General features: G+C 49.7%; 4 protein-coding genes across 5 annotated transcripts in view; 2 read left to right on the top strand and 2 right to left on the bottom strand.

Annotated features, from left to right (window-relative positions):
* UBAP1L (ubiquitin associated protein 1 like) overlaps positions 1–13,235 on the top strand; it is a 19,419-nt gene extending 6,184 nt beyond the window's left edge. Inside the window, exons 2-5 of the mRNA XM_029239718.1 lie at positions 5,067–5,681; positions 7,867–8,073; positions 11,780–11,881; positions 12,962–13,235. Of these exons, the coding sequence (XP_029095551.1) occupies positions 5,067–5,681; positions 7,867–8,073; positions 11,780–11,881; positions 12,962–13,096 (1,059 nt within the window). The 3' untranslated portion in view covers positions 13,097–13,235. The remainder of the gene's footprint in view (positions 1–5,066; positions 5,682–7,866; positions 8,074–11,779; positions 11,882–12,961) is intronic.
* A 16,943-nt stretch (positions 13,236–30,178) lies between these two features.
* KBTBD13 (kelch repeat and BTB domain containing 13) lies at positions 30,179–31,555 on the bottom strand. The gene has a single exon (XM_029236544.1). The coding sequence runs from the start codon at positions 31,553–31,555 to the stop codon at positions 30,179–30,181; it is 1,377 nt and encodes a 458-aa protein (XP_029092377.1).
* A 7,441-nt stretch (positions 31,556–38,996) lies between these two features.
* RASL12 (RAS like family 12) lies at positions 38,997–51,260 on the top strand. 2 transcript variants are annotated; one of them, XM_029237860.1, is made up of 5 exons: positions 38,997–39,200; positions 41,140–41,196; positions 47,175–47,248; positions 47,973–48,163; positions 50,834–51,260. In XM_029237860.1, the coding sequence occupies exons 1-5, from the start codon at positions 39,098–39,100 to the stop codon at positions 51,207–51,209; spliced, it is 801 nt and encodes a 266-aa protein (XP_029093693.1). In that variant the 5' UTR covers positions 38,997–39,097; the 3' UTR covers positions 51,210–51,260. The 2 variants fall into 2 exon arrangements, with proteins under 2 accessions (XP_029093693.1, XP_029093692.1); XM_029237859.1 differs by lacking the exons at positions 38,997–39,200; positions 41,140–41,196 and having other exon boundaries at positions 46,856–47,248.
* Positions 51,261–52,836: 1,576 nt separating this feature from the next.
* Positions 52,837–58,618, bottom strand: SLC51B (solute carrier family 51 beta subunit). Its single transcript, XM_029237861.1, has 3 exons — positions 56,811–58,618; positions 55,657–55,747; positions 52,837–53,106 (listed from the first exon to the last, which is right to left on the bottom strand). The coding sequence occupies exons 1-3, from the start codon at positions 56,905–56,907 to the stop codon at positions 52,917–52,919; spliced, it is 378 nt and encodes a 125-aa protein (XP_029093694.1). The 5' UTR covers positions 56,908–58,618; the 3' UTR covers positions 52,837–52,916.
* Positions 58,619–69,621: the final 11,003 nt, after the last annotated feature.

Genomic DNA, 69,621 nt, shown 5'->3' with positions numbered 1-69,621 from the left:
GTATGATCCTTTTAATGTGTTGTTGGATTCTGTTTGCTAGTATTTTGTTGAGGATTTTTGCATCTATTATGTTCATCAGTGATATTGGTCTATAATTTTCTTCTTTTGTGATATCTTTGTCTGGTTTTGGTATCAGGGTGATGGTGGCCTCGTAGAATGAGTTTGGGAGTGTTCCTCCCTCCACAATTTTTTGGAAGAGTTTGAGGATAGGTGTTAACTTTTCTCTAAATGTTTGATAGAATTCGCCTGTGGAGCCATCTGGTCCTGGACTTTTGTTTGTTGGAAGATTTTTAATTATAGTTTCAATTTGATTACCTGTGATGGGTCTGTTTATATTTTCTAATTCTTCCTGGTTCAATCTTGGAAGGTTGTACTTTTCCAAGGGTTTGTCCATTTCTTCCAGGTTGTCCATTTTATTGGCATAGAGTTGCTTGTAGTAGTCTCTTAGGATCTTTTGTATTTCTGTGGTATCAGTTGTAATCTCTCCTTTTTCATTTCTAATTTTATTGATTTGAGTCCTCTCCCTCTTCTTCTTGATGAGTCTGGCTAAAGGTTTATCAATTTTATCTTCTCAAAGAACCAACTTTTAGTTTTATTGATCTTAGCTATTGTTTTCTTCATTTCTATTTCATTTATCTCTGCTCTTATCTTTATGATTTCTTTCCTTCTACTAACTTTGGGTTTTCTTTGTTCTTCTTTTTCTAGTTGCTTTAGGTGTAAGGTTAGAATATTTATTTGAGATTTTTCTTGTTTCTTGAGGTGAGCTTGAATTGCTGGGAGCTTCCCTCTTAGAACTGCGTTTGCTGCATCCCATAGGTTTTGGATCATCACGTTTTCATTGTCGTTTGTTTCTAGGTATATTTTTATTCCTTCTTTGATTTCTTTAGTGATCTCTTGGTTATTTAGCAGCACACTGTTTAGCCTGCATGTATTTGTGTTTTTTACTGTTTTTTTTCCTGTAATTGATTTCTAATCTCATAGTGTTGTTGTCAGAAAAGATGCTTGATACAATTTCAATTTTCTTAAATTTTCCAAGGCTTGATTTGTGACCCAAGATGTCATCTATTCTGGAGAACGTTCCGTGTGCACTTGAGAAGAAAGTGTATTCTTCCACTTTTGGGTGGAATGTCCTCAAAATATCAATTAAGTCTATCTGATCTACTGTATCATTTAAAGCTTGTGTTTCCTTATTTATTTTCTGTCTGGATGATCTGTCTATTGTAAATGAGGTGTTAAAAGTCCCCCACTATTATTGTGTTACTGTCAATTTCTCCTTTTATGGCTGTTAGCATTTGCCTTATGTATTGAGGTGCTCCTATGTTGGATGCATAAATATTTATAATTGTTATGTTTTCTTCTTGAATTGGTTCCTTGATCATTATGTAGTGTCTTCCTTATCTCTTGTAACAGTCTTTATATTTTTTAAAAACTTTTATTTATTTTTATAAATTTTTAAAATTTATTTATTTGTTTTTGGCTACATTGGGTCTTCGTTGGTGCGCATGGGCTTTCTCTAACTACAGTGAGTGGGAGCTACTCTTCATTATGGTGGCTTCTCTTGTTGTGGAGCACGGTCTCTAGGTGCGCAGGCTTCAGTAGTTGTGGCATGAGGGCTCAGTAGTTGTGGCTCACAGGCTCTAAAGTGCAGGCTCAATCGTTGTGGTACACAGGCTTAGTTGCTCCACAGCATGTGGGATCTTCCCGGACCAGGGTTCAACCCCGTGTCCCCTGCCTTGGCAGGTGGATTCTTAACCACTGCGCCACCAGGGAAGCCCCCAACAGTCTTTATTTTAAAGTCTATTTTATCTGATATGAGTATTGCTATTCCAGCTTTCTTGTGATTTCTATTTGCATGGAATATTTTTTTTCTTTTTTAAAAATAAATGTATTTATTTATTTATTTTTGGCTGCGTTGGGTCTTCATTGCTGTGCATGTTCTTTCTCTAGTTGCGGCGAGCAGGGGCTACTGTTCATTGTGGTGCGCAGGCTTCTCATTGCGGTGGCTTCTCTTGTTGTGGAGCATGGGCTCTAGGCGTTCAGGCTTCAGTAGTTGTGGCACGCAGGCTCAGTAGTTGTGGCTCACGGGCTCTAGAGCGCAGGCTCTATAGCTGTGATGCACAGGCTTAGTTGCTCCGCAGCATGTGGGATCTTCCCGGAGCAGGGCTTGAACCCATGTCTCCGGCATTGGCAGGCGGAACCTTAACCAGTGTGCCACCAGGGAAGTCCCCAACAGTCTTTATTTTAAAGTCTATTTTATCTGATATGATAATTGGTATTCCAGCTTTCTTTTGATTTCCATTTGCATGGAATATCTTTTTCCATCCCCTCACTTTCAGTCTGTATGTGTCCCTAGGTCTGAAGTGGGCTTCTTATAGACAGCATATGTAAGGGTCTTGTTTTTGTATCCATTCAACCAGTCTGTGTCTTTTGGTTGGAGCATTTAATCCATTTACATTCAATGTGATTATTGATATATATGTTTCTATTACCATTTTCTTAATTGATTTGGGTTTGTTTTTGTGGGTCTTTTTCTTCTCTTGTGTTTCCCACTTAGAGAAGTTCCTTTAGCATTTGTTGTAAAGCTGGTTTGGTGGTGCTGAATTCTCATAGCTTTTGCTCGTGATTTCTCTGTCAAATCTGAATGAGAGGGCTTCCCTGGTGGTGCAGTGCATAAGAACCTGCCTGCCAATGCAGGGGACAGGTCCTGGTCCAGGAAGATCCCACATGCTGCGGAGCAACTAAGCCCATGCGCCACAACTATTGAGCCTGTGCTCTAAAGCCCGCGAGCCACAACTACTGAAGCCCACATGCCTAGAGCCCATGCTCCGCAACAAGAGAAGCCACTGCAATGAGAAGCCTGTGCATCACAACGAAGAGTAGCCCCTGCTCGCTGCAACTAGAGAAAGCCTGTGTGCAGCAATGAGGACACAACACAGCCAAAAATAAAAAAATAAAATAATTTTTAAAAAAAAGACTCATTAGCCACCTTTCTTTAAAAAAAAAAAAATCTGAATGAGATCCTTGCTGGGTAGAGTAATCTTGGTTGTAGGTTTTCCCCTTTCATCACTTTAAATATGTCCTGCCTCTCCCTTCTGGCTTGCAGAGTTTCTGCTGAAAGATCAGCTGTTAACCTTATGGAGATTCCCTTGTATGTTATTTGTTGCTTTTAATATGTTTTCTTTGTACTTAATTTTTGATAGTTTTATTAATATGTGTCTCCGAGTGTTTCTCCTGGATTTATCCTGTATGGGGCTCTCTGTACTTCCTGGACTTGACTATTTCCTTTCCCATGTTAGGGAAGTTTTCAACTATAATCTCCTCAAATATTTTCTCAGACCCTTTCTTTTTCTCTTCTTCTGAGACCCCTATAATTTGAAGGTTGGTGCATTTAATGTTGCCCCAGAGGTCTCTGAGACTGTCCTCAATTCTTTTCATTCTTTTTTCTTTATTCTGCTCCCCTGGCAGTTATTTCCACCATTTTATCTTCCAGCTCACTAATCCATTCTTCTGCCTCAGTTATTCTGCTATTGATTCCTTCTAGAGTATTTTTAATTTCAGTTATTGTGTTGTTCATCACTGTTTGTTTGCTCTTTAGTTCTTCTAGATCCTTGTTAAACATTCCTTGTATTTTCTCCATTCTGTTTCCGAGATTTTGGATCATCTTTACTATCATTACTCTGAATTATATTTCAGGTAGGTTGTGAACTTCATCTTCATTTATTTGGTCTTGTATGTTTTTACCTTGCTCCTTTGTCGTAACATATTTTTTTGTCGTTACTTTCTTTTTTTTTTTTTGGTGGATGGGGCTGTATTCCTGTCTTACTGGTTGTTCAGCCTGGGTCTTTGTATCCTTTTATTCCTTAAGTCCTGTTGACTGTCTCATTATCTCTCAGTCTCTTTCTCTCCATGACTGCCTCATCAGTTCTGAAGTTGTCTTTTTCACTCCTCTGTCCTTCACAACCCACTTATTTTGCTCCAATCTCTTTCTCTGTCCATTTATTCTGCACACAATTACAAATATCCCCCTGGGGCCAGAACTGCCCTGGGCCCTGAGAATACAGAGAGAAATAAGATACACTCAGGGAGCCACGCTTAGAACAGCTAAGTTATGTTCCTTTCTCCAACATAGGGTCATTCAGGGGTGGGAGGGGGCAGTGCCTGTCTGCCTTTCTGCCTCCCATTTTCCCCCCACACACCACTTCCCCCAGCCTTAACTGGCCATCATTGAGCACTGAAATTGCCTTTTGAGAATACTTATATTTTTTAATGGAGTTTTATATTTCCAGTTCTAAATTTTAATGGTAGGTACCGGGAATATTTTATTTTTGCCTCATTTACAAACTCTCAATTTAGGTTATTTATGTGGGCTCCAGATTTATTTTTTAGTTGGCTTGATCTGTAGTGGAGAAAGCACTACAGTCAGATGGACAGAGGAATCCCAGCTCAACCACTCACCACTAATCTGACCACCAGCAAATCAAATTTTCTGAGCCTCATTTTGGTAATCTGGAAATAGGAATAACATTAGGACCTAGTAAGTAGAGTTCAACAAAAATTAGCAATTTTTACATTTCCTGGGCCCCAAAGTAACCTTGGATGGCAGCGAATGGGATGGGGGCAAGTATCACTCCACAGAGAGGTTGGCAGGCCTGGGCCGGCCTCCAAGGCCAACTGCTCAGTGACAAATGATTCTGGGCTCAAGTGAAAGCTTCTTTGCTAAGAACAAGTTTTGTTGGAGAATTTTTTTAAGCCCCTGTTGTTCAATTATATACTGAATGGCAAAGGGACTTAGATATTTGTTTTCACTGTTTCAGTCTATTAACCTATTCCTCACTTTGTCCTTCCTGCACAGTTTGCCGTTAAATTGTTATTGATATCCATCCACCCCAGTGCTAGCTAAAACTAAGGGTGAGGGTGGGCTGCGGTGAATGCCTGGGGCTTAGAATCAGAAACTGTCCAGGCCTGGTGAGTCTATGCCTGAATAGGTTCCCCAGAGGCCAGAAGGTAGGGGTGCGCCCCCGGCCCTGGTTTGCCTGGCGGAGCCTCATTCGGCCTTCTTTCCGCAGCATGACTTCAGCCTGGAGAGGAGGGCACTCTTCTGGGTGGAGGCTGTAGTCCGGGGACCCTGCCAGGTCCAGTGCGACGCCCCGGGGGCAGCTTCAGCCCCTCCCGCCTGGCTCTTGCTGGTCAGCCCTGAGCAAGGGCTGGAGCCCATGCCTGCCGCAGCGGAAGGTCCTGAGGCTAGACCGCAGGAGCATCCTGAGGAGGAAGAGGTGGAGGAGAAGGACCAGGATGAGGAAGAAGCCTTCTCTGCCATGGAGGAAGAGCCGGATCCCTGCAGCCCCCAGCCCAGCTCCTCGGCGAGCCCCAGCCTGAGCCAACACCGGTGCTCGCTGGACGTGCTGCGCGGCGTGAGGTCGGAGCTGGCCGGGGCGCGGCGGCGGCTCTCTGAGTGCAGGCTGGCCGCCCGCCCCCGCAGTCTCCTGCACCGCATCCGCCACCGAGCTCTGAGCCTCTGCCCTGGCCCCACGTCACCCCTGGGCCCGGCACTCCCGCTCCCCAGCGCCCCAGTGCCACCCCCGGGCCCCGAGCCATCGCTCCCCAGCACCCCTGCGCTGCCCCCGCGGCCCTCCACGGCTGGCGCCGTGCCCCCGCTGCGGAGCCGCAGGCCCGTGGTTGCGGTAAGGAAACTGCCCCCTTGGCCGAGGCCACATCTCAGCAGTGAGGCCCCCGCAGTCTGGGTCTCCGGCCTGGTTCGAAGCCTCGGTCCCCTCCTCTTCGTGCGCCTCCTCCCTACCTGCTCTCACCTGACCCTGTACCATGCAGTCCTTCCTGTGGCCCTTTGCCTAGAATATTCCCTGCTCATAGGTCCCTAATCCCTGTTTCTCACTGTGCCTTCTTTGCTTCTATTAGGGTGCATGTCACAATAATTGTAATTACCCAACATCTGTTTGTCTCTTCCAATGGAATATGATTCTTCTAGGGCAGCGATCGCATTTATGTTTGTTTCCACAGCACCCAGCAGCACACTTGGCCCATAGGGGGTGCTCAGTGAATGTCTGTTGAATCAGTGAATGTGACTCAGATCTAGGGCTTCCCACCCAGCAAGGCTTGCTGTAGGATGAGTGAGGGGAAGGCTCAATCAAGGAATATTCACTGTACAGTTACTTCCTTCAAGAGACTGGGTTGGAAGAGACCACGTCAAACGCACAGGACAAGGAGAGTTGGGCAAGGAAGTGTGAGACAAGGCAGCACTGTACAGTGGGAGGAATCAGGTATTGAGAGAGAGGTGAGGGTTGCTGCAGGATGGGAAGGCTTCAGGACAGAGGATGTGTACCAAGAAGAACTGGGAGCAGATATGAACATATGGTGAAGCCAATGAAGCTTAAGCCTCAGGCCCCTCACTAGCTCCTTCCAAGGCCTTGTACATAGTTTTATATCCGTAACTGTGTCTTTTTTCTTTAAGTGGTCCAGATTGTGTAAGTATCAAACTCCACAAAACGTGGATCTGGAACAGATGGGTTAGGTCAGGATTAGTAGCAGGAGGTGGCAGTTAGGCACAGCTTTCTTCCCCCCAGCAGTTCCACAGTCAGGCGAGGAGATGCAACAGAATAAGGCCAAGGTGAGATTAAATCCAAAAGACAGATTCAAGGTCTGGCATTTCCCACTCACTGCTGTGTGAGCTTAGGCAAGTCACTGAACTGCTCTGAGCCATCTCTTCTCTACCTGTAAAGTGGGCAGCAACCCCTCACACAGTTATTTAGAGCGAACAGAGCAGAGACTGTGTAAACTGCACAGGCCGCGCCCACATCACGGACTAGCTGCCGATGCCAGGATGGCTCTTCCCTGGTCCCAATTAAATTTAACTCTAGCAACAATCCTACAGCGGGGTTGGGGGGAGGATGGGGCAGATGTTCTGAAGGGGAGGAAACTGAGGCAGAGAGCAGGTAAGAATCTTTTTCAAGGTCACAAGAGTAGACTCACATCCTAAGATTTGCATGTTTTTCACCTGGGGTAAAGAGCAGATCCTAGGATGAGGTCATGGCAGGGAAACCCCTGAGAAGATGAGGATGGGTGGGGAATTCACATGTCACATGCACTGTGCTCCTGAAGTCAGGGCAGCAGCTAGGCTTTTCTTGGGGAGGAGGGGACAGGGAGGTATGTTCGGGGTTAGCAGATGGGTGCTTCTTCATGGGGGACGGGTTAGGGGTGATGCCAGCCAAACCAATTGAAATGCCTTCAAGCCACCCTCCTTAGTCCAGGGTCTGTGTGGGTTTCCCCAACACCACAGCTGTACCCAGTTCCTACCCTACTCCATGCCCAGCCAAGCCCCAGCCAGCCAAACTCAAGAAGGAAGATCTGGCTGGGAAGATCACCCCTGCTTCCCCCTTACTAAGGTTTGGGGTAAAGAACCCTGGATTTGATTCTGAGTAGGGTTCAGGTCCCAAAAGTGTGTTGCTTACCAGGTCATTAAGTTGTCTGAACCTTGACTTCAATATCTGTAAAATAGAATGAGCCTATCATATTTCTCTTTCAGGGTTGTTTTACGCAGTAAGTATTATCATCTACTGGCAGTTTCTGTATGCCAGGCCCTTTGCTAATCAGTTTTCTCACCTTGTCTTATTTAAGCCTTGTAATAACCCTGTGAGGTATCTGGTATACTTGCATCCACTTTACACATGAGTAAACTGAGTAAACAGTGGAGAGCTGGGATTTGAATCCAGGTCTGCAGGACTCCAAGCCCCTCACAATATTAGCCCCTACACTCTGTAGAGAGGGTGGTACATAAAGGCATCTTTAAAAATGTCCTGCCTAGCCAGGTGTCACCTCCATGGTAACTGACACATCCACTTGTCTGTGTTTCAGTCCCTCAGCCCGCATACCTGCCTGCCACCTCCTGGGCAGGTGCCCCAGCCTCTCGCCACCCACAGATTGCACCCTGATTCTGCTGACTTGCTGTCCGCCCTGAGCCAGGAGGAGCAAGACCTCATCGGGCCAGTGGTCGCCCTGGGGTATCCCTTGCACAGGGCTATCATGGCTCTACAGAAGACTGGGCGGCAGAGCCTGAGCCAGGTGAGTGGAGGGCCCAGAACTGGGGGGCTGTGGAGCTGGAGCCCGGTGAGTGGCCACGCTCTTTTTATCTTCAACTTGAAGATATTTTATGTTTTTCTCTAGAGGCAGAATTTCAGCTTGGAATCAATTATTGGGGGTTGTGAGCAAGTTTCTAGACCCTAATGCTACCACCTCCATAGGAGTTTATCAGGAATCCCCATACCTACTTGGGGAGTCTCAATATTCTACTCCTGTCCCAGTCTCTGCCCCAGATACAGAAGACTGGAGCTTTGGGCAGCCACGAATCTCTCCAGAGCTGCCCGATAACACTTTCTGCAGCAGGAGAGATGTTTTATTCCTGTGTTGTCCAATACAGTAGCCACTAGTTATGTGTGGTTACTTGAAATGTGGCTAGTGTGACTGAGAATTTTAATTAATTGTAATTAATTAAAATTTAAAGGTAAATAGCCACATGTGGCTACTGGCTACCATATTGGATAGCACAGCTCTAACCACTTCCCTCAACAGTTTTTCCGTACCCATACCCATCTCTCTCTCTTTCTATCTACCCATCCATCAATCTAGTCATCAGTATTTGCTGGGCACTTCTTGGGTGTTCAGATGCAGCTAGGAGCTATGGGGAAAACCAGTATTGTAGGTTAGGTTCCCCAGGAAGCAGACTCCAATGGAGTTTGGCATACAGGATATTTATTAAGGAGACCCTTGGGAACAACTTCTGGGTAAGGGAAATGACAGACGCAAGGATGGGTAGAGGGAGAGGTTGAGCTTTGTAGACCCAGTGAAAGCCAACTCCACAGCTTGGAAGCATATATGGCCCTTCAGAGTTGTCCTAATTGGGGATGAGATGGTCAGGCCTTCATACTTCTGCTTCAGTCAGTCACCGTTGTGGGAAGAGGATGACTTGAGAGAAGTGATTCTCTGTAGCTAAGGCAGCTCCTGAAGGGACAGATAGTTTCTGTGTGAGAACCTTCCAGGGCAGCACCTTAGGCTGATCTGAGATTTAAGAAGTTGCCTCCACCTTCAGCTGCCGCTGAAAAGCCAGGACCTTGGCCAAGAAGCTGTCCAGGAGGGCTGTGAGGGGCCAAGTCCATGGTAGGGACTCTGACATGCCTCTTCAGTCCCTCCAGACCCTGTGACAAGGCTGGGGTCTCGGGCCATCACTGTGGGGGTCTGAAGATTAGCTGGAGGCAGCACAGGGCACTGGCCTCCCTGTGGGTGGGCTGGGAGAATCTCACTCCATCAGGAACGTTGTGTTTCCAGACATAGACTGACCACCTGCCTGGTGAGTCTTCTCCCAGTGAGCAGTCAGGGGCCAGGCACTAAGGGGTGGGCCTGAAGGGCCATTGGATGACTTCATCTATCCTCCCCCACCAAGTTAGTATTCCTCTCTGTTCTGTGAAGCTCCACCATTAACTGAGCATCTCCTTTAGGTTCACAGCCCTTCTCCCTTTGAAAGACAAACACTACAGTAAATCCTTTTGAAAAGAGATGAACGACGGATGGTCCAGGAGGGGGGGCATCAGGTGATAGAGACAGGGCACTTGGAAGAAAGAAGGAGAGAGGAAAAGATACAAAAGATAAGCTTTGTCCATCACTCCTTCCCTCCTTCCACAAGGATCGATGTGTCTACTGACTGCCTGCAGGACAGGTGTGGGTGGCATGTGTGAGGGTCCATAGGCCGGGCCCAGACTTGCCATGGGACTCTAGGCACATCAGGTCCCCTCTTTGAGCCTCACTTTCCCCATTCACAGAATGGAGGGGAATATGTGTTTATAATCAATAACTGCTGGAGGTCCCATCCTGGAGTCTGATGGTGACATCCTCACCTACTGTGGGGCCTGAGATAGGCCTGGTAACTGACCAAGCAGAAGAATCCTTACAAATGCAGATTCTCAGGACCTACTCTGCAGAGTCCCAATCAGTGGATCTGGAGTGGGCCCAGGGCCCTATCATTTTAAAAGATCTGCAGATGGTTCTGATATGCATGGTTCTGATATGCAGCCTGGCTTGGGTCTACTAGTGTGGACTGAGTCAGAGATTCTCAACCTTGGCTGCACACAGGAATCACCTGGAGAGCTGTAAAAGTCCCAGTGCCCAGGCTGCCCCCCGACCAGTCATATCAGGGCCTCTGGAGGTGAGCATCAGCAGTTTACGGGTAGTGATACTGAGGCACCAGTAGTTTTAAGGCTCCCAGGTAGCTACAGTCAGCACCAAGGCTGAGAACCTTTGCTGTCGATGAACCAAGAGGTGAAGGGAGCATCCCCCATCTGTCCTGCCCCTGTTTTCACCTTCGGAAACCCTGTCTACTTTCAAGCCAGCTCAAGGCCCCTCCTCTAGCAGCTAGCCCCCCGATGGACAAGGCACTGGCCAAGAGGTCAGGTGATCTGAGCCGTAGTCCTGGGACCTGGGGCAAGCTGCCCACCCTGCCTAGACTTCAGTTTCCTCAACTGTGCAAGGAGAGTTTGGTTGGGTGGTTTTCAAAATGTGCCCAGAGCAGGGTCCCTGAGGTGGGGGCACTGGACTCTGGGCTCCCTCCACCTCCTGCCCACAGCTCTCCCAGAGCAGCTTCAACCTTACCCTGTTACTGTTGAAGCCCCCTGGTGCTTGGACAGTTCAGAAGCTAAAACAATTTGAAAACCATTAGTCTATTATGATCTGTGTTTTCTGCCCAGTTCTGAAGGTCTGCAGAAACAGGCACTCATGTTTTCCTGTATCTGGTTTATCGCCCCCACTGAGCTGTAAGCTCCCGGAAGGTAGTTCTTAATTCATTTTATAAACACAGCATACATTTGTTGAGCTCCTTCTGCCTGCCTGCCATGCTGGGTTCTAGGAACACAGTGGTGAACAAAACTGACAGAAGTCTTCCCTCGTGGAACAAAAAGTTAGTGGATGAGAAAGACAGTAGAGCGATTACAAAGCTGTATGTGAGGGGAAGCATGGGGTGCTGTGGGAGCACCTGGTGGAGATGGGGGGTGGGGAGAGGCTCCCCAGGGAAGAGGAGTGAGGCTGGCCTTGGCCTTGGAACCGGCTATGCAGAAGTCTGGGGGTGCTGAGGGAGCGGCTGGGCTGCTGACAGAGGTAAGCTGGCCACTGAAACTGGGTTGGGAGGTAGCACTTTATGCTGAGGGCAAAAGTAGCCCCTGATGACTAAGCAGGGAGTGGCTGGAAGAGGTGTTCCTCCCTGTGGGTCCTCCACTGTCCCCTCCCCTTTCCAGCGCTGGTACAGGACTGTTGCAGAGAGTGGGGCCCACGGGGTCCTGGATGGCAAAGATGTTATGTGTCTGGCGATGGGTGGGGTGCACAGCTGTGTGTGGGAGAGGAGGTTATCTTCTCATAGGTGGGTGCTCACCAGGGAGGGTAAGCATCCTGGGTGGGTGGTGGGTAGATACCCATGTTTGAGCCCTGGCCCATTCCCCACTTAGGTTCTGGGAACACCTTAGCCCACCCTGACAGCCCTCTTCCTGGATTCCAGCCCCCAGCTTGGGACAGTTGGTGAGGCTTTGCTATCCACCTGTCCCCAGGGGAGGCCTCTGACCCTCTTCTGTTGGCTCGTGGGTCTCTGGGGCCACGTTGTGTGTGGCAGGTTGCCCAGTCAGCCTGGCCCTGAGCTCAGGCTTAACGAGGCCCTTGGGTGCCTCCTGCACCCCATCTGCTGCCCCTGCCACCCCTCTTAACCTCCTTCCCTCTGTGCACCTTTCCTGCCCAGTTTCTCAGCTACCTTAGCGCCTGTGACCGGCTATTGCGACAGGGCTACGAGGAAGGCCTGGTGGATGAGGCCATGGAGATGTTCCAGTTCTCCGAGAGCCAGGTCAGCAGGGCCTCCAGCCTGGGCCCCCGGGGAGGGGAGGTGTGGGGTGCACACACGAGGCTGGTGTGCTGGGGAGGACCAGTGCCAGAGCCGGCCTCGGGACCACAGGAGACAGCCTGCTTGCTCAGCCCTGGGGAGAAGGAGACAGCCCAGGGAGATGGGACACAGGGAAGGCAAGAGGACCCAAGGGGAAGGGGAAGGGGAGAGGACCCAAGGGGAAGGGAAAGGGGTAAGGGAAGGGGAAGGGGTAATGGAAGGGGACGAGTAGGGGAAGGGGAAGGGATAGGGTAGGGGAGGGGGAAGGGGAAGGGGAAGGGGTGGGGAGGATGCAGGAGGGAGGGCTTTTAGTGTTATTTAACTGAATCAACACAACAAACATTGACTTTCACTCCTTGTCAGACACCCAGACAGGAGCTAGATAGGTAGCAGAAAGGTGCTTGAACTCTGTGCTCGGGGAGTGTGCCACCTACCTGGAAACCCAGAATGCATGCGGCTGTGGTCCCAGTAGGAGGACATTCTAAGTGCCTGTTGAATGTGACCTGTCCACAACTGGCAGTTGGCTCAGGCCAGCAGTCTTCACAGAGGCTGAGGGAGGGATGCAGGGGTGGGAGAGATGCCGAGGAGAGGAGCGGGGAGGGGCAGGGAAGTTTCAAGCACTGGGGCCGGAGGAGGAAGGCAGGCAGAGGCTGTGCTATGTGAGACCTTGGCAGGGTTTGGGGCCTGGACAGAGACCCTGCGCTGTGCATCCTCTGGGCACCAGTATGCAGCCTTCCTCTTCCTGCCCCAGCGCAGCACCCGAGCACAGGGAGTCAGGAGTGAGCCAGAGTGGGGAAGGAAAGCCGCACAGAGAGAGCTGGCAGCCTGGCTGGGCTCCCCTTCCTTGGCACAGGAAGGGAGGTTTGAGCCCATGTCACTGAGGTACAGGAAAACCACAGGTGCTGCCCAGGATCAGGCTCACCTGGCCTGTGGGGGTCACAGCTTTCTGGGGGTATGTACGGTGGCCACCTGGGAGGGGGCTCCCCAGAGCAGAGGCCCAGCCTCACAGAGTTCCCCACGCCCTCTCTGCCTCCTGTTCCTCAGGCAGGGGAGTTCCTGCGCCTCTCGGAGCAGTTCAGCGACATGGGCTTCCAGCAGGACCGGATCAAGGAGGTGCTGCTGGTCCACGGCAACCGCCGTGAGCAAGCCCTGGAGGAGCTGGTAGCCTGCGCCCAGTGACCCTGGATGCATCTCGCGGTGCCCACGCATCCCTGGCAGTCCATCCTGACTGTATTATGAAGACCACATAAGAATAACAAATTGATGCATACTCATTGTAAAAATGCAAATGATGCCAAGAGTGGGAATAAATACTGTAAAGGAGGCAAAACTTTAGCCATCTTAGGATTTCAACTGGGGCTCTTTAACAAAAAGATAGATTAACAAGAGAAAAATAAAAGTTTATTAATGCATGCGGCACACATCATGCCTGAGAAACTTCAATGAAAAGTAACTCAAAGTAGCAGTTTAGAACTCTGGCTTATATAGCATCTTCAACAAAGAACTATAAATTTGTAGAGAAATGACAGGACAAAGGAAAACAGTTTTAGGCTTCCAAGGATGGCAAACTGTGGGAAGGTAAATATATGGGAGGGAGCTAATGGAGTAAGGTTTGTTTGTAGGCTCCCCTGGTACATTTCTGGGCTGACAAGAATCTGTCTCCAGAAAAGGAGAATTTATATCCTGCCTTTAAGCAGAAAAGAGGGGAAGGGTAGAGAGAGCTTTTCCTGCATTTGCTGCTTCTTAATTGCCTTCAGCTCAAAATAATTATGTCAAAGAGGCATATTTTGGGGTGACAGTCTGGTTTCCTTCAATACCAAAAGAATCAGCTAAAAGAGTTGAAAGTGGTTCCTTGCGGGGAGGGGCAGATGGAGTTGCGTAGGCGAGGAACTGTCTTCATATAAGCTGTGTAAAATGACCTATATTTGATTCTTTAAACTAAGGGCATTAGTAACTTTGAGTTTAAGAAAATTAAAACAAATAAATGATGTGCAGTTCTTTGGGTCCTGTAGGTTTCTGGTCTTGGGGTGCAAAGAATATCTAACTGTGGGTCAGAAGACCTAATTCTGATTTTGGTTCTGCTGATGAATGGCTCAAGGCCTCTTTGGGCCTAAGTTTCCTTAGGATAAGTGGAGTGATTAGCCCTGACTGCTATCCATAAGAATGCCCTGGGGGGTTTGTTAAAATGTCCAAGGCCCCACTCCTGGATAATCTGATTCAGAAAGTCCAGCTTGGCAGCCCTTGGGAATCTGTTTCGTTATTATAACAAGCTCTCTGGAGATTCTTTTTCTTTTTTTAATTGATTTTTTGGTTGTTATTGTTGACCCCCTTCACCCATTTCCCCCCCTTCCATCCCCCACCTCTGGCAACCATTAATCAGTTCTTTGTATCTATGAGCTTGTTTTTATTTGTTTCTTTGTTTTTTAATATCCCACATATGAGAGATCATACAGTATTTGTCTTACTCTGTCTTACTTATTTCACTTAGCATAATACCCTCAAGGCCCATCCATGTTGTCATAAATGGCAAGATCTCATTCTTTTTTTACAATGAATAATATTCCATTGTATATTTACACCACAGTTTCTTTATCCATGCATTCATCAATGGACACTTAGGTTGTTTCCATATCTTGGCTCTTGTAGATAGTAGAGCAATGAACATGGGGATGCAGATACCTTTGCAAGTTAGTGTTTTTGTTTTCTTTAGATAATATCCAGAAGTGGAATTGCCAGATCATATGGTAGTTCTATTTTTAATTTTTTCAGGAACCGCCACACTGTTTTCCATAGTGACTGCACCAATATACATTCCCACTAACAGTTCTCAAGGGTTCCCTTTTCTCCACATCCTCACCAGCACTTGCTATTTCTTGTCATTTTGATCATAGTCATTCTGACAGGTGTGAGATGGTATCTCATTGTGGTTTTGATTTGCATTTCCCTGATGATTAGTGATACTGAGCATCTTTTCATGTACATGTTGGCCACCTGTATGTCTTATTTGGGAAAAATGTCCTTTCAGATCTGCCCATTTTTTAATCATATTGTGTGTTTTTTTGCTGTTGAGTTGTATGAGTTCTTTATATATTTTGGATATTAGCCCCTTATCAGATATATGATTTGCAAATATTTTCTCTCATTATGTAGGTTGCCTTTTCACTTTGTTGATAGTTTCCTTTACTGTGCAGAAGCTTTTTAGTTTGATGTAGTCCCACTTGTTTACTTTTGCTTTTGTTGCATTTGCTTTGGGTGTCAGAGTCAAAAAATCATCACCAGAACCGATGTCAAGGAGCTTACTGCCTATTTTCTCTTCTAGGAGTTTCATGGTTTCATGTCTAACATTCAAGTCTTTAATTCCCTTGAGTTAATTTTTGTGTGTGGTGTGAGATCGTGGTTGAGTTTTATTCTTTTGCATGTGACTGTCCAGTTTTCCCAACACCATTTATTGAAGAGACTGGCTGTCTTTTCCCCATTGTATATTCTTGGCTCCTTGGTTGTAAATTAATTGACCACACATATGTGTGGGTTTATTTCTGGTTTCTCTATTCTGTTCCATTCATCTATGTGTCTGTTTTTAGGCCAGTATCTCTGGGGATTTTTATTCAATTTAATGGGCCCATGGCCAGTGTGTCTGATATCAGAGCCAGAGATCTGGCTTCTGCTCTCACAATCTGTGGTCCTATGTCAGTCTTTCCTCATTTGGGGATTGGGCAGGTTGGGACCAAAGCTGTCTCCAGTCACCCCAGGCCTAGCTTCTGGAGGTCCCCAGGGATTGAGGGGACAAATTGCTGGAGCTGCCCATGACTCAGGCAAGCAGAGGTCAGAAGACAAGATGCTGATGCCTCTGCCCTTCTCAGCTGCCCTGAGCAATGACCTGCAGCAATTAGCACAGAACCAAAACCTCTCAGCCCCCTCCACCCAACAAACAGGGCTGGACCTGGAGTTGAGGCCTGTAAAAAACGCAAATATAATCTTGTTTGAACATGCAGTGAGGACTTCTGGAGGCCTACACAGGCCTAAACAACAAGTTTGGGACTACAACCCAGGTTTCCTGAGGCCCATCCAGCCCCTGGGTGCTTTCCATTAAGCCTCAATGCCTGCCAACTTGAAATTACATTAAAAATATTCTTTGGCCTTGAAACTTGCTTTAAATAACTTGCAGGCAACATAAAACTATTTTAGAAATCGGCGAGATGGCATTGTTAGTCAAAAATAAAACTGCTCTTGGAAAAGACAGTAAAATTCAAATTCAATTTCTAAGATGTAATGTTAAATCTAAAGCTATTTACGTTTTGATTAAGGTGATCTGGCCTCAGTCTGCCACCTTATTAGGTCCCCTTGTTTAGAGGCGACCAGTTGGCTGGCCTCTCCCCCACGTCACAGGGCCTTCCTCCATGTCACTCCCCCATCCTTCTCCCACCTGCCCCAAACTTTCCCATCCCTAGAAAACTATTGCTTGATTAAAAATGAGACATCAATGGGCCCAGTTAGTTTAAATTATTTTTTAGGAGGTAGAATAGTGTGGTAGTTAAAGGCATGGACTCTGAAGTCAGATTTGAGCTGAAACTACAGCCCTATTACAAACTATGTGACCTTTTGCAAGTCACATAACCTCTCTGTGCCTCAGTTTCTTATTCATAAAATATGGACACTAAAATTTCCCAGTTAGGATGATTGAACAGGAGAGTGTACAGGAAGCTTGTGACATGGCATCTAGTAGCTATTATTTATACATATTTATACCCTGCTTTGTTCTATAATCACTACTACCTTTACTCTGTCATCCTTCTCATTATCATTATGGTTAACAAATCTCCAGCATTTATAATCAAACTCAGAAAACCTGGGAGAACCTCTCCCCCAGTGACTCGGCCTCTTTGGTCAGCAGGGTTTAAGAAGGTGTTTTGAGCAGAGGATTCTGGGAGAAAGATAATCTCTACAGCTAACAGTAAGGGTCATTGGTGTCCCCTTGAAACAGCAGCAGATGACACACTCAGCTACCAGAAGCCAGAGTCTAAACAATGTGACCCTTGGAGAGGAAGCCAGGCGGATGGTGGAGTCAGGGGACCAGGTGGTGACCAAGGCCTGGCCCAAGGATGCAGAATGAAGCAAGTGCTCCCTGAGGCTTTGCTTTCACTTCTGTCCCCATATACTCTGTCTGCCCTTCTGTGTCCCAACCATGTTGCCTCATGGGGAGGGTGTGGTGTGTGTGTGGGAGGCCCTCAGAAACTATTTCAGGCTGAAACCTCAAGTTCTTTGTGTGTTCCCTTCCCAGGGAAATGTGTGCCCTCTAACTAGCTGACCCTTCTGCCTCCTTCTTATAAGGATCTTTATGATTATTTTGGGCCCATCTGGATAATCGCCCATCTCAAAATCCTTAATCTCATCTGCAAAGTCCCTTTTACCATGTAAGGTAGATAATAACTCCAAGGATTAGGACATGGATGTCTTTGGGGGACCATTATTCCGTCCAGCACAGGGGGCAATGCTTAACCCAAAATAATACGTGACTAATGGTGGAATTTCAGGCAGTCACATAAGGGAGTTTTGTTGTGTTTTGCATTACTCGTTATACAAAGGACATTTCTATTTTGGAACAGAATGACAGTGGAGCAGGCCTTACCCAGGGGTCAGGGTCTGAGCCTGGGCCCTCACCAGGCTCAAGCTAACACAGCTGGCTCTTCTCCTCTCTCACCTCTAACAGGAGCCTCTGGGGCTCTTGCTTCAACTTGAGTCAACCTTCTGCAGCTGACAACATTCTCCTGGCACCGGGAGCAGTGCCAGCTGAGGGGCTGCCAGAGCCTCCTCTTGGCCCTGACCCTTCCATTCTGGAGATAGTGGAGGAGGATGCACCCTCAGGTAGCAGCTGGCCTCCAAGGATCACGTGGAGGTGTCAGGAGCTTCCTCTTCCCGGACCCTCCTCCCCTCTCAGCCCCCTTCCTTCCACACTCCCTCCCTTCCCCCTCCCCATCCTGCCCTGTCCTCCTACCTCATCTGGTGATTAGAGAGGTGATTGTCGGCCCCTGCAGAGAAACACGCTTTGCTTTTTAAAAGAGGATTCAGGGAGACAGCAGTGCTTACCTCATGAACAGTAGCTCATAAATGATAAGGTTTGGGTGAGTAAAAAGCCTGCCAAGGGATGGGGTGGCACTCCCAGTTTTCACCTTATTTCACCATCCATTCTGTCTCTTTTTAGACTCACTTCAAGGAGGATTTGGGGCTTTTGGGAGCTCTGGAAAGAGTCTTTCCTAAAAAGATTGGGGAAGGCTTCCAGAGCCCCTCCCTCAGGACAGGGCCTCCTGGTGCACACCTCCCCTCACCCTCTGACCCCAAGGGTGAGGGCTTTGTTCCCAGACATGCTGGGCTCAGAGGAACCCTTAAACAACCAAGAATCTCCTAGAAACTCCCTCTCTCTCTTATACCCACACACACACTGTCCTCAGGAGGAGTGAAGCCCCTGTCACAGGCATTCTCTGGAGCAGTTGTGGAGGTGTGTGCCTTCGTGCCGGGGACAAAGTGATCCTGAGTGAGGTAAGAACTGATTGCTCAGCTCTACTCAAAGGCAAGCCCCACTCAAGCACCAAATCCTTTGTTAAGCACCTGCTCAGCTGTGCACTGGACTCCCTGAGAAGGCACTGCCCCTGTATTCCAGGCGTTACAGCCCAGCTGATGAGCTAAAACTACCACCAAACAACCACTCACTTACTAATCTTCCAGCCAATACAGCTTTACTGGGTGCCAGCTGGGTGCCAAGCCCTGCTGGACCACGAGTGCAGGGAAGTAGGAAGAAGAATGAGAAATGGCCTGTCCTAGGGTGGGCGGCTTCCTGGTGCTCGGCTGGGCGGTGTAGGGCAGCGTGGCAGCTGGCTGGCAGCAGGTCAGAGCCTGTGCTGCTGAAGCCGGGAAGGCAGAAGGACAGGCGGGCTTTGGCGAGGACCTCTGGAGGTGGTACTTTTCCCCCTCCTCTGGTGGATCTGGGTCCTAGCCTGCTGGCTCCACTCCCGGCCCAACGGTGGGGCACCCACCCCCATGCCAACCTCCCCCTCTGCTGGTGGGTGGCTCTGCCTCCTGCCCATTCTCCTCCTGAACCTGTCCTTATAAGGCCACCCACTCAGGAGACGTGTGTTCTGTGTCCTCTGGGAAGTTGCCCATTCAACGTCATCTGCTGTTTTATTGCTCGAGATTTTTAACCTATGATTTTATTTATTTATTTTTTTTTTGTCGTTAAGAAAATGTTTCCAGGCTGAACAGAGACATTCACTGGGTGCCGGGTGAGAGTGGAAGGATGGAAGCCAGGGTGCTGGGGACCCAGGGACCCAGGACAGACCAGCCCAGGGCATGGCTTAATCACAGACTCTGAAACCCTCAGCAGCCAAGCAATGTCATGAACCTCCGCCGACCCTGTGCTCGGCACAAGGAGGAGATGGGGGGTGGCGGGGAGAGCATCAGAAGCTCTGCCATGGGGACAGACACAGCTCCTAAGCCACCAATGCTGGTGCAGGGAGGGCAGCCTCCAGGCAGAGGTGAGCCCCCACCCGCAGGAGCTTGAGCCGGGCTGAGAGATGAACCTCAGGCTGGCACGAGGTGTCGTCCAGGAGGGGGCACAACTGAGCTGGGTCTTGCAGGATGGGCAGGAGTTCTTCGCATGGAGAAGGAGAGGAAGGGCATTCCAGGCCGCTGTCACCCAGGCATGAGACCACCTGGGGTGGGAGGGAACTGGTGAGCTCCTCAGTGTGCCTGGAGGGCTGTGGCTGGGCCTTGAGGAGTTTGGATTTGATGCTGCAGCCAGCGAGCTACAGAGTTGACACAGTGGTGCCAACATGGGGGATGGAAGGGAGACCATAGTGAGCACTGCTGTTTTCTGGCCACCCAGCTAGGGGCCATTCTCCCTTTTTTTTGTTGAGTATTTGGCAGAGTTTATTGATGTAGAAAGCAAACTTGGATAAACTTTTGGTTAGCCCCTCCCTTACTTTTAAATGATACCCAGTGAACCTGGAGGAATTACCTCCCCCAGCTGTGGGTCATCTTGTTGTCAAAGTGCCCTGTCCTCTCCTGACCAGGGGGTGGGCACATGTCACCTGCACAGGGCCAGGCCAACTCTGGCATGTCACCTTGGAACCTTGAGCACACTCATTCTGTCCTTTCTCAGCCAGTGCTCTGACCATCCCTGGGAGCCTAGAGCTACCCAACGTCCTTCCACTAGAATTCTGCTCTCCTTAACTTAGCCAAAGTTGTTTTCTCTTGCTGACAACCAAAGCACCCTGCTGGATGCAATGAGAGAATATGAGTAAAGGCAGCGCCAAATGGGGCAGAGGGTGTCCTGTCACCCCTCGAATCTAGAGAAAAGTCTAAGGCTGTAAAGCAGGATGAGGGAAATATGGGCCGAGGCATGGGCAGCCAGGAGGCTTGGAGGTCCTGGGTCTCACCAAGGGGCTTGTATCCATCAGAGACACCTTGTGGTCCTGTAACTGCTGACGGGGCACCTCCGTCATTCCATGTGAAGCCCTGGGGGTGGGGACCAAACTCGCTTTGTCTCTCTGCCCCCATGCCTGGCGCAGCTTGTGGTAGAGGAGGTGCTCTGAGTGTTTGCAGAAGGAAGAGGGAGGAAGGTAGGGGAGGAGGGAAACCATGAAAGTTAGCCCTCTGGGGAGTGGCCATGCCGAAGGTAACTGGCTTCCGTAGACGTTTCACTGAATTGCCAGGTGAAAGACTCGCCAGAAAGTATTAAGGGAAGCTCTGGGTACTTGGGATGACACTATCAGCACAGTGGTTTCAGGGCACAAAGGCAGCCGGTCCCCATTCCTTAGTGCGCAGCCCCTCAGAGCCTGGAGGGACCACGTGTCTGGGACCAGAGTAAGGCATCCTTGTGGCTGCTGGGAGGGTGGCGGTGCTAATCTGCACGAGGCCCCTAGTGCTCCGTGGAAGGGACAGAGGTCCAAGTTGGCTCATGAGCCCTGTGATGTGCTCCTTTGGGGAGCACATGGCCCCTTTTTGATGGCAGCAGGGCTGGACAGAAACAAGCATGGGTCACTGTCCCTGAGCAGGCTGGAAGCAGTGACCATGCTCTCGGTGGTGGACCAGGCTGAGCTCTGAGGAGAGGGGTGGGCACTGCTGGTCAAGAAGGTGACCAGCCCTGTCTCTGTGATGAGCAGCTTTGCTCTGCCCACCCCGATGCCAGGCTACGTGGGGGCAGGTGGCCAAGGAAATGGCTGAGTGATAGTTGTTCTCGGGTTTCAAGGTAGGTCACTGCTGCTGAAGCTAAGAGAAGTATTTTGAGCTCCCCAAGCGTTCAGTGCCTTCGGGTACAGGGGCTGGGGCCCAAGGATCACAGGGATGACACCGTCTCAGTGTCTGGCGAGAGGACTCACATGCCTGCCCTTCCACCCCACCAGGCCTATGACCCTAAGACAGTGCAGGGTCCCGGGGTTACACTCTGGAGATAATGGCCAACCGGGAAGAATGGTGAAAGATGCTTTCAAGGCCAAAGGCCCTCTTTGAGGTTCCCAACCACACCATGTAGACATTATTTGCCTTCTCCATCTGAAGCCAGAACGACTGCTACTGGCAAGATAACCCACTGACCTTGCCTGAGGGTGGAAAGTTTTCTGGGGTTTACTGACACTTGCTGTGGGCCCGGTACTATCCTAAGCTCCTTCTGTGTACTAGCTCGCTCACCTCCCAACAGTCTTCATTGACAGATGCCACCTGAGGCTCAGAGAGGTTAAGAACTGCCCAAGGTCACCTGGTCAGAAAGTGCTAGAACTGAGTTAGAATCCAGAAAGTCTGAGCTAGAAGCTGGAGCACTGAGTTCCCCTCAACACGGGCCTGCAGACACGTCCCCTCACTTGACCACCAGTGAACATGTGCACACATCCCCTCACTTGACCACACAGCAAATGTGTGCACCAAAGGCTGTCATCTTCAGTGACAGATGCTAAGTGGGGCTCAGAGAGGTAGAGCATCGGGTGCGACATCACCCAGCAAATGGGTGGCAGGGCTGGGCCTGGAATAAATGTCTCTAGGGCTCCCTGCTGTCCCCCTCAGGACCCCTTGGTTAAACCTAGTAAAGGTCAGGTCTGACCAAGGCAGTGGAGAACCAGGCCCTGCCTAGTGGCCAGGGCTGCAGACCTGCCTGGTCCCTCACTTGGGAGGGGGCAGCAGAAGCTGTGCTCCCTGGAGCTCATGCATTTGGTGGTTTCATTCCCAGCCACTCCTCCAAGAGCTTCTAAAGGTCACTTTTTTCCCCTCAAATTCAAGTGGCTTGGGAGGCAAGGCCCTAGCTTCCGGTCACTGAGGCACCACCCCTTCTGGTAAGACGTTTCTCTGATTCCCATCACTGTGTAATCAGGCCAAGATACTGAGATGGACATTTTCCAGAACAGGCATATCTCAGAGATATTGCGGGTTCGGTTCCAGACCACTTCAATAAAGCAAATATCACAATAAAGTGAGTCACACAAATTTTTTGGTTTCCCAGTGCGTGTAAAAGTTATGTTTACACTATATTGTATTCTACTGGGTTGGCCAAAAAGTCCATGTGGGTTTTTCCACAAAATGTTATGTTATGGAAAATAACATAAAAACTAATGTTATCCATTGAGTTCACAGTCTTATATGAGCACAGTTCATGGCACCCCCAAACAATTATAACAGTAACATCTGATCACTGATCACCATAATAAATATAATAATAATGAAAACGTTTGAAATACTGTGAGAATTACCAAAATGGGACACAGAGACACAAAGTAAGCAAGTACTGTTGGAAAAATGGCGTGATACTTGCTCAACGCAGGGTTGCCACTAACTTTCAATTTGTAAAAAAAAATCAACATCTGCGAAGCACGATAAAGCGAAGCGCAGTAACGCGAGGTAAGCCTGTATCCTTTGCTGTAGCAAACCAAGCCACTCGGTGACAGATGCCCAGAGAGACGAGAGCCAGAGCGAACAGGGCACGGATCATGGCAGGAAAGAGATGGCAAGTCAGATCACGTCCTTAGAGGAGACTTGAGGAAAGAGACGGAGGCTACTACTATAGGGATAGTGCCGGGCTGGCAACAGTGGGGCTCTCACCACCCCCAGGCCTGCAGGGGGAGGGGAGAGGTGGCCACCACAACCTGGAGACTGAGAGGGCTGCACGGGAAGGGCGACCTGACAGGAGCTGTGACTCTGGTCACTGGAGGAAAAAAAGTCAGTGTGAGGCAGCCCGGCAAAGGAGGGAGCCACCAACGAAGTCCCTGGACCTCCCACTCCTCCCTACCCCTTGTCTTCTTCAGGTGCCCCCATGGGGAGCCAAAATCAAGAGAGCAGGGCAGCCTCCTGGGGCGGGAGGCAGGGGGAGGGGAGAGTGGCTCTAGAGGGGCAGGCAGGGCGGGCGAGGGGCCTGGTATTGGAATTCGAGAAGCACGATATCCGTCTTCCATAGTCTCCACCTCAGACCTTTGCTATGGCTCCCTTTTCCTACAGAGCAGGCCCACGTTCTCAGCCTGGCGTTCAAGGCTCTTCACACTCAGGCTCCAACCTCCCTCCCTCCTGGGAGAGCTACAGGGGCTTCCCGTGATCTACCTGCACAACAGCTCTGTACGGTAAGCCTTATCATCCTCAACGTTTTATAAAGAAACCGAGTTTGCCCAAGATGACACAGCTGGCAAGTGACGGAGCCGGAATATGAACCCAGATCTCCTGATGCCAAAGCCGACGCTTACCTGTTCCGCCGTCCTGCTTCCTCACTGAGTGATAAATGCGTGGATTGCAGGGCCATGCTTGGCTCATCCCACCCGTGCCTGTCTCACAGAAAGGGTCTCAATAAGAGGTGAGGAGGGGGAGGGAGGAGAGAGGAATATGGATGGTGAGCATAACCTGTGCTAGCCTCTAGGTCATATTTGACTCTCATAACCATCCTCTGGGACAGGAATTACCCTCCCTGTCTAGAGTCGAGACACCTTAATATCAGAAAGGTGAAGAGGCTTTCCCGTGGTCAGAAGGCAGAGCCTCAGCACCTTGTTTCCACCCCAAACCAACGCTCGCCCCCTCTCTGAGTCCCTGAAATTCCCTCTGCTAATAAGGACTGTGGGGCTAGGCCCATCCGTGAAGGCTCCAGTGAGAATGAAAATATGTTCCTGGAAAGAAAAGCACAGCAGGCCAAAGTCATAAGGCCACCCTTAGAGTTGTCAAAATTGTGAGTGAGTGTGTGTGTGTGTGTGTGTGTGTGTGTGTGTGTGTGTGTGTGATGTGAAGGGCCCAGGTGCCCAAATACCACCATTAGAGACCAAGTCCTTTGTCTCTATCTGCTGAATGAAAGCAGAGTGCTGAATTAATGTGACGCAAGAGGGGTGATATTTACTGGAAAAAGTAAGGATGGAGGTCTGGAATCGGGGAGGGAAGGCCTGATGGGTCATTTTGGGTAATCTTACTCATGGGTGTCCTGGAAGGCAACACAAGAGATGCAGCATGGTGTGACGGGAAGAGGATTCTACAGATGTGGGTCTTAGCTCAGAGTGGTCCACTGCATTGCTGTGTGTCTCCAGGCAAGTTATTTGCCCCGCCCCCTGCCAACTTACCTTTCCTCCCTGTAAAAAGAGGGGTTAGATGAGATGTTTATATCCTGCTCCAAGACCCTGCAGCCCTACAAAAGGACCCCTTTACCTTTTGTTAGTTGCTGAGGTGCCAGAGAGAGAGGCGCCCCACTTCAGCTGGGGCAGAATCATGAGGGTTTCAGAGGACACTGCTGGGATGAGTCCCGGGAGACCCCCCTCCATGGGCGTCCCGTATTCCACGGCCACAATGGGCCTGCTCAGAGGTGGCCTGTCTGCCGACAGCTGTGTCTCCCACCAGCAGTTAAACTTGCCACTGTTCCTGGGAAGTGACAGCAACTTGAAGCAAAGCAATTAGGATGAAAAAGAGGCCCAGCTGTTTGGGGCCAAAGGAAAATAAACAGACCAGCCCTGTGTGTATTCCACCGCCAAGAGGAACAATTCTTCATGGGATGATTAGCACTTCCAATTCCTCCCCTCCACTGGAGCCGGAGAAGCGGCCTCTGAGCTGATGCTGTGCTGAGATCCCACTCTTCCCACGGTGTGCTGTGCACCCCACAGCTCATCACCCTCTCATGAAGGTCTCCCCTAGTCACCCGCCCACCCCAACCCCTGCCAGAAATGATACCCCTCTCCTCTGAAATCCGACAGCCTCTCTCTATGGGTTTTTCCTTTGATTGGTTGACCATGTGATTAATTCATTTATTCTTTTGACATCCATTGAGCACCATTCATTCATTCAAAATTTATTAAGCCCCTACTGTGTTCTGTTCACTGTCCTGGTGATACAGCAGTGAACAAACAGACACAAATCTCCGCCCTCATGGAGCTCAACTTTAGTAGAAGGAAACACACACTAAACAAGTAAAAATAGAGCATAGGAGATGATGCTAGATGGTATGGAGAGAAAGGAAACAGGAAAAGGAGTAGGGAACGCAGAGAAGGGGGAGGTAGATTTTACGTAGGGTGGTCAGGAAAGGCCTCAGAATGAAAGTGACATTTGGGCAAAGGCCCATAGGAGGTGGGGAGTGAGCCAGGCAGCTAAGGGAGGGAGGTGTGCCCGGCAGAGGGTCATGGTGCAAAGGGAGGGAGGTGTGCCCAGCAGAGGGACACGGTGCAAAGACCCTGAGGTGGGAGCGTGCTTGGGGTACCTGAAGAAGAGCAATGAAGCCAGGGGGAGAGCGGTGATAGATAAAGTCAGGGAGGAAATGGGCAGGGGATCTTGAAAGGACTTGGGCTTTCACTCAAGGGAGATGAGGAGCACCCAGGGGTCTGAGCAGGAAAGCAACAGGGTCTGGCTGGCGTATCATCAGGTTGACTCTGCCCATATGAGCAGGCCGAAGAGAGGCCAGCAGGGAAGCAGGCCCTGGGTAGAGTGTGGGAAGGGCTGGTGTCTCCTTCTGCCTCTGTCAGGCAGGCTATGTAAGCAAACCAGGATGATTCCCAGGGAGAGGAAAGCTTGGGGTGCAGGGCATCCAGAGTCAGGGTGAAGGAGAAAGTTTGTAGAAGACTGGAGAGAGCTCCAGAGAGTGGGGCTGCAGGGCTGTCATGGAGGTTCAGGAAGATGCTCCTTGCTGCATTAAGCCCTGTGTGTGTGTGTGTGTTTGTGTGTGTGTAGATCTCTCTGGAAGGACAAACTCCTTAGAGTGTCCCTCTGGGCAGGCACAGAGAGATTTCAAACCCAGCCTTCTGGGCTTAGTAACCTCTAAGTATCTCTGTAATTTGCCCTCCTGCAGCTGCCTCGCATCCCCAAACACCTTCATGCAGTGGTCAAGTCTGGATGCCAGGGTATGAGAGGCTGAGAATCCCAAGTCCTGGTCCCAGGTCCTTGCTCTTCCACTTGACTGGCTGTGTGACTTTGGGTGACCCATTTCAGCTTTCTGCTGATTTCCTCACCTGCAAACCAGACATGGTAACCATCCTTGCTGAGGGTGGCAGGCTACAGGAAGAAACAATGCAGCCTGACCTGTGAGGCCAGAGGGTAAGGTGGGCTGGATTGTGAAAACCTCCCCACACTGTGAGAGGGAGGGAGTATCTGTCAAAGTGCAGATACCTGCCAGGGCCTTCAGTCATTAACACCCTCGTGAAGGGGGCCATTCCTCTACCAGCTAGATCCTAAGGCAAGAGAACCCAGGACAGTTAATTTTCCTATCTCAGGAGGAGGAGGGAAAGGGGCTGAATCCAGGGGGGCAGATGAACCCCAAGGAGAAGAGGCACAGAGAGAAGGGTAACAGGGAGGGGAGTGTAAAGGAGACTGGCAGAACTACCCCGTCCGTCCCAGGATGTCAGTCAAGCAGAGAGGCAGTGACACAAAACAGCACATGGCTCTGGGTTCAAAGCCAGGCTCTGCCACTTCCTACCTGTGCCTCTTCTAGTCACCCACGACCTTTGGGTGTTTGGGTTTTTTTTTTTCCTTTATCTTTAAGAAGGGAGTGGGGATGTTGCCAAGCTGCCTACCACTTAAAATTCTTACAAAGCTTAAATAAGTCCACTGTGGGAATGCTCTCTGTGAACACTGTGTGCTTATTACACATAAAAGGCGTCTCAGGAAGGGTTGGTCTAGACCTAAGGACGACCGAACGCTGGAGCCAGCAGGCCTGTCTGGGCTGGTCCACGCAGCCAGCTCTAAAAGCCGACAAACAAAGCTCTGTGGGTTGAGAGAGCCGATGAGCTAATGGATCTCAAGACTGCAAGTGCGCTTAGCACTGATCAGGAGTGAGCAAGGAGGAGAGCGGTCTGTGCTGTTGAGAAAAATTATCCGTAACTTGAAAATAGGCAAAAGGAGGACTGCATGTCCTTTCAGTGTCATTCTGGGGCAGAGTTGAAGCACTAAGAGTTACTTAATTCTCTAGGAGACTGTGCCTTTGTTCTACTATTTACTCTTGATTAGAGTCCTGACTTTGTAAAGTTACATGCTAACGTAGCTGCATGTACAAGTATGTATGTGCATGTATGAGAAGATGAAAAGGAATTTAGTCCAGTAGAGAACCACAAAAGTTATGTTTTTATTCCCTGTAAGACACCAACCAGCTTTACCTGTACTTGGCAAACTTATTTCAGTATATGTTTTCTAACAACATATACAGATCTCTTGTCTCTCAAATGTGCCTTTGAACCAGCCCTACCATTCTTTTGGTTCCCTTATTAATGAGTTAGATAAATCTTTGACATGTGAATAAAATTACATATTGATAGAACAAAAAAGTGAGGGGCTCTGTGGCATGGGCCAGTCACTTGACCTCTGAACCTCACACATCTTATCAGTTGGGAGAAGGTACCCAACTCCCATGACTGAGGTAGGGCTGGAGTGGGGAGATGGATGTGAAAGTACTTTGCACATCATTCACAGGATGCCCAAGTCAGGATTTATTATTGTGACTCATCAGATTAAATTAATCCAGGCCTAAAAGGTCCCAGGCTTCTGAGGGCAGCATTCTCCAGGGCTTGGCACAGGAACATAGGTCAGGGGAGGAGGCAATGAGGGGCAGCCCAGACACTAGGCTCCATGCCCAGGAGGTGCCAGGCTGATGCTGCATTCTCCATTTGTGATGAGGCCAGGATTTCCCACGGCCCTTGGGTCTTGGAGGATGGAGACCACTTAGGCCCACTCGAAGTCTGCCCAGAGGCTTGGAGAGGCTGGAGGACTGAGCTGGGCATCTGACCAGAAACCAGGGTCAGGGTACTCTAGAGGCGAGATAAGAGTCCTCATCTAACACCAGAGGTCAGCACCAGAGGTCAGCAGCAGGTCCCTAACTAGTGATCTCTACAGCCTGATGTCTTCCAGGAACTCATGTTTTTGGTTTGTTTCTAAAACTATTTATTTGTTGGCTGTGTTGGGTCTCCGTTGCTGTGCATGGGCTTTTGCAGCGAGTGGGGGCTTCTCTTGTTGCGAAGCGCGGGCCCTAGAGTGTGCAGGCTTCAGTAGTTGTGGTGCGTGGGCTCAGTAGTTGTGGCACACGGGCTTCGTTGCTCCGTGGCATGTGGGATCTTCCTGGACCAGGGATTGAACCCATGTCCCCTGTGTTGGCAGGTGAATTTGTAACCACTGCACCACCAGGGAAGTCCCAGGACCTCATGTTTTTCTTTAAAAAAATTTTTTATTGAAGTATAGTTGATTTACAATGTTGTGTTAATTTCTGCTGTACAGCAAAGTGACTCATACATATATATATTCTTTGCCATTATGGTTTATCACAGGATATTGAATATAGTTCCCTGTGGTATAGTGTAGGACCTTGTTGTTTATCCATCCTACATATAATAGTTTGCATCTACTAATCCCAAACTCCCAATCCTTCCCTCCCTGACCCCTCCTCTCCCTTGGCAACCACAAGTCTGTTCTTTATGTCTGTGAGTCTGTTTCTGTTGTGTAGACATGTTCTTTTGTAGGACATCATCATTTTATTCTGTAGGTGGGAAAGTGTCCCAGCTCAGCTGACAGCACAAAAGGATCTCTGCTCTTGCTATCTACGTATGTTCACGGCTGCACACATGTGCACATACACACATGGAAAAGGACGTCAGCCAGGGGTCCAATGAGCAATGCACGCAGCCATCGTCGGGAAAAGCCAACCCTGCACAGAGAAGGTAGGCACAGAGCCAACAGAGAGAGAGGAAGAGGAACGGCATTCCAGGTCCAGGGAATGGCAAGAGTGGAGGCTAGGAGGAAAGAATTAACCTGTAGAATGTAGAGGAAGGGATACAGGTGAGGAAGATGAGGCAGTTAGACCTGCCCAAAATTGGGCTCATACCTTGAGTAACCTGAAGTCATGGAAATTAATAGTCTATTGCCCTGGAGTGATGACAAAAAGGGCAGTGGATAAGGGACTTCCAACTGGGTTCTCCCCTGCGGGCCCACATCCCATTAGAGGGTATGGGGAACCCTTTTTCCCTCACAGGTCTCACTCCAGGTTCAGCTCAGTTTCTGTCTCTACAAGCCAGTGCAGCCTCACTGCCTCCCCAAAGGCCTCCATCTACAGCTGCTCTGCCTTAAAGGCAGGGCTCACAGACTCTTCCCATCTGCTCCAGCCTTCCCGGTCTCTCCTCTTCTGAATCTCCCCATTTAGCAGCTAATTATCCTGCCTGTCTTCTTCATACAGTTTACTACCCTTCTGCCTGGAGTAACATATTTTTCCTCTCCCTATTTTCCCTTTGCCCTGATTTCTTCAGGACTTTATTATATTGCAGGGTTTGGGTTTTTTTGTTTGTTTTTGCCCTGTTGCCTTCAGCCCTATGTGGATCAAGACAAATGTGTGTAAACCTTTTGTTGTCCTTGGCAAGACTCTAAGCTTTATGGACCCCTGTCTGTCAACTACAGTCACGTTAGGTGCAGCACCCTGCTGAGCACACAGTAGGTGCCTAATTCTTGCCTGACTGTCAGTTTGATTAACATCACTTAACCCACTCCCAGCTGGTGCTCAATTACTGGCCCATTCACACACAAGCCTGGATTATTGAAATCCTACCCCCCATCCCTTCCACTGACATTGTGACCCACCAGCTCTCAAGACAGCCCAAGTAATTTGAGGGTTGAGATGCCAGAGTCGTTGCTTCCTGAGATCCTTGGACATGTTCACACCACCAGAAGCAGAAGGCACAAGGCCCCCAATTTCTCACCTGGGGCAGGGAGAGAGAAGTTCCCAGCAGCTCCTAAGGCCAGTCTAATAGACTCAGCCATGGCTCAGAGAAGACTCTGGGCATCCCCTCCTAAAGCCCAGCCCAGGGGTCACAGTTCTGGCGTCGTGGAGGCCACCTGCCCCCGTGCACCGGGAGGCAGCCTGAGGAGAACGGTCTGCAAGGAGCCGGGCCGTGGGAAGCCGGCCTTCTCCCTGAGCAGCCGCCAGGTACCACCCTCAATGGCATAGAGCAGCGTAAACATGCGGTTGACTGTATAGACGGTGTCGCCGCGCACCACGGCCGTGAAAAGCGCGCCCTTGCTGTTGACGAACTGGCCGGGCAGCGCTGTCCACTGGCCCGTGGCCAGGTTAAGGCAGTCGATGGCGCAGTGCAGGAAGTCATCCTTAGGTCCGTTGCGCACCACGTAGAGACTATCGCGGTGGGCCACCATGCAGTGGCCATAGCTCTGAGGGCGCCGCAGCTCGGCTATGGGCAGCCACGCGTCTGCCGTCACCGTGTACTCCACCACGGTCGTGGTGTCGGCTGGCCGCCACAGGCACACGAAGAGGCGGCCGCGGGCTTGGGCGCAGGGCACGCCGGCAGCTGGCTGCGGCAGGTTGGCCGCGAAGCTCCAGCAGCCCGTGGCCGGGTCGTAGCGCTCCACAGAGCTCATGGCCATCCTCTGGAATTCGCCCCCGATGGCATAAAGGTGGCCGTCAAAGCCGGCCAGCGCCGTGTCGTAGCGCGGCTGGTGGGGGCTGGGGAACTCGCGCCACGTGCCGCCGTCGGGGTCGTAGCAGAAGCCCAGTTCCACCACTTCCTTGTTGGGGCCCCGCACGCCCCCCACGATGTAGAGCTTGTTGCCCAGCGTAGCCACGCCGGCCAGCAGCGTGCTGGCCTCCAGGGGCAGCGCGGCCAGCGTGCGCCACGCGTCCTCTTCTTCGTCCAGGTAGCACACGGTGCGCGATGCATCCTCCAAGAAGCCGGGCGCCGGCGCGTGAGTGCTGACGGCCACGTAGCTGCTGGGTCGCAGCGCTGCCACGTAGGCGCGAGCCTCGGGTAGCGCCAGCTCGGCCGCTTGCTCGCTGGCGCTGTCGCGGATGAAGAGCGCGGCGCTGTGGAAGACGTCGTGCAGGCCGAAGGCGGCGGCAGCGTCGCACAGCAGCGCGCAGTTGTCCGACGTGAGGCTGTGCTCCAGAAAGCGCGCCAGCGCCGGCGTCTGCAGGAAAGCGGCGCACTCCACTGCTTGCAGCAGCTCGTCGGGGGCTGCCAGCGCCGGCCTTTCGCCGTGCAGCACCCGCAGCATGGTGCGGAAGCCGTCGGGGCTCAGAGCGCCCAGGCGCACCTCGGCCGCGCGCGCCTCCCTCATGCCCGAGCGGAAGAGGCCGCGGAAGAAGCCGCAGTGCTCCACCAGCAGGGCCCGGTCGGCCTGGAAGAGCTGGCTGCCCACCCACACCTGCATCAGGGCCCCAAGGCCCTGCGGCATGGCGGGCCCAGGCGCGGAGGCCGCCTCCGGGGGCCTGGATGCAGCGGTCACCGACTCCGGGGCTCCCCCGTACCAGCAAAAACTTACCCGGGGCATATAAATATCTTCCTGGCTAAAGATAGTACGGCTCATGTGATGTGGTGGCCAGCGGGCTGGATGGCCGAGGGCCCGGAGGGCATCTGGAGACCTGCCGGGTCACTCACTTCCGTAAGAAAAATGGTAATAATGGTGACCATATACCGGGCACCTACTGCATTCAGGGCACTATGAGGGCAGTTTACAAAATATCCCATTTAACCTGCACTAAAGCAGCTGTAAGCCCTCGTGCAGGTACCCTAACTCTGGCCCTCTGTTTCTTCGAAATGGGGCCAATAATAACACCTGTTTCACGGTATTTCCACAGTGTCTGTACAGTGTTCGGAATGAGGCTCAGAGAATTTACATGACTTGTTCAAGGTCATTCAGCTGGGAAAGAGCAAGGACGGGATGAATACCTAGCTCACGCTTTCGGTTGGTGGGGCAGGGGTACTTGGGTGCCCGAGGGAGAGGCAGAGGTGGAACACGTAGAGTGGGCCGGGATGGGGTCCAGAGTAGGTTTTCTTTTGGCTTGGGCCTCTGCCCCTGACTCTGGGCTAGACCAATCTCTTTTTTTTTTTAATGGTTATTTAATTTTATTAATTTGTGGCTGCGTCAGGTCTTCGTTGCTGCGCACGGGCTTTTCTCTAGTTGCGGCGAGCGGGGGGCTACTCTTTGTTGCGGTGCGCGGGCTTCTTATTGCGGTGGCTTCTCTTGTTGCAGAGCATGGGCTCTAGGCGCACGGGCATCAGTAGTTGTGGCTCGTGGGCTCTAGAGCGCAGGCTCAGTAGTTGTGGCACTCGGGCTTAGTTGCTCCGCGGCATGTGGGACCTCCCCGGACCAGGGCTTGAACCCGCGTCTCCTGCACTGGCAGGCGGTTTCTTAACCACTGCACCACCACGGAAGCCCCTAGACCAATCTCTTTTTGAGCCTCGATTTCCTTCTCTGTAAAAATGCGTGGGTAACAGGTGAACGTTCAGTAAGTCCCTGAATGTGGAAGTATTCCCTGACTCGGGATGGGTGTGGGAAGCTGGTGTCTGTTCCCCTCTTGCTACTCCCCACTCGTCCATTGCTGTATAGCTCAGATCTTGGGAAAAGGAAAGTGGGGCTGCTGAGGAGACTGTATGTCTGTGGATGGGAAGGAGACAGGCTTCTTGAAATAATATTCAACACTTAAATTGCACTGTCAGGCATTTTGTGAGCACTTGAACGTCTATAATCCTCGCAGCAATCAGGGGAGAAAATAACTATTATTTCCCCTCGTTTGATAGATATTATCCATTTATTGCTTACAGCATGCATGAGTCAGATATTATTAAATTCACAGATGAGGAGACTGAGTCACCAAGAGGTTCACTCACATGCCCGAGATGACATGGCCAGAGAGCAGCAAAGCTAGGACTGGAGTGCAGCCAGTCTGACCCCAGAGCCTGCGTCTCTAACCGTTGTGCTCTGCTTCCTCCCTGTGCTACAAATGCTGGGCAGTCACTTTGTGCCAGGAGGTCACAGTTGGAAGGAATTTCAGTCTCCTATGGTTCAGCCCCTTCACTTACAGTAGAGGATCAGACAGGGAATTGCCCAGGGTCTGGAAGCAGACAGCCCCAGGCCTCCTGCGGCCCACCTTGCCCAGAACTTTCCTGGGTGACCACCTAAGACTCCGGGTTCCAAAATGTCAGCCGGAAGGGAGCTTGGTGATTATCTTCTCCTGCTACCTTGTTCTACAGGTGGGTTAACTGAGGCCCAGCCCTGTGTAGGATGTATCTGCCTTTCAGGAGATGTTCAGCAGCAGGTCTTCTTCAGGAGGGCTGGGGTAGCTCAGTGGCTCACAGTGATAAAGCTGTACTTGGGAAGGGAGCAGGGGAACTTCCCTCCCCCCAAGACACATGCATGCACAGATCCTCAAGTATGAATCTGCAGACCCAACACAAGTGTGCCTTTCTTGCCGGGGACTCCCACCCAGTTCACCCCATTAGAGCAGGGCTGGGATGTGGGGACCACTTGTGTGAGCCTGGGAAGCCAGAAGCCTGGAGGCGGCAGCCAGAAATATGCGAGACTCTGCCCCAGAGACCAGACAGGAAGAGGAGGAAGAGATGGGGGGGGTGGGCAGGAGTCCCCACGGATACTATCCCAGGCCCTCTGCCAGCTTTTCTCCTTCCCTGAGGCTAGACGTTGGCTGAAAGCATGACAGCCCCTCCTTGGAGGAAAGTGGGCTCTGCCGTGCCCAGTCCTGACTCTGTCCTTGCTAGTGGTCTCAAGGATAGGGAGAGTGTCTGACTGTTCTCATTTCACACATGAGGAAAGGGAGGCCTAGAGATGGAATGGGCTTTGCCTTGGTTATGAATGAAGATGTGGGATGGATTGAACCCCGTCCACTTGACCCCAGGCCCCAGCCCAGGTGCCTCTCCTCACCTGCATCAGCCTTTTCTTCAGGAAGGGAAGCAGCTGCCTCCTGCCAGGGGCGGGTGGGGAAGGGGCTGACCCCCAGGGGGCCACAGTTCCCTCCCCAGATGGCCTGTTCCTGGCACCTAGTAACTGGTAGACAGACAGAACCACTTCCTGCACCTCTCCTGAGAGCAGGAGTGGGAAGGAGCATGAACGCCCTACTGGCTGAAGTTCCCTCCCAGTCCCAGTTTTTCACAAGCCCATCCCTGATTTCAGTGGGTTGGAGGGCTAGTACACACACCCGGCTCCCACCCTCAGCAGCCAGGAAGTGCGGAGGGGGTCAACCAAGGTGGGGGGTCATGACTCTGAGGCTGAGTCCAGGATCAGCACTCTGGCCCTGTGCCCAAGGCCCCAGTGGGGTGTTTTCTGCAGCTGGTGAGAGTTTCCTCCACCCGGACAACAAATGTCCCTCTGGGACTTGGAGAGGACAAGGAAACTGTCATGGCTGTGGGCAGCCCACGGAGTTCCCAGGCTCTGCCCGACCCCACACCAACCTCCCTCTCTACTTAGCAAGGTTGAGGGTGGAGGCAAGGAAAGGGGCTCTGTGTCAGACCCTGAGCCTTTCTAGAGCACACGCCCCACCTTGTACATCTCTCTATCTGCAGTGATTGGCACACTGAGGGATCTGGTGGACTTCTGAGCCCTAACCTAAGTAGGAATCCCCAGTCTGATGGAGGAGACACAACCCCTGACCCAGGAGAGCCTGCAATCTGGTGGAGGACTGGGCCCAGCTCCACCACCCTACACAATTCCCCTTCCGACCCTCCACTATAAATGAAGGTGTTGAACCATATGAGACTGAAGTTCCCTCCAACTGTGACCTCCTGGCCCTCCTGCCTGATGGGTGACCCCTGGCCTTTGCCACCCATGGTGGTATTTCTGCACACAGGGTAGTGATGAGCTTGCCTGGACCTGAAGAAGAGCACTGGACTAGGAGGCAGGATTCCTGCTGGGCTTTGATGCTGGTACTACCACCGGCTTGCAAAACTACCCAACCTGTCCAGGCCTCAGTTCTTTTTTTTTTGGCCATGCCATGCAGCATGCAGGATCTTAGTTCTCCAACCAGGGATCAAACCTGTGGCCCCTGCATTGAGAGTGTGGAGTCTTAACCACTGGACCACCAGGGAAATCCCCAGGCCTCAGTTCTTCATCTGTAAAGTGGAGCTTGGATCTGACTTCTAAGGTTCTGTTCAGTTTTGACATCTGAATTTATAATTGAAAAATCACAGAAGTGGTTGTCATATTGTGCCTCCAGGGAATGCAGTGACATCACAAAGGGGTCCCAAAAGGTTACCTTTATGTGGAATGGCTTCTGGGGGTGGGAGTAGGGGTGGGTGGCAAGGGCAGGATCTAGTCCTACCTGTCTAGACCTGTATGTGCCCCACTCACTCCAGAGCCACCTATTGAGCACCTGCTGCAAGCCCACTGCTGGGTGAGGGGCCACATCCTCTGCAGTTCGAGGGCCCCAGGGCCCCTTATAAGAGCCTCAAATGTGGGGAGGTGGTGATAAGGAGGGTTGGGATACTGACCCTAGCAGAATAACCTCTCTCTTGACCCAAAGTGCCCAAATTCCTGGTCACTAAACAGTTGTGGCTTCTTGGCAGTTGGGTGAGAAGTGTGAGCTATTCGTGTCCAGGGGAGTGCAGGGAACTATCATTTGCCGTTTTGGGCTATGGGCCAACCTCTAGGTGGAATAGTTTCATGTTATCTCATCCAATACTTAATATCATCCCTATTTTAAAGACGAGGTGTCTCTGTAACTCTTCCACTATGAAATGGGTGTGATAACTACCTCTTAGTATGATAATAAGGAACAGATGGATAAAAAACAGAGAAGTGGGGCTTCCCTGGTGGCGCAGTGGTTGAGAGTCCGCCTGCCGTTGCAGGGGACACGGGCTCGTGCCCCGGTCCGGGAAGATCCCATATGCCGCGGAGCGGCTGGGCCCGTGAGCCATGGCCGCTGAGCCTGCGTGTCCGGAGCCTGTGCTCCGCAACGGGAGAGGCCACAACAGTGAGAGGCCCGCATACCGCAAAAAAAAAAAACCCAAAAAACAAAAACAGAGAAGTGCATTAAGCATTGTGAATAATTCAAGGAGATTATTATCATATTGGCTTAGTCTAATAGATATTTAATTATATTGCAACTCTGGGAATTCTGAATGAGTTTGGGGGTCTTTGAAAAATAGACCAAGAAGGGCACCTGAGAGTCAATGATGATTTCTCATTGGTAGGAATTCCAAACACGTGTATTTCAAATCCTTTAAATCAGAGTCCTTTCAGCTCAACATTATTCATAGATTTTTTAAAAATCCCCAAGACAGGTCAATAATTTGGTGATGGTATTTGTGTATAAAAACAATGACTATTCCTTTCAATAAATTGTACCCCCCAGGGAATGACATAGGTGGAAATGTTGAAATTTTTATATTTTAATCTTTTAGGTCTGACTCAGCACTTCAAATTTCCTATATCAAATTTCCATAATTATTTGACTGTATTTGTTTGTTTGTTTTGTTTGTTTTGGACTCGCCACGCAGTATGTGGGACCCTAGTTCCCAGAACAGGGATTGAACCTGTGCCCCCGCAGTGGAAGCACAGGATCTTAACCACTGGACCACCAGGGAAGTCCTTTGACTGTGTTTTTGGATAGATTTTGGAACTGTTGGTAGTGGTTGAGAATACAGTGATATGTGAGAAAAAATGTACAGGGAGTAATAAAATGAGGAACTGAGGCCCAGATGGACAAAGTAGCTTATTCCACAGTCTGGCAGTAAGTGACTGATTCCAAGAGCCTTTCTGGTCCACAAGGGGCACTTCTGAGTGCTGGACAAGCAGCCCACAGATGAGGAAGCTGAGGATGGGGAATGGGAGTGGTTGCAGCTGTGAGATGGGCACTGTTTTCCTCCCAAGCCTCGTAGGAGGGGCAGACTTTGGGCACTTAGCGGTCACAGCTGAGGGCCTGAGTAACCAGCTGGCAAAGAATTCAAATCTTTTAAATAGAAGTGAGTTAAGGTCATCTCATCCCATCTTGCAAATCATTGTGGTGTCTCCTTACAACACCTCCTTTTAGTGTCACCCCCTTGATTACCTTCAGAGTCAGGGGGCTCACTTCTTCCAAAGACAGTAGTCCCTTCTAACTATGGGCAGCTCAGGTGATTAGAGTTCACACTCACACTGAGCTAGAACCTGCCTCCTTGCAGCTCCCATCTACTGGTTGGTCTGAGTCTTAAAGATAAGGAACATAACTCCCCCAGAATCACATAAGTAGGGAAGTAGCAGAGCCCAGGTTTACTCCCAGTTGGGCCTCTGGGGGTCCACAGCCTGCCCTCTCTCTAGCAGTTCTCCGGTGAGACTGAGTCTCCGCATAGCCCCACCCAGAACCAGTCTGTCCTCCCAGGACTAGGGCCAGCCCAGGGATGTGGCTAGAACTTGGCTCCCACTTTTTCTCCTTCTACAACTCAAAGGAAAACCCTTGGCCATTAGCTCTGTGAGCGATTCTGGCCTGTGGGTGTAATCTAAACAAATTCCTCCCAACACCTTAGAGTCTTAATAACACAGCTGGTTTACCATGATCTCCCAGAAACACTATTAGGCTGAGTCGGTATTCATGTCCTGTCCTGGAAAATAATTTTCTCTCTTGGTTGAGGAGAAGTTATTACCATCAGGCTTTGACTCCAGACCCTCCGCCTGCTGACCTGGGTTTTCCTGGTTTCTTTTGCACATGGGTGGGTAGATTAGCTATGGGAGGATAGGGGTTTGGGGTTGGAAGGGGAAGGGCTGCAGTGAGAAGTCTCTGAGACTCCCATATCTTTCTCCACCCAAGGCTGGAGTGTATTCCAAAAGAGAGGTCCCACAGGGTTCTAGAAAGTACTCAGACATGGAACCCAGGGTTTATCTTGTCACTCTCCATTAGGCTCGAATTGGATTTATTTTCCCCTTCCTTTAGTATTATAGATGGGGACACCAAAGCCCAAAGAGGTGAGATGACTTGCCTAAGGTCACCCAGTGAAAGAGCGGGCACTAGATCCTAAATGTCCAGATTCCTCATGTCAGCCCTTTGCCCTGTTTCCAGCATGACCAGATTTACCCCGGGTTTCAAGGGGAATGACAGGTGACCCTGCCAGGCTCATCCACCAATCCCAGAATCATAGGCAAGAGGGACTGCCAGGTTTTAGAATAAAATGCCGCAGTTACACACTAGGCCACAAACACGTGGGACTCATTAGCTCCCATCAGAGAGAAAACAATAATCCAGAATGGGTTTGGTTTCTTGAAGCTGGACCCAGATTGGCCATGAAATCTTAGTAAAGTCGTCTCCCCCCAGCTCCCCCCCCGCCCCCCCACCCCGTTCCCAGAAGCTAGGATTCTTTACGGGTTCTGTAGTGATGCCTGAGAGTCCCCACACCGAAGGGCAGGGTAATGTGGTCGGGGAAGTTGTGTGCCAAGGCTGAGCTGGCTTGCGATCCAGAGAAAGGACCAGGCTCGGAGTTGAACCCGGCAGGCTTCCCGGAGGAGGAGGCGGGGCCAGCTGGGTAAAACAAAGGGAGGGGTGGATCTTCTTGCTGATGGGAAATGACTGAGTGGAGGTTCAGACAAGGCTGGAAACATCCCTCCCTTCAGTGCCCCTATCCCTGGCCTCCCTCTCTCTGGTACTTGTCCTTTCCCGCCGGGTCTTGGGGGCGCTCCGAAGGGTGACGGCGCCGCCCGGCCCTCGAGGTCCAGCAAGGCCCTGGGGGGGCGCGGCCGGCCAGAGATCCTTTCCGCTCGCAGGGGTCTCCGCAGCCCTTACAAGGAGTTTGGCGGCGCTCGGGCGGCCCCGCCCGCCGGGCTCCCCCGGCCCCTCCTCCCCGCACGGTCGGGCCTGGCCGCGGGAAGGCTGCCTGCTAGGCGCGGGGCCCGGGAGGCCGACGCCGCCGGGGCCGTGAGTGCCAGAGAGGCCGCCACTCGCTCCCGAGGGCCCCTACGGGCGGGCACGCTGCTCGGGGCCCTCAGGCCAGCACCCGTCTCCCTCTCCGCAGCGTCGCCATGTCCTCGGTGTTCGGGAAACCCCGCGCGGGCAGCGGGCAGCAGAGCGCACCCCTCGAGGTCAACTTGGCCATCCTGGGGCGCCGCGGAGTGGGCAAGTCCGGTGAGTGGGGTGCGGGCGGGAGGGAAGGGGTCAGGCGGGGACGCGAGAGACGGGGAGCGGTGGAGGGAACGGGGCGCTGTGGGCTTGCGGGCAGGCTTTTCCACTGGCTTTCGGGGCTTCCTGCGCCCAGGTGGGTTGGATGAGACGCCGTGATGGTATCCTTCTTTGCCTCAGCTTCTCTTGCTTGGCTCTCCCTCAGCTTGTTTTCAGCTCCTCCAGCTCTCAGCTGTCTTCTCTTCCTGGCCTGTCTTTCCCTCTGTGTCTCCCGACTGTGTCTGTGTGCTCCTTGTCTGTGACCCCAGCTGTCTCCCCTCTGTCTCTGTGTCTCCCAGTCCTCTGCTGGTCTCCCCCTTGCCGTTCACCGCCCTCCATCTCCTCTTCCTGGCCAGCAGTCAGCCCTGGTGACTGACACCAAAGGGACCTGTTAGGCACTGATCCCCAGCCCAGGGCCCCTACGGAGCTTAGTCTCAGCCTTGCTGCTCCTTGATTTAGGCCAGGGGAGAAGGGGCCCCAGGCCCCTGAAGGGAGGTGGTAAAAGTCGCTGGCTTTTGGGATTTCCCAGGGAGAGGCCGCTACCCACTCCCCACCCCAGTTCTCTGGGATTCTGGAACAAAGTGTGAATTCTTATCAAATGTATTTGTTTCAAGTCAAACCTCTCTTTTGACTTTACGGAAACACATTGGACTATGGTCTCAGGTGCCTCCGACCTGTTCTTAATGAACAAAGCGCTTGGATTTACACTCAGGCCATTTCTATCAACACTGAACTCTGCCTTCACCACCTTTGGCAGCTGGAGCCCAGCTGGAGCCCAGGGGGTGGGGGTGGGGGGTGTCACCATAGGCAAAGATCCAGAAAAAGGGTTCACCGCTCTCCCCGCCATTCCCAGTCCCAGGCAGCTGAAGGGGGGAAGGCAGAGGGGGCTTCTCCCCTGGCTGTTTTCCAGCTGCAGCCATGTAGTGAATGGCCATCATGGACTCAGCTGTGAGACTCACCGGGAGCCTCCTCTCCACTTTTGAAGCCAGCCCCCTGGCTCAGAGATGGGACTCTGGATCATGCTTTCCTAGAGAAAAGATTTGCCTTCTTCCCTTTGAAAATCAAATTGTTATCTGTGGCTCTGTCACTGGTACAGTTTAGCCAGTGACTACATGAATGAAAGAATTTAAATTTTAAAATATGTATTCCCTGGGTATTAGTTTGCAAACTGACACTGTTAGGAATCCTGGGAAAGAATTTTAAGGGTTTTCTTTAAAATACTGCATTACTTTTTAAGAGTTCAGTATAGTAGTGGGCTGGCCCTCAGCTTTATGTGGTTAAATTCTGAACAAAATCAATCTTGTTAATGCATTCCACCTGGGGAGAACTTCCCCAGGTTTTATGTTCTGTGACACTCCCATGATGAGTGTGGAGGCCTTAGAGCCAAGACTCGAGGACTGAGGACTAGAGTGTGTTTACTTGGGATTCGGGGGTTCATATCCCTCCCAGAGATCACCCACTGATAACTCAGCTCTTACTCTCTCTTTGGCTTGTAGCCAAAGCTGGGATAAATGCCTCCACACTTCAGAGTCTTTGTGCCTTGTCAAGGGTGGGGGAGGTCTCTCTTCACTTGGAGTCTCAGCAAGTTGACCCTAAGGTAACTGCTTGCCTGGGTCCAGACCCCTTAGTTAGGGTCTTCACAAACGCCCCTTAGGCTTGCCTCTCATTTGTTTTCTCGCCGCCATCCCCCTCCAAAATAAAACATCCCAGAATGCAACCGGGAAGGACATGGTTCCCCATATTTCTGGTTTCCTCTGAGCCTCTCAAACCAGTTCCCCCGCTCTCCAGAGAGCAGAGGGGTCACAGAGGCTAGATAAGTCCTCCCTAAAATGAGAGGGGCAGGCTCCAGGGCCCAGCAGCCAGCCACGATGGGGAGACTGAGCCAACTTCTTTCTCCTTCTTGCAGCCCTGACGGTGAAGTTTCTGACCAGGAGGTTTATCAGCGAATATGACCCCAACTTGGGTAAGGGCCCGCTCCCCCCTGTCCCTCCTGCCGTGCCCACTTGGATCTCCCCTGCAAACACACATCCGCCGTGGTGGGCCCAGGCCTGACCAGGACCACACATCTGGGGGACGAAGGGAGGAGCCACCAGGATGACTCAGTCCATGCGACAAAATGTTTTAAGTTCCAAAAATGTACCCTTCCTCAGCTCACCCCAGACAACTTGGGGGTTAGCCCAATTAAGAGAACTGAGAGAAGTTGCTTTGCCCTAAAATATGAAGTATGATGAAACTTAAAAAAAAAAAAAATTGAGCATTGCAGAATATGCACATCCATTAAGTGTTTTTCTTCCAGATGGTTATTCAGTGTACTTTTCTACAAAAGCTGGACAAGACACTTGGGAAATTCCCTAGTAATACTGGCTTCTAAACCAGTTTTTTAACCACACAAGAGAACTAGTCTTGTTTGGTAGCTGTATCATGATGGTGTATTGGAAAAAGGGATGCCCTGGTGCCAGAGCTGAGTTTGAATCCTGGCTCTGTCACTTATTGGCTGTGCACCTTTGAAGCAGTCACCTAAGCTCTCTGAGCTTCTGTTTCCTCATCTGTGAAATGGGCATAAAAATACCTATCTCAGAGAATTACTGTGAGGATTAAAGAAATAACACATGTAAAAGATGTAGCGTACTACTTGACCCACAGAGACATTGAATGCGTATTCACTTCTCCTTCCTTCTTTCTCCTCAAATGGCTTCCCATCTGTGGTGGCTGAGATTCGCCCAAATTAATTAGATCACTGTTTCTGAAAATTAATTTTAGCAGCAGGACCTTTTCCTCAAATAACCTCTTACATGGAAGCCCAATATCTAAATACGTAAAAGCAGAATTTTATTAATATAACTGTAACTTAAAGCTCACATTTATAGCATTTCTTTATGGTAAACTTTCCACTGAGAAAAATGGGGTGTCTGGATGCTCTTTGGAAATGGGGGTTGCAGTCTTAGATTATCTTCCCCCTTCATAGGAATTGAATAAGGCGTTTGTGGAACCCCTGAAGGCCCTCTGAGGAAACCCAGGGCTCTGGGAGGACCCTGGGGTCCCACAAATGAAACCTCCACAGTGCAGCACCACCGACAGCAGGCCTCTGGTGGAATGCACCCTTCACGCCTGAAGGAAAGGGCTCCTCAGCCCACTGGTGCCCCTCAGCCCCTCAGTCCGGGCTGGGATGTTGAATCCTAGTGTCAGAGCAGGAAGGGATGTCAAGGCTACTTGGTCCAGTGGTTTTTAGAATTTATTCCTTATGTAGCAGAATCCCCTCCTCCACGGAGATCTTACACAGAACCCCAGGGGTCAAGCAGAGGAAGCAGAGGGAGTCCCCTGGCTAAGTCAGGAATGCAGGGCAGGCAACTCGCGGACAGTCCTTAAGGGGTTTGTTCCTCAAAGTTTGGTGTGACCGCCTGTGCTTTGACACAGCCCCTCGGCTACAGCGGAGGAAGCAGGCCCAAGGAGCTTTGTGGGCCAGGGTCACCAGCAGGTCTGAGGGGAGCCCATCGATTACCAGGGGTCAGTGCCCAGGGGAGTGAGACACAGGAGCACGAAGTCAGATGGGCGGGGTGGGGGAATGGGTGGGAAGGGAAGGCACACAGCAGGGATGTCTGGGAAGGGAAAACGGAGATTCTCAAGGACAGTGGCTCAAAAGACAGATTCTGCCTACCTCAAATATTGCATGGAACATACTTATACTAAAAAGTATTAGCTGTTTATCTGAAATTCAAATTTAACTGGTTATCTTGTATTTTATTTGGTAACCTATCTCCAGTCTCTCTTCTTCCTGTCCCCCATCCATACCCTTCAGGCAGGGTCCCGCCAGAGGTGCCTATTACAGTGGTGCTTTGAGCTTCCTGGTTGAGCAATTTTGGAGTTCTGAACTGGTAGGGGAATGCGTGGTCAGACGGTCTGAGGCGGGGGTGTGGCAGCTCCACAGTGGTTAGTCACCTCAGCCTTTTGTCTCATACCACACCCTGAGAGCTTCTGAGCTGGAGAGATGGCCAGACGCTCTCCTGTCGGCCATTCTGGGAGGCCAGTGCTGCTCCTTGGGGGTCCTGTCCACTGTCTGAACATTCCCACCACTATCCCATGGCTGGTTCCAGCAACAGGGGGGGACTCTCGGACCAGAGCCTTTCCTTCTGTGGAGAAAGGTCTGAGCGTCCAAGGAAGAGTTAGCCGTGTGGAGATGTAAAACCACCCTTTCCCCTTTTCTTTTTTTTTCTGTACACGGGCCTCTCACTGTTGTAGCCTCTCCCATTGCGGAGCACAGGCTCCGGCCGCGCAGGCTCAGCGGCCATGGCTCACAGGCCCAGCCGCTCCACGGCATGTGGGATCTTCCCGGACCGGGGCACGAACCCGTGTCCCCTGCATCGGCAGGCGGACTCTCAACCACTGCGCCACCAGGGAAGCCCCCCCCCTCCCCCCCCCCCCCCTTTTCAAACACCTTCCAAGAGCTTGAGCTCAAAGGGGCCTCTTGAGGGTGGACACCTGTGATGTTCATTCCTATCTCCAGCTTGGAGTGCAGTGCTAGGCACAGCACAGATGCTGTTAAACATGGGATTTGAATTTTGGTTTTAGGATTACCCTTTAAAGAAGAGCTCCTATTATTATCCCCATTTTACAGGTAAAGAATCTGAGGCAGAGAGGGCTCAGTGGTTTGCCTAAGATCATGGAGAACCTCAGGTACAAAGGAAGATGAGACACCACTCCAGTTGCCCTCCACTAAGGGTGGCCTTATGCTATCGAGGACCTGAAGTCAGAAGTCTGTGTGGCACTGGGCTCTCTGAGCCTTGGTTTCCCCATTTGGAAGATAGGACTAATAGACTGTGCTCTGTGTGTGAGCTGTGCCTTGTTATAGGTTGTGACTGTTAGAGTTGGTAGGAGCCAAGAGAGTCAGTGCCTGTGAAAGGGCTTCACCTGTGCTGAGCACTCCAGGAAGCGAGCAGGGGTATCCAGGAGGACACCCTCCTCTCACAGAGGGATTGGGGGCATCTCACCTGGTTTGCCCAGGGCAGAATGACAAGCTTCTCACCGCTCTTCTCCTCATCCTGCTCCAACAAGGGTACTGGCACCATTTCTGAAGCATCATCCCATACACACTCTGACCAGAGCTCCTTTAGTGACATTTTAAAAATTATTGCTGTAAATGAGAGAAAAATACTTTAGGAAAGGGATCTTTTCTCAGCATTTAAGTCCTAAGAATGTTATTTAGAACTAGCAGTTATGAAACCCGTATTTACTAAAGGACTCTAGAATGACCAGAGGGCAGGGACTTTGGGATGGGGAGGCAGGGCATTACTGTGACTTGGAAAGGAGCCCCCACTGCACCCCCAGCCCCTGGAGTCACCTCACTTGCAAAGGGGGAGGGAGCTGGATAAGATGATTTCATGACCTCTGAGCCTTCTCCACTTTGCCCATGCATGTTCCACGGCCTCAGCTGGACGGGGAGCTTCTGCTCTTTCCCTGTATTCTGCACAGATAGAGCTGGAGAATTGGCTTGTCCACTGAGCAGAGGGAGTGAGGGGGTCCCACTGTAGAGCCCCAAGTTCAAGTTCCTTCTGATAGGGTGCTGTGTGGCTGTGGGAGAGTTCTCTTCTTTTCTGGGCCTCACCTTCCTGTCATCTCTCTATGGAAGAGCTAACAGCAACCTCAAAAGGCTGTTGCATTTAAGGGACTGTAGGAGACCAAGGTTGGGCTAATATATTTCCTTGGGCTGGGCACAGCATGGTGCCTGTTTGGGCACAGAAGCTGGGAAGCACCTAAAAGGCATGCATCAGACAACTCTGGCAGGAAAATAAAGAAAAATCTGAAGGAGATATAGGTATCCAGGGGCAGCTCTTCTTGCACCAAATATAGTTAAACATTTGGGGCATATTTTCCATGAGGTTTTTTTTTTTTGTCTTTGAACAAGAACGGCTATTTATCCAAGTCCCCACAGCAGGCTGGGGACGGGAGCTGTCTATGACTCCTGCCGGCTGCTAGTGGACCTGGCGTGTGTCCAGGCCTGGCTTAGCTGCCAATGGCCCTCAGAGAGAATTCCGCCACGGCTGGGGGGTACTCTTCTCCCAGTGGCTGCTACCAACAGGCAGAGAGGGCTCCAGTTCTGCCCAGAGGGTTCTTCTTTGGGGTCACTTGGGGCACAGGGGCACCACCACCCCCAGGGAGAGGTGAGGGCCAAGTACACTCACATGTGTGGGCCAGTGGCACAGGGGAAATTTGGGGGTAGGGAGAATGATTGTGACAGCGAGGTCCTCTTTGCAGGCCTGGCCACTTGATACTTTCTCAGGTTTGAGGTCATGAGAACTTAGAGAAAACAATTTGTAAAAACTTATGAAATCCAAATAAGGTCAGTGGTGTAGTTCGTAGTATGGTACCGATGTCAATTTCCTGGTTTTGACCATTGTACTATGGTTATGTAAGGTGCTAACATTGGGGGGAGGGGGGGGAAGAGTACACGGGAACTCTCTGTACTATTTTGCAACTTCTACATGAGTCTAAAATTATTTCAAAATAAAAAGTAAAAAAAAAAAAAAATCACCTAGGAATGTGAACCTGCCCTGGAAACTTTGGAGCACTATGTCCCCACTGTCCTTTACCGGGCATTTGTGGAGGGCCAGGCCCCATGCCTAGGGGCCCATCCAGTCCTCATGCAGCCCTTTGAATGGTGCAGGGACAAGCATTCAGCACAGCGCCTGGCACGGAGTAAAAACCTGAAAACTGTTAGCCAGTGTTATCACATCATCCCTATTTTAAAATGAGGAAACAGTCTCAGAATGCTGAAATGACCTGACCAAGGCACACAGCTAAAAAGTAGCTGAAGTTGGGTTTGATTCCCATCTCCAACCTAAAACTTTTAACCATCCTAGATTCCTCTGCTATTATTTTGACAAGGATTACTTGTAAAACCTTCTTGGGACTTCTTTTTCTTTATTGAAATATAGTTGATTTACAATGTTGTGCCAGTTTCTGCTGTACAGCAAAGTGACTCAGTTATACACAGACTTTTTTTTTTTTTTTTTTTTGCGGCACGCGGGCCTCTCACTGTTGTGCCTCTCCCGTTGCGGAGCACAGGCTCCGGACGCGCAGGCTCAGCGGCCATGGCTCACGGGCCCAGCCGCTCCGCGGCATGTGGGATCTTCCCGGACCCGGGCACGAACCTGGGTCCCCTGCATCGGCAGGCAGACTCTCAACCACTGCACCACCAGGGAAGCCCACAGAGACATTTTTTAAAATATTCTTTTCCATTATGGTTTATTACAGGATATTGAATATAGTTCTCTGTGCTATACAGTAGGACCTTGTTGTTTATCCATCCTGTATATAATCGTTCACCTCTGCTAATCCCAAACTCCCAGTCCTTCCCTCCCCCATCCCCTGCCCCTCCTTCTCGGGTCTTCTAAACAGGGTCTGACCCACCTCCCCGCCCCCCGCCCCCGGCCCCTGCCTTAATCATGTTGTGTGCTTCTCCTTTCTTGTCCCTTCCCCACCGGGGGCCAGAGGGTTGTCCTGATTGTCCTTGGGGTCTTCCTGTGGGCCAGGTACTGTGGTTGGAGAGAAGGGGGTGGAGAAGCTTGGGGTTCAGGTGGGAGGGGCTGGCAGTGCAGCTCCTGAGGCCTCTGCTGCTCACTGGGCCCGTGAGCCACACACACTCCATCCTACAGGTGTGGTGGGTGGACCCAGAACACAATCCCATACCCTGTGGCATGTTCTGTGAGTGCCCTCGGGTGCTCTGGGCCATGACAGGTGGAGCAGCATCTCCTTGGTGGGAGGGTCTGCCCGTGTCCTCCATGTGGGTGAGAGCCAGGGTCTTTCCAGTGGTCCTGGCTCAGCCAGCCCCAGAGCAAGGCCCCCAGGGGTGCACAGGGATCCAGCAAAGGGAAGCTGGGACTCAGACCCAGCCTACCATCGAGTGGCCTGCCCTGCCTCTGACTGGGCTGACCGTCTGTGTTGCAGAGGACACCTACAGCTCTGAGGAGACCGTGGACCACCAGTCTGTCCACCTGAGGGTCATGGACACTGCAGACCTGGTAACATTACCCCCATGACCCATGAAGAGCTGAGAGTCAGTGCAGCCTCTTGGGAAGTCCTGCTTCCAGAGTGTGGACCTCAGATGGGAATCTGTAAACCTTTTAAGCTCCAATTTGCTATGCGTCCCTGATTGAGGTGCTGACCTCTCTGGGCCTGAATCTATTGATGTGCCAAATGAGAAGGGATAGGAAGGGGCCTGGGGAGACCTGATGATTGTTGGTGTCAGCTCTGAGATTCTGTGCTCTGGGGCTTGATGCCTGTGTACACGTGGAGACAGGTGCACACACGTGTTTACACAGAGGCTCCCCTGGCCCAACCCTGCCCCGCCGCCCAGTACGTACATCTCCCTGTGTCCTCACCACCCCCTGCCAAGGCTGGATGCCAGTTCTTCTCAAAAGCCAAAGGGGCACCATGAACCTGACCCAAAACCAGCAGTGCCCAGGCACAGCCGGGTCTCTGTAGGGGCCACGCCAAAGTCTTGGCTCTGTGCCCCAGAGGCCAAGGTCTCCAAGTCTGTGGCTGGGTGGTGGGAGTGAGGCTCAGAAACAATGTCTCCTTTCACAACAAGCCAAATCCACACTCAAGTGCCCCTTTGAAAAGGGCCCTGCTGGGGAACAATATACAGAGATGCAGGGGGCGGGGAAGTGGGATGAGACAGCTCAGGTGAAGGCCTTTACCCTGGCCTCCTCTGCCCCTGACAGAGGCTGCCCTCCTTTGCCCCAGGACACCCCCAGGAACTGTGAGCGCTACCTGAACTGGGCCCACGCCTTCCTGGTGGTGTACAGCGTCGACAGCCGCCAGAGCTTCGAGGGCAGCAGCAGCTACCTGGAGCTGCTTGCTCTGCATGAGAAGGAGACACAGCGCAGCTACCCTGCTCTGCTGCTGGGCAACAAGCTGGACATGGCCCAGTACAGGTGAGTGCGGCACTTTGTCCCACATCCTAGAGCTCGCCTTCTCCTTTCTCGTAAAAGCGGTGTCGTCTTCAGGGATTATTTGGCTGCTAAGAAGAGTAATCCCCTTGGATGTAGATAGAAGGGGGTGTGTTGTAAGGATACAGTGGGCAGGGCTTCCAGGCAGCCAAGGGCAGGAAGGGAAGAGCATCTGGGCTGCGCAGGGGCTGAACCCTGCAAGTCAGAAGAGAGGCCACTCCTCCCATCCTCCTGAGGCTCTGAGGTCTCTCTCAGCCTCACCCTTTCTTTCCTGAGACTATATGACCTTCTGTTTCCACTCCCCACAGCTGGCTGGTCATCCAGTGCCCAATTCCAATTCTGGGGAGAGAGGCTCTAATTGGCCACCTGGGTCAGGTGTCTGCCCTGGTCCAACCAGCTTTCGCCTCACCCAAGCGTGGTCCCCAGGCTCATTCCCACAGTTAGCTGTGCTGAGGGCAGGTTCTCTTAGAAAGAGTTGGAGTTGAATCGGAGACCACAGACTGGGCCAGAGGACAGATGGCCACTGAGTGCTGCAGCCGTAGTTTGCTTGGCTGGCACAGTGTTTTAAAAGAGCCGGAATTGGAATGCTTCGAGGCGGGGCGTGCCCCCTCCAGCTGAACACAGGCCTCACACTCCCCGTGGCTTACCTCCACCCTCCCCACACATCCAAGTTGCCTGCCTGGCCCCTGAGGCGTTTGAGACTGTGATGCCCCCACCTGATGAGTGACCCCACTGGCCCTCTCCAGCACATCTGTCCTGTGTGGCCAGTCCACCTGCGAGGTAGGGCACCCCCCACCAGCCTTCCTCCCGTCCCTTCCTTCTCAGGGCTGGTCACTCCTGCTTCCCCAGGCCCCAAAGGCCCACTGACTGATGTTAGGAAGGAGGGAACACTTAATATAGATTGGGGCTGATGGGCAGTGGGGAAATGGGGTGTGGTCTCATAAAGGGTGCTCACGGTAGGAACCTTCAAAGGTGGGCAGACCCTCAGACCCAGACAAATTCCGTCTCAGGGAATGAGCAAAGTTGTGTGATCTTAAAGCCAAAAGGTAGTCTTTGAGGAATCACAGATCCCTCAGAGCCTAGAATAGGGATCAGAAGACTGGATTGTGAATAAACCAGTTTTAAATATGAGGGAAAAGAACTAGGCCACTGTTTTGGTCCCAATATTTACCAGTGGGATTGTCCAAAAGTGGTTTGGGGGCAAAGAGCAAAGCAGCATCGTTTCCCTAAGAAGGAGTCATGAGATTTGTCCCCACTTCCTTCTTTGGTCAAGTCCCGAGGTTGGTAGGTCAGGATTTGATGGGCACAGACAATGTAATTTTTAGCTGAGCATTGGTCAGTGTCTCCCATGAGTGTCTTGCAGCTAAAGGGTAAAATGTGGGTTAGAGCGGTGATAACCACTGGTAACATTTTCGCTAGGCTGCGCCAAAATAAGAAAAAGGGTAATAATGTTATATGCCCAGCTCATCCATTCACGCACACACATGCACGTATGGGGTTCTTGTTTCCGAAAGCTCATTATTCAAGCCCCACAATGACAAAGTTTCAGATTCAAGTTCATCACAAAGGCACATAATACCAAGTATTCTTTCAAAAGGAGTTCCTCAGGAATCTGTGAGCTGACAGTCAGGACACCAAGCCTGGTTGGGGAATGGATCAGGTGCTCTGTCCTTGACCCTTTTGTCCCAGTCATTCCCTCTGTCTGTTGAGCTAGCCCACTTCCAGCCTTTGCTCCTGCCAAATTAACCTTGGCTCAGAAACCTTTTCCCACCATACCCACCCTGGTGTCCCCTCTCAGCTCCCAGGCTGCGCCACTGTCCTCAGGAATGGCAGGTGAGGCAGCTCAGCAGTGAGATTTAGCCATTGAAACCTTGGCCTCCAGCCCTCAGGGACCCCTCCCCCCGCCTGCCCCCTGCCTCTTCTGGACATCTGACCTATCCAAGGGCCAGTATTTTTCTCTCACCCTGATTCCCATGGCTTTCAGGACCTTCCTAGTTACAAATACTCGATCCCATCATCATGGGAAGTGGTACAGGATGAAGCTGGGAATAGGTGCTGCTCCCTCTCTCGTGCTGTCACCCTTGCTCTCTCCTGCCTCTCTCCTGGGCAAGCAGACAAAACTCCCTGCCACGAGCCCTGAGACCTCTGCCGACCACAGGCGTCCTGAGTCAGGACCTCGGCCCACCAGGCCTCTGTGGACACTGTGGTCTCACATCCTTCCAACCAGACCACTGCCTTTCCCCAGAGCTGATCCCACATGCCAGGGCTGAGGGTGGCTCATTTCCTGACCAAGGGAGTCAAGGAGATGTGGGGCTGGGAATACCCATCTTCCTCTGGCCACAGGCAGGGTCTAGCCAGGGACTTTGGGCCAGCTTCTCCCTTCCCCTCGGCCTCGTTCTGAAATTCTGGCTTCGGTGACATCAGCCACCATTTATTAAGCAGGGACTGTGCTATAGGCACTTGACACAAATCGTCTTCTTAATCTTAACAACCCTGAGAGGCAGCTCTCATTATCCCATTTTACTGATGAGAAAACTGAGCCTCAGAGAGATGAAGATGGTCACCGAGCTAGTAGGTGAGGATCCAGGTGTAGGCCTGGGCCTGCCTGACTTGGATGCACGTTCCTGACCCCGCCTCACCCTGCTTCCCCGCCAGGCAGGTCACTCAGGCAGAGGGCGTGGCCTTGGCGGGCAGGTTCGGGTGCCTGTTTTTTGAGGTCTCTGCCTGCCTGGACTTCGAGCATGTGCAGCACGTCTTCCACGAGGCAGTACGGGAGGCACGGCGGGAGATGGAGAAGAACTCCCTGGCCAGGCCCCTCTTCATCTCCGAGGAGAGGTCCCTGCATTACCAGGCTCCACTCACGGCCCGGCACGGGCTGGCCAGCTGCGCCTTCAACACACTTTCTACTGCTAGCCTGAAGGAGATGCCTGCTGTGGCCCAGGCCAAGCTGGTCACTGTAAAGTCATCCCGGGCTCAGAGCAAGCGCAAGGCACCCACCCTGACACTGTTGAAGGGCTTCAAGATCTTCTGAGGGCCCCTGCTTAGGATTCCAGGCTCAGCACTGGGCAGTCTGCAGGGCAGGAGCTGGCTTCTCACCACCGGCTTTCCTTCTGATGGAACAGCAGCCCTCACCCTCTGGTGGACAGCTGACCCCTCCTCCAGCACCAGGCAGTGTCCCTGACACCCAGTTCACTGTAGGAGCAATAGGGACAGGCAGAAATTCTGCTCCTGTTCCCTCCAGACCTTGGTTTCCATGGTAACCACCGCATCCCTCACCCTGAAGGAAACAGCCACTGTGACAACGCAGAGACCTGGGGTCAGCCTGAAGCGGAAGGAAATTGCAGCATCCATCATGGCACCATCACCCCTTCCTGCTCCATCTACAGCCAGGCCTGATGTGGCCCCTGGTGGACAGCTCTGGGTGGACAGCTTCAGGAGGCACTGCATAAGTGTGGGCCTGAGAGCATCCTGCCCTGAGGTCCCAGCACCTCCTGGTGGACGGGAAGGGCAGGGCAGCTGCAGGTTTTGCAGGGCCAGAGCCTGGCCCTCCCCTTGCCTTCTGACTTCACAGAACCCCCAGGCAACAAACCTCACAGTTTATCCAAGTAAAATCTAGTTGCAATAATCCTACGGGACAGCCTGTTTCTGAGAAGCAAAGGTGTCCCGGGAAGGCCTATTTCCAGTCCTTTGCCTCTCAATGAGGACAGAGGGAGAGGGCCGCGGGTAGGCCAGTGTAGGGAGCCTCCTGTGTGTTTCCACCAGGAGGCAGGGCCCCCGTATTTTACAACCTTAAATCAAGGACTCTGTCCGCAGGCCCTCAGGACCTGCCTTCTCAAGTTTACTGATCAAAACTGCAGAACAAAGTCATTCTCTCCAGTGACAATCACCCAGGACTCCAGGGAGCCCACAACTGGCTGTATCAGACATCCAGTAGGGAGAAACACAGTTTTCTGTTTGTAGTCTGGTGCGGCAGGACCTAGTACCCTTGGCAATGGGTCTGCGTGTTCAAAGTCCACTTTTGTAAGATACTACCTAAAGCATTTTTGGTTCATAAAGCAAATTTTTGCATAAATTATTTGGGGTTGCCACCACAGCTTATACTGCAACACGGTGGCTCAGACACGGGATCGCGACACTCCTTTGGGATCCCACGGTTAGCAAGAGAAGGGTCTCAGAGGCAGGGAGTTTCTTAGTTTTCTAGCTCTCTCTCTTTCTAGCTCTCTTAGTTTTCTAGCCCTCTACAGGGCCAGGGCCCCTGGCCCAAAGGAAGTCTTTCACGGACCCTCAGCAGACCAGCAGGTAGAGGAGTGGCCTGTGGTGGGGGAAGGGAGGGGGAGGGGATTCTGAGTCCAGAATCCTGCCCCTTCCTCACTCAGCCCTTCCAGGAGCTTGGATTGAAAACAATAGCTCTTGCCCAGGCTTCAGCCACCTTCTGCAGACGGAGAAGCCGAGGTCAGAGGGAGGCTGTGAACTCCTCAAGGCCACGTGAGGAGTCCTGGCCAGGCTTCCTGACCCACAGGCTGGCTCTGGATTTTGCACTTTTGTTTCAAGCCGCTTGTGTGTGGACCACTGCCAGTTGAACAGACTATGCAATTCCAACTGCCCACATCCAGAAGCATTTTAATAAAAAGGTTTTGTTCGTTTTTTTCCTAACAGGGTTTTAGTTTGATTGCAGTTCACTCACTGTCTGCTAACACCACGGGGGCACTGCCCTGCACCCTAACTAGCTCTCAGATTCTCAGGGGTCCGGAAGAATGACTGGCGGCACATCACTGTCTTTTACGTCCACTTCCACCTGGGCCAACTTTGGCTTTTCTGAGAGCAAAGTCTCTCTTAGGATGGTCAGGTTGTTGTCATCTTTGTTTCTGGCCTCGGCCAAGTACAGGACTTCTGGAGTTTGTTTTTCTGGTGGCAGCCTCTTTTGATTTCTGGGAGGAGAGAAAACACTATGGAATGTGAGTTCCCTGAGTTGGGGTACCGAGTGTTTGGGGCAGGACTGGGTCTCCCAGGTGGGTTAGTGAGTTTGAGGTAGAAATCCAGTACCCAGTTCTGGGAACAGTTGCGGGAGAAGCCGAGATGGTGCCATGGTTTTTGGCAGAGAAACATCTTACACTTGTCTGTGTGTCACCTTACCAAATCCTCAGCGCCACCTGTGAGCTCAACTACTATTGCTCCCCTTACAGGTGATGTAATGTGGCTCAGAGGGCCAAAGGAGCACATGCCTGGGACGTGCGTTTAAGTTTCCTGACCCTGAGTCCCGTGTTCTTTTCACCAAACCACATTTTCTCATCGCAGGGCTGTCGTCCTACTTAGTGCAGGTCCTTGTCACCCCACACCCCATCCCCACCCTCACTCCACCCCATCTCTAGACGAGCTACCTCAGGAAATTCCTAACTAATCTTCCTGCCGCTAGGTGCTCACTTCTCCAAACTGGCCTACACACGCCAAATCATGATTCTAAAGTCCCTGTGCGTACACACCACTCCCCAGCTCAAGCGCCGTCCGTGGCTCCCCACTCCCACTTCCTTAACCTGGCATTCAAGATCCAGTCTTCCTTCCAATAACCTTCCCAAATGTCTCCCCTCTGAGGTGGTCCTACTCAAAGTATCCACGTCTAGGTTTCCTGGCCATAGTAGAGGGACCCGGCTGTGGTTAGAGCCGACCGCCCAATCTGCTTGGGCCACGGGGGAGCATCTCCGTGTCTGCTGCTTCTGAGGACACCTGCCTTGTCTCTGAAGTGACCTTGTCGAGGGGGATGCTTCCTGACAGGGTGAGAGAGGAAAGGTCACCTTCTTAGAGGCTATACCCTCTGGGTCTTTTTATATCCTGCATCCAGACTGATCTTGCTAAAACATAAGCCGTTCATGTCCCTGTGCAGAGCTCTTCTTTGGCTCCCCAATGCCCATGGGCTAGAACCTGAACTCCTTAGGATGGCCCCCAGGGCCTGTTCACTCTGGGCTCTGCTGCCTCTTGGCCTCCTTCTCCCCCTGCCCTCCCCACACTCCACACTGCAGTCTCACGGGCCCTCCTCCTCCCTCCTCGAGCTTGGTGTGTGCTGTCCCTTGGTCTGGAAGGCTTCCATAGCCCACCCTCGCTCTCTTTTTGCCCCGCAGGCCCCAGATCCCATCTCTGTGCTCCCACAATACTCTGTATGTCCCACAGTCGCCACCCGTCACTCTAAACTACAATTATCTCCCCACCAAACTGTAAACTGCATAAGACCAGGGCTGAATCTATCTTGCCCAGCCCCGCAGCCCCCGCTCTCAGTGCGGAGCTTAGCGCAGGGCAGGTGCTCAGCTTATTCTGTGGAACGAATGATGACTGGGCCATAGCAGTTCATAACGACTAGTTAACAATGTGAGCAAAGGGCACTGGGTTATTTCTTTCTGGCTTTACAGCAGAACTGTGAGGAGGATTCATAGATGACATAAAATATAGCACAGAAGGAAGAGCTATAGGAAGGTTAGGCCAACCCTTCCATGGATCCTCAGTGACCTTATTCTGTACAGTGGGAATAGGTAATTTGTGCCAACCCCACCTTACAGGGCTGTCTTGATCAAGTGAGAGAATGTGAAGGTGCCTTTAAAATTGTAAAACATGATACAGATCTGAGGGAGAGATTCTCATTATTATTGTTTCAAAGTTACTGCTAGTTACTAGGGCTGTAGTAATTATTGAATGAATGGGAATGAGTGAACCAAGCATTTATTGAATAACTTCTAGAGCCAGACTTTGTGCCAGTTGCTTGGGGAAACAAAATTGAGTGAAATGTGGTCCCTGCCTTCAAGGAGCTCTCAGAAGTTAGCCCTGGAATCATCCAGAGAGTTTAACAAAATGCCAATGCCCAGGTCCCACCCTTTGTGTCAGAATCTCCAAGGCGAGGTACAGATTTCTGTGTTTTTAATGTTCCTCCTCAGGTGATTTGGTTGTGTATCCAGGGTTAAGGAGTACTGTTGTTATAAAGATGTCAAAATTACCCCAGGAACACCGACTGACCTTAGGTCTCTTTCCGTGCCCTGCATTTGGCCTTGGAGCAGCACAAGGCTTTCCCCTTTAAGAACAGCCCTAACTCTGCAAAAGCCCCCACTGTGCACTCGCCACAATCCTAGGAGGAGGGGATCCGTTATTACTGCCATTTATAGAAGAAGAAGCTGGCTTGGAGATACTGAGCGTCTTGCCCAGCTACTGAGTGGCAGAACTGGAATTTGAACCCAGGTTGTGTGACTCCAGAGCCAGAGATCCTGACTTCTGAGATACACCACCAGCCCGTGCCCTGTTTGCTGGCCAGGGCCAAGGAGTGGTCATCAGGGACAGTTGCCAGTTTTTCAGCAGCTTTGGGTTCTCAAAGGACCCTAAAGGATGCTTTTTGCTGTCCCAAAGGGTGGACAGCCAAGGCTCCTAGATGACCCTTCTCTAGGTTTCCTTTGGGAGGGCAGGGCCCACCCCCTCCAGAGACCACCCCCAGACCAGCTCCTCACCTGTTTGCCTGGGTGTTCCTTCCCAAGAAGACAATGCTTATCACGACCACCACGGCCACCAGGGCAAACATGGAACTATTCCAAGGAGTTGCTGGGGAGGGACACACAGGACAGAGCCTTGAGGAGAGGCTGGGTGCCCTTCAGGCCCCTAACAGACCAGCTCACAGCATCAACCTTCCTGTGCTGTGGGCCAGGTATCGTAGAGAGACTCTAAGCTGAAAATGAGCCCCCTGCCCTGCGGGAACTCCCAGTCCAGTGTTGGGCGGGGAGAGGGAGATAAGATCTCTGCTCTGAAGAAGCTCTCATCTACCTGGGGGAGACAGCACTGCAGCTGGGTAATAATAGTGGGCAAAGGAGGAGTGTGGGTGAAGATAAACTTCACAGTCTTCAGAGTTTTGCTAGGAGCTAGCCAAGTGCAGTACAAGGGGAAAAGGAAGGAAGGAAGGAAGGGAGGGAGGGAGGGAAGGAGGGAAGGAGGAAAGAAAGAAGGGGTGGCAGTTAAATTGGATTCAACACATTGCCCACAGACAATGTGTGAAGTGGCTAATCTGAATTTGGATAATCAAGATTGGTCCACACTGTACCCAAGTGAGGCAGGATCTAGCTTCAGAGCTTTTGTGTTTGCTGTTCCCTCTACCAGGAATGTTCTTCCCCCACATAATCTGCATGGCTAATTCCTTCACCTCCTGCAAGCTTTACTCAAACACCCCCTTCTTAGGGAGGCCTTCCTTGACCACATTATGTTCCCTGCAGCACACCTGCTATTCCCTTTCTCCGCTTAGTTTTTCTCCGTATTATGCATCGCCAGCATACCATGCATTTTAGTCATTTGTTGATTTTCTGTCTCTTTCACTAGCAGGTATGCTCCATGAGGGCGGAGATTTTTGTTTTTTCCCTTCTGTAACCCCAGTGCTGAGAACAGTGCCTGGTGCACAGAAGGAACTTAATAAATATTTGTGAATGACAGGATGGATGAGTAAATGAGTGGCCAGCCCTGAGAAGAGGAGGGTGCAATTTAGCCAGACCCCTCTGGGTAGTGAGACCCCTCAGCCTCAGTCCCTGGCTTAGAGGAAACGTGCAGTCTGCTGCAGAGGAGGGGACCATGAAGGGGGCTTCAACCAGATTCCTCTCTTTGTGTTGTGTCCACCACTTACCATCTTCTACACGAAAAAACCAAAGCATTTCTTCCAGCAGCTCCTGAGGCACCTCGGTGCCAGGTGGGGCTCCAGTAAGCTCCTCATTGTAGCCCATGCCACTGCTCCTGGTTGGGATATGTTTCTGACAACAAATTCCTTAGGCCCCTTCGCCCCCAGGTGCTCTCCTGGCCTCCTAGGTTCTGGCTCTTTGCAAAGCCCCAAAGCCTGCTGGAGACAAAGCAGAGAGCATGACTGGGTATCCCACCCCAGTTTACTCTCCCCTCCCTGCCCAAACCCAGCTCTCCTCAGACCAAAACAGCTGGAACTCCCGGAACAGGTGGGGCCTGGAGAAGCAGAGACCATAGAAGTGGGAGTCACTCAGATCTTTATGAAAACTCATCATGTGTGGGGAAGACCTGGGAGTGAGGAGGACTGAGCCACTGATGGGCTGTGGGACTCTTGCAGGGGACTCCCATTCTCCAAGGAGAAACTGATATCTAGAATATACAAAGAATTCTCGCAAATTAAGAAGAAAAAGACTAGAATCCTAATAAATGTGTAAAGGATATAAACAGGCAGTTTACAAAATAGGAAACCCAAAAGGCTAGCAAGAATATGAAAATAAACTCTTTGGCAATAACAAGAATGAAAATTAAAACAAAATGAAACACCACTTGACATCTGTTAGATTGGCATAGTTTGGAAGGTAGATAATGCTATGTGTTGGCGGGGCTCTGGGGCTATAGCCTTAGGCACTGCCAGGGCGTGTAGACTGGGGCAGCCATCTAGGGAGCAAATTAGTCAAAGTAAGTGTACACATGACCCAGCAGTTCTACTCCTGAGTGTATTTATATCTCAAAGAAAGTATCCCTGAGGATCATAAGGGGGCATGCCACACCGTTTATGAAAATTCACATATGCACACAAAACAACAACACACATTTTACAAAAACACGTTTTTAAAAAGACACATTCAACACATTAGGATAATTATCACTGGGGGTGGGGAGGAGAAAAAGGTAACAGAAATGGAGATCCAAGTAAAGAAATAAAACAGGAGAAGGGTTTTGAACAGACCAATCATGAAATCATGTCATAGGGCTAAAAAGACAATGAGGCAAAGAGAGAACAAGAGAGGCCAGAGGCCATCTCAAGTCCCCCCGCTCTGACACTGCCTTCCACTCCAAAATAGCCTTTGGAGGCTCAGCCAGGAACATCCGAAAACAAATGGATGGCAAACAGCCAAACAGAAGAACAAGGTACTAATAAAAAGATTGCCATCAAGAGTTTTCTCCAACTCTCCAGCTCTGAGAAAACTGAAGAAACATCTACAGACTTTTTGAGGGAAAATATTTTGACACCAATATAATATTGAGCTGAGTTTTTCCTATATGAATGATCATTCATGTGTCAAGAGAGAGATGGAAGTCAGGGGGAAAGAAAGACTTTTTTTTAGACTTTCAGGGACTCAGATGCCTACTACCTACTTACTCATTTGAAAGATATAATATATATACTGAATAATGGAAAAACAAAGTTACAGGAGTGGCGAATCGATGTGATCTTGTGTTCCAGCCCCAACTGTCCAGAGCACTTGCTAAGAAGGGCTGTGAGTTTCTGTCCAGTCTCAGATGCAGGAGTACCTGGATCAATTAGTAACATTGGCCACAGGCCCCTGTTGCATATGCAGAGCCCCCCGGAATACCCACAGAGAAAAGAGCATGGAGGTCAAGACACCAAACACCAACTCCCTTTGGGGAAGTGGGATGGGGCCTAGACCCATGGGACATCCACTTTGAACACTTTGTATTGTATACATTTCTTGTGAGCACATACTACCTTCGTGAAAGCAATACATGTAATTACATTTTTTAAATGTATGTATTTTGTATGTATATTCTAAATATATATTTTGTGTATTTGTATGTATTTTAAACGTATGTATATACTATCCAAAGAAAACGAAAACACAAATTCGAAAAGATAGATGCAGGGACTTCCCTGGTGACGCAGTGGTTAAGAATCCCCCTGCCAATGCAGAGGACACGGGTTCGAGCCCTGGTCGGGGAAGATCCCACATGCCATGGAGCAGCTAAGCCCACGTGCCACAACTACTGCACTCTAGAGCCCGCAAGCCACAACTACTGAGCCCACGTGCCACAACTACTGAAGCCCGCGCACCTAAAGCCCATGCTCCACAACAAGAGAAGCCACCGCAATGAGAAGCCCGTGCACCGCAACGAAGAGCAGCCCCCACTCACCGCAACTAGAGAAAGCCCGAGCGCAGCAACGAAGACCCAACGCAGCCATAATTTAATAAATAAATAAATTTATTTATTTATTTTTCAAAAAGAAAAGATAGATGCAACCCAATATTCACAGCAGCATTATTTACAATAGCCAAGATATGGAAGCAACCTAAGTGTCCATCAACTGGTGAATGGATAAAGAAGATATGGTATATATATATAATGGAATACTACTCAGCCACAAAAAATGAAATTTTGCCATTTGCAGCAACATGGATGGACTTGAAGGGTATTATGCTAAGTGAAATAAGTCACAAGAAAGACAAATCAGTGAAATAAGTCATAAGAAAGACAAATACTGTATGATATCACTTATATGTGGAATCTAAAAAATAAAACAGAAAAGAAATAGTGAATATAACAAAAAAGAAACAGACTCAAAGATATAGAGAACAAACTAGTGGTTACCAGTGGGAAGAGGGAAGGGGGAGGGGCAATATATCGGGGTAGGGGATTAAGAGGTACAAACTACTATGTATAAAATAAATAAGCTACAAGGATATACTGCACAGTACAGGGAATAGTTTATAATAACTATAAATGGAGTATAACACTAAAAAATTATGAATCACTATGTTATACACCTGAAACATATAATATTGTAAATAAACTATACCTCAATAAAAAAAGTATGTATATATTGTATTTATACCTTTTGAGACAATTCCAATTTTGGATGTTTAATTAGTGGAACTAATCAAGATGTCAGTTCTTACCAATTTGATCTATAGATACAGTGCAACCCCAGTCAAAATCCCAGCAAGTTATTTTATGGATATTGACAGACTGGATTTAAAGTTTATATGGAGAGGTAAAAGACCCAGAATAGTCAACACAATCTTGAAGGAGAAGAACAAAGTCAGAGGACTGATGCTTCCCAACTTCAAAACTCACTTTAAAACTACAGTAATCAAGATAGTGCGATACTGGAACCAATCAGATAAGTGTACACATTTGCATGTGGGCTGATGTCCACAGTGGAATGTGTGTTTTAAACATGTATAATATTGTTATAATAAAAATATACCAACAAATGAAACAAACAAAATGGTAAGATGGATACAAGTCAGCCCTCCCTGACTGTGTTAGATGCCACAGAAACAAAGGACACAGTTCTCTCAGAGCACTTATCCAATTTTCTTCTAGAGTGAGCATGGTATTAATATCTCTGCTTTTTAAAAATTATTAACTAAACTTCATGATTTATTTGCATTTCATTTTTCCATGAATGTCTTTTTGCTGCTCCAGGTTCCCATCCAGGATATCATATTGCATTTAGTTGTCATGTCTCCTTAGGCCCCTCCAGGAGATTTCTGCATTTTAAACAGGGCTTAACCATCTGTCATCGGACAGTGATTCCTGCCAAAGAACCTGGGCCACCCATCCCCATGGAAGGTTGAAGACACTCACCCTGGGTCCTGGGTTCCGAGGACTTGTCTGATCTGCTGTTGCGAGCAGCACCGATTTCTCTGTTCCTCTTCCTCCTTTCTGGGCAATACCGATGGTCTTTGCACCTGAGCTTTTGCACAGCTGTCACCTAGTGGGCAGCGCTGCAGAGCCTGGGGCAGCCAGGCCCATCTGGTAGCTCTGCATTTAGCACACGCCCGGAGACTTCTCTGTCACTTGGGGGTGACTGACCTCTTCAATGAGAGGTCTCAGATGGCAAACAGGCTCCACCTGACTTTCACAATCAGCAAGAACCAGGAGCCCAGCGCTCTCCTTCTTGTCTGTTGGCCTCAAGTAAAAAGAAAACATCCAGACCCTCTTGCCAGCCCAGGGGAATGGGCTGGGGAGGACCCTCCATCTGAAGGTCGCGTCACTGCAGGGGGCTGTGTGGTGTGCCCACTCCAGGCCTGTATTTCCTGGTATTATCAATGTTTAACCACGGAGCAGGGAGCTAAGCCTGGCCTTTTACAGCCTCTGCTTTCTCCCAGTGAGGGTCATGGCCTCCTGTGAATTCCTCACAAGAAGCTATAAAATAAGACCTTTGGAGGGTCAGGGGTGGGGAAGGCAAGGCACATGAGGCTGTGTGAGTGACCCAGAGAGGAGGAAGCGGGCCAGGTTGAACAGAGTTGAGTGGGAAGGGTTTGGTGGGGAAGCAGGAGTGAGGTGCTCCCCCAGCCAGGCCACATGTATTCAATTCTGATCATCAGTGGGCTTTTCTACCCCCGCCCCCCAGGCTCCTTGCATCTCCAGCATCCCTTGGAGTTGGCTCAGTAAGGAGTAGGGTTCCCATTTCCCAAATGAGGAAGCAGGTTGAATGAAGTCACATGACAGGTGCAAGCTCCTCTACGAGTTAATATTGGTCAACGGTGTCAACGACAGAGAAAAGGAGATGCAACAGGGAACCTAGGGCCGGAATGGACTCCAGCTTCTCATCGTTTCGCAACTCATTCATTCAATAAATATTACTTGAACGCCAACTGTGTGGACACAAGGTAAACAAGACAGGCAAGGACCCTGGTCTCCTGAAGCTCATACTCTAGGGGACAGACAGGCAACAAAAAAGTAAGTAAAACATAAATAAGATAATTTCAGCTAGTGACAATTTCTGTGGATAATTTAAACAACGAAATGATGCAGAAATAGATGGGGGGCTGTGATTACTATATTACTTTACTAAAACTGAATGACAAAGAATTAACTATGCAAAGACCTGAGGAGGCAAGTGAAAAGGCACTGAAGAAATAATGAGCTTAATTAGTTTGAGAAACAAAAAAAAAAGGGCAACGTAGTTGAAGCACAGTGATATGGGGAGGTGGCATGGGATAAAGTTGGAGGCTAGACAGAAACAGAACGTGCAGTAAAACAGAATAAGGAGTATGGATGTAGAGAGAAGCCACTGGAGGTGACATGATCTGACTGACATTTATCCAAGATCACTTGGCCTGCTGGGTGGGGAATGGTTTGTAAGGGAGCGAGAGAGGAGATGGGAGACATTGGGAGGCTCTTGCATTCATCCAGGCAAGAGACAGTGGTGGTTTGGACCAGGATAATGACAGCAAAGATGGGGAGAAGTGGTCAGATTCAGGGTACATTTTGGAGAGAAAGGCAGCTGAAGGATTTCGGAAGAAAGGAACTCTAACTCTCTCAAGCACAAAAGGAATTCGAAAGGAATTCATTGGCTCATATAACTGGGAAGCGCAGAGTGGAGCTGTCCTTACGGATAGCTGGAACCAGGAGTCTTTCTCTCTAGGTCTCTTCCTGCTTCTCTCTGGGTATCAGGCTCATTCCCACAGGCTGGCCATCTCCTGGTAGCTGGACCAGACCGCAGGAAATCCAGGCTCACACCCTTACAGCTAGAGGAGGAAGGAGTCCCTCTTCTCAACTCCAGTTTGGCAGTTCCTGGGACAGGACCCTAATTGTGCTGGCCTGGGTCACATACCCACGTTTTGGATCAGTTGTTATGGCCAAGGGTGAAGTACTATGGATGCTAGCTCAAATCTCATACCCATTGAGTAGCCAAGAGAGAAAGGCTGTGAGCTGGATAGCCATGCCAGTGTGGGTCCCTAAAGTGACCCCTTGACTACAATCCTCCCAGTCTGCCCTGGGGGAGTGTCACTGGGCTCTTAAGGGGGATTGTGTCCCCTTCAAGAGGCGCCTGCCCCATCCAAGGTTTTCCACTCTTCTACCTGTTTCTCTTTTCTTCCTCCTCTTACTTTAGTTCTCTCTGCTATAGGTCATCCAATAACTATTATTCCGTGTCTGCTCTGTGCCAGGATTATGCTACTGATGAGCAATCACAGTCATTGTCCCTGACTTCATGGAGACTGCAGTCTCATGGGAGTCACAAAGGTGGTCACACCAGGGATCACGTAGTTGATTGCTGTGTGATAAGGGCCATGAAGGAAACACAGAGATGAGAGAACATTACCAACCCCTCCCTTCCTCATAGCTTCAAATATCACTTCTGGACAAATCAATCCTACCTTGGACTCTCCTTTCTTGACCTCTCAAGTTCCTTGTCTCCCTCCCTGGGCAATTAGTAGTGGAATGGAGTAGAAAGAGCTTTGGACTTTCCCCTACTATTCTAAATCTACCGCCTCATAATCCTTCTAATCTCAGTTTAAATATCATCCTGTCAGGGAAACCTTCCATATCAGTTAAGACTTGTGATTGGTTCTGGGTAACAAAGACCCAATTTCAATGGTTAAAATACATAGGGTTTATTTTTTCATATAAGAATTTCAGAGGTAGGGACTTCCCTGCTGGCCCAGTGGGTAAGACTCCACACTCCCAGTGCAGGGGGCCCAGGTACCATCCCTTGTCAGGGAACTAGATCCCACATGCATGGCAAAACTAAGAGTTCACATGCCACAACTAAGAAGCCTGCATACTGCAACTAAAAAAGAAAAAAGATCCCACAGGCCTCAACGAAGATCCCGCATGCCACAACTAAGACCTGGTGCAGGCTAAATAAATAAATAAATAATTTTTTTTTTTTTTATAAAGAAGTTCAGAAGTAGACAGTTACTGATGTCAAAAGCTCAAAGAAATCAGTGCTGATTTCTGAGAATTCCCTCATGGTCCCAAGAAGGCTAATGCAGCCCCTGCCATGATGTCCAAGTTCCAAGCAGATAAAAAGGAAAAAGGGAAGAAGGACAAAAAGATGTGGCTATCAAGTATAATGGACAAATAACCTGCCAGAGAGTAAATTCAGACAACATGGAGAACTACAGAGAAGGACGGCGTTCCCATAGAACAGTAGCGGGGCAGCCAGTGGGCTAACCAGGAAACTTTATTGTCAGGGGATTGCCACAGGTCATGCCCAGCAGGATCTGATAACTGGTCATGGACCAGTGATGGCTACGCAGACTGTAACAGAGCCTGCTAATTGTCCCCTAGAATACATTCTTCCCTTCCTCCTTTTTATAAAAGAATCCTCTGAATTTGAGAGTCATATGGCCACCCAGCTAGAGACTGTATTTCCCAGATCGCTTGCAGTTTTGGGTGGTCCTTTGACTAAGTTTTGGACAAGAGATGAGAGTAGTATACTACTTCTGAATTACTATCTCTCTCCTTTTTTTTTTTTTGCAATATGTAAACTTTTAAATTGAAGTGTAACCTACATGCAGAAAAGTAAACAAATATTAAGATCTGGTTTAGTGGATTTTTACATGTGAACACACCCATGTGTGGGAACATACACCCTCTAGATCAAGAAATAGAACATTGCGAGAACACAGAAGTCTTCTTGTGTCCACTTCTGGTTACTACCCCAGACAACCACTATCCTGACTTTTAATACCATAGGTTAGTTTGCCTCTTTTTATATTTTATGTAAATGGAATCAATCGATATGTAATCTTTTGCGTCTGGTTTCTTTGCTCAACAGTATATTGTGGTATTCACCCATGTTGTGTGTAGTTGTGGCTCATTCATTCTTGTTTTCAGAATATTCCATTGTGTGACTATGCCACACTATTTTTATCTATGGATCCTATTTTTATAAGAGAAATTTCAACCCATCCCTTCTTTCCTCTGTCTGGAACATGAGTATGATGGTGGAAAGAACATCTAAAGGCAAGAGTCATTAAATTACAACGTATGGGCCAAATCTAACCTGCAGCCTGTTTTTGTAAATACAGTTTTATTGGAACATGGCGGTGCTCATTTGCTTATGTAATGTTTATGGCTGCTTTTGCATTACATTAGAAAAAATGGGCAGTTGTAGCAATGATTGTATTGCCTGCAAAGCCTAAAATACTTACTATGTGGCCCATTACAGGAAAATTCTGCTGACCCAGACAACAAGTTAGAAGGGCCTGGTTCCCTGGATGACCTCATGGAGCACAGCAGCCTACCTGCCCTGGAGCTGTCCACCTCCGGAGTGTTATGTGTGAGAGAGGTAAACTTTGGTATGATTTGAGGCACTGTGTTTGAGATCTCTTTGTTACAGAAACTTAGTCTGTACTGTAACTAATACATACATTATTTATGCTTAGTGACTGCTGAATTAGTGAATGCCATGGTATCAGAAGAACTAAAATCTAGTCTAGTTCACCTTTGCTATGACCAGCCATAGGGCCTTGGACCTTGAACCTCTTTTTCTTATCAAACCATATAAGCTTCAAAGAGGAGTAAAAAGGAAACGTATCTAAGAAATTATTACCACGAGGGGTCAATTGTGTAATGACAAAATCCAGGCCCTTTAAACTCAGGAGGTTTTTCACCTGGGGTTAACCAGTTAGCTTTTCTGCTAAATAAATAATAGGTAAAACCCAATATGAAGGGAGGAACCCTTTTCCTAAGACAAGGTAGGGAAACACCCATTGAGCTGTCCAGGGTCTTGACCTCTCAGTTCAGGGCACTTTAATCTGATCCCAGGGTTAAAGTGCCAGGTAGGATCCTACCCTAAGCTCCAGGGACCTAAGGGTAAGCATCTTCCTGCTCCTCAACCTCCTGCCTCCCCACATCGAAGATGTGATGTTTGCTAAAGCTTCGAGGTGCTGGAGACTGCTCTATATTTCCAGGTCAGGCTGTTCTGTTCCTTGGGGTGGGTCATTCACTGTCAGCTGATGCCAAGTGGGTGGACAAGCCCTTGGCTTACTGTTTGTTCTTTCCTTCATTTTCACAAACATCACTTACACTCAGAAGCCAATTTAATCATTCAGCTTGAACAATAATTCTGCCAAGTTCCCCAAAGCAGCACATTCTCTTCTCAGTAAACTTCATAGAAAATGAAATGAAATCCAAAAGTGGTGATGTAAGAAAATGATAACACACAGGATAACCCAGCAGAGATACATGTACAAGGATGTTCACTGGAACATTGTTTAAGGAGGTTAAAAAAAATCTAAATATCCAAGAACAGGGGAGGGATTAAATTATAGTACATTTGGAACCAATGTTTCTTCTAGGGGCCAATTTTTTTAAATTAATTAATTAATTTATTTATGGCTGTGTTGAGTCTTCATTTCTGCGCGAGGGCTCTCTCCAGTTGTGGCAAGCGGGGGCCACTCTTCATAGCGGTGCGCGGGCCTCTCACTGTCGCGGCCTCTCTTGTTGCGGAGCACAGGCTCCAGACACGCAGGCCCAGTAGTTGTGTCTCACGGGCCCAGTTGCTCCGCGGCATGTGGGATCCTCCCAGACCAGGGCTCGAACCCGCGTTCCCTGCATTGGCAGGCAGATTCTCAACCACTGTGCCACCAGGGAAGCCCTTTAGGGGCCAATTTTTATATTAAACCCAGAGGAGGGAAACATAGTAGAATTAGTGAGGAGATTTTCTGAAAAGGTGTGGCAATTTAGTCCAAAATTATTGGTGCTTAAGCACTTGACTTGATGCCTCCATCTGTGGTAGGGTGGTTGAGAAAAAAGATGGGTATCCAAAGGGAAGACATCGTTATACTGAAATAAAATCATCTCAGTGATCAGATGCATTTTCAACAGACATAGATTTTGCTGGAAGCATTTCAGAAACATTTGCAAGGTATTGGAAGTTTGGGCAGAAACTGGTGTGAAACAATGGTACAAAGTATGTACTTTCTCCAAGAAAGGACATTCTGTAGCCATCACTTTTTTTTTTTTTTTTTTTTTTTTTTGCGGTATGCGGGCCTCTCACCGTTGTGGCCTCTCCCGTTGCAGAGCACAGGCTCCGGACGCGCAGGCCCAGCGGCCACGGCTCACAGGCCCAGCCATCTCCGCGGCATGTGGGATCCTCCCGGACCGGGGCACGAACCCATGTCCCCTGCATCGGCAGGCGGACTTCCACCCACTGCGCCACCAGGGAAGCCCCCATCACTTTTCTCTTAGTTATAACATTAGAAACGTTCTATGTCATTGACCCTTATTTACAATCCTTAATTCTATATCTTTGGCCCCTTGCTCCTGGTTATAGGATAACCAAATATCTTCTTCAGTCCCTGACTAAATCAAAGTCCAAGAGTAGAATAAAATCAAAGTCCAGCCTTTCATTTTAATTATATGAGGTACTTGAAGTTTAATCATTCCCCTACACATCACTCTTTGAATAGCTTTGTCTTGAAGAGACTTGCTCAATAATGTGTTTGAGGAATGTCTAACAACTTGGTCAATAAGCCTTGTGTGTTACTTTGTCTGAATTTTGCTGTTCTCACCTTTACAAGCAAGTAATCATTCTTTCAGAGGAGCTAAGTGGCATACAATTGACCCCACTGTTAACAAGAACACTTCAGACAATTTAGTTAGGACTGCAGTTAAAGTTTTTTTACAATCTTGCTGTAAGGGGAAGGGCTTCTGGTAGTCCCAGTTTAGAAATTCACTTTTGGTGGGTGATTAATCATTGTGCGACTAGATTTAAAACAAAAACAAAAACCATGTCCAATTAAAAAGTCACTAAGACTCTTGACTGATGTCAGTTGGGTGGGTGGGTGACTAAGTTTTTCAGAATAAGTCTTAATCCTCTTAAATGTATCAGAAAAATTTCTGAGCATTTTAATCAGGAATCATAATTTCTTTCCAGAAGGTTATGAATTAAATCATTCAAAAATAAAAAGATTCTGTCCTCGACCAGATTTGGGACAATTTTTCTTTTGAACAACTCCTCCTTTGGGCTCAGATAGTTTTTAAAGATCTGCCTTCATCAAAAAAAGGGGCTCTATTTTCATTAAATTTCTTGCCTAGTTGATCATTTTTTACTTTTTTTAAAAAATGGAGGCAAGTAGCCATACAAGAAAATATATAATCATCATTGACAGAAGTATTTATATCCACATTAATATTATTCCTTTAAACCAGCTTCCTATATTGGGAAAGAATTTGTTTAAAAAAATCTTTTTTCCTTAACATATAATTGATTTTTTAAAAAATTTTTATTGGAGTATAGTTTTTCGGTTTTTTTTTTTGTCTGCATTGGGTCTTAGTTGCAGCACGTGGGATCTTTTGTTGTAGTGCACACACTTCTCTCTAGTTGTGGTGCGTGGGCTCCAGGGCGCGTGGGCTCAGTAGTTGGGCACGCAGGCTTAGTTGCTCCGCGGCATGTGAGATCTTAGTTCCCTGACCAGGGATCGAACCTGTGTCCCCTGCGTTGGAAGGTGGACTCTTAACCACTGCACCACGAGGGAAGTCCCCTCAATGTACAGTTGATTTATAATGTTGTGTTAGTTTCTGCTGTATGGCAAAGTGATTCAGTTATACAAATATGTATATATTCTTTTTCATATTCTTTTCCATTATGGTTTAATCACAGGATACTGAACATAGTTTCCTGTGCTATACAGTAGGATCTTGTTTATTCATTGTATAGATAATATTTTTTATACACACACATACACACTACATCTTTTTTTAAATTTTATATTTTTATTTTTTTATACAGCAGGTTCTTATTAGTTATCCATTTTATACATATTAGTATACACATGTCAATCCCAATCTCTCAATTCATCACACCACCACCCCCCACCACTTCCCCCGCTTGGTGTCCATACGTTTGTTCTCTACATCTGTGTCTCAATTTCTGCCCTGCAAACCAGTTCATCTGTACCATTTTTCTAGGTTCCACATACGTGCGTTAATATACGATATTTGTTTTTCTCTTTCTGACTTACTTCACTCTGTATGACAGTCTCTAGATCCATCCACGTCTCTACAAATGATCCATTTTCGTTCCTTTTTATGGCTGAGTAATATTCCATTGTATATATGTACCACATCTTTATCCATTCGTCTGTCAATGGGCATTTAGGTTGCTTCCATGTCCTGGCTATTTTAAATAGTGCTGCAATGAACATTGGGGTGCATGTGTCTTTTTTTTTTTTTTTGCGGTACGCGGCCCTCTCACTGTTGTGGCCTCTCATGTTGTGGAGCACAGGCTCCGGACGCGCAGGCTCAGCGGCCATGGCTCATGGGCCCAGCCACTCCGCGGCATGTGGGATCTTCCCGGACCGGGGCACGAACCTGTGTTCCCTGCAACGGCAGGTGGACTCTCAACCACTGCGCCAGCAGCAAAGCCCTGCATGTGTCTTTTTGAATTATGGTTTTCTCTGGGTATATGCCCCGTATTGGGATTCCTGAGTCATATGGTAATTCTATTTTTAGTTTTTTAAGGAACCTCCATACTGTTCTCCATAGTGGCTGTATCAATTTACATTCCCACCAACAGTGCAAGAGGGTTCCCTTTTCTCCACACCCTCTCCAGCATCTGTTGTTTGTAGATTTTCTGATGATGCCCATTCTAACTGGTGAGAGGTGATACCTCATTGTAGTTTTGATTTGCATTTCTCTAATAATTAGTGATGTTGAGCAGCTTTTCATGTGCTTCTTGGCCATCTGTATGTCTTCTTTGGAGAAATGTCTATTTAGGTCTTCTGCCCATTTTTGGATTGGGTTGTTTTTTTAATACTGAGCTGCATAAGCTGTTTATGTATTTTGGAGATTAATCTTCTGTCTGTTGATTCATTTGCAAATATTTTCTCCCATTCTGAGGGGTGTCTTTTCGTCTTGTTTGTAGTTTCCTTTGCTGTGCAAAAGCTTTTAAGTTTCATTAGGTCCCATTTGTTTATTTTTGTTTTTATTTCCATTACTCTAGGAGGTGGATCATA

This window comes from Monodon monoceros, unplaced genomic scaffold (assembly GCF_005190385.1).
Source record: "Monodon monoceros isolate NGI ecotype Baffin Bay Population unplaced genomic scaffold, NGI_Narwhal_1 Super_Scaffold_21, whole genome shotgun sequence".
NCBI lineage: Eukaryota > Metazoa > Chordata > Mammalia > Artiodactyla > Monodontidae > Monodon > Monodon monoceros.
Note: the sequence above shows the minus strand (reverse complement) of the source record. Positions and strands in the feature narration are given on the sequence as shown.

Excerpts from the sequence above, each read along its gene's own strand:
- SLC51B (XM_029237861.1), bottom strand. The coding sequence starts at position 56,907 with ATGGGCTACAATGAGGAGCTTACTGGAGCCCCACCTGGCACCGAGGTG. Across the intron at positions 55,748-56,810 it reads GTTTTTTCGTGTAGAAGATG|CAACTCCTTGGAATAGTTCC; the intron begins GTAAGTGGTGGA and ends GTCCCTCCCCAG. Across the intron at positions 53,107-55,656 it reads AGGAACACCCAGGCAAACAG|AAATCAAAAGAGGCTGCCAC; the intron begins GTGAGGAGCTGG and ends CTCTCCTCCCAG.
- RASL12 (XM_029237859.1), top strand. The coding sequence starts at position 46,925 with ATGTTCTGTGAGTGCCCTCGGGTGCTCTGGGCCATGACAGGTGGAGCA. Across the intron at positions 47,249-47,972 it reads TCATGGACACTGCAGACCTG|GACACCCCCAGGAACTGTGA; the intron begins GTAACATTACCC and ends CCTTTGCCCCAG. Across the intron at positions 48,164-50,833 it reads CTGGACATGGCCCAGTACAG|GCAGGTCACTCAGGCAGAGG; the intron begins GTGAGTGCGGCA and ends CTTCCCCGCCAG.
- KBTBD13 (XM_029236544.1), bottom strand. The coding sequence starts at position 31,555 with ATGCCGCAGGGCCTTGGGGCCCTGATGCAGGTGTGGGTGGGCAGCCAG.